The following is a 72,089-nucleotide window of genomic DNA, read 5'->3' as shown; positions in this document are numbered from 1 at the left end:
CTTGAACCCTTCTCAAACCTGCAATCCTTGAAAGATGAGTCTAAGCCTTTATGTTCTTTTTCAACAAGGCTCACTTTATCAAGAAGTCCACATTTTGCCTCAATAAGTCCAGCAAGATTTAGAGCCAGCCTTTTTTCTCTTCCCACGTAAAGCCTGCTACTAACCGACTGAAAAGCTCTCCAGAAAAGTGAGAGAACAGCAAAAAATCCAAGAGCTGTACACATCATCAACTCCCAAGGAAAGCCAGAAGGAAGATGGCCTGGCTTCATGTCTTCGGACAATGCTGCCACAACCCTGGGTGCTTCTTCCAGAACCACCCACTAGTATGGCTGAGAGGCAGCCCTTGGCTCCTCCATCACGCCAAGACAGCTTTGGCTCTTGCCACCACAACCACAGCCTGCCCAGGCAGGCCAACACAGGCTGTGGACACTCAGGTGTTTGGTCAGGAACTCCAACCTGCACCAGGCAACGGAGCAGACCACTGTGAGCCCCTTCAGGGGCTGAGCGTATGGTGGGTGGTGTGCGTATGGCGGTGGGAGCCATGATCAGGGGCTCCCAGGAGCCTTGTTGTCTCAACTGCCCATCAGGGGAGTCTTGTCCCCTTCCCTACCCAGTGCATCCTCAAGTGCCACATGTTTAGGTCCCTCCCACTCCAGCCAGAGAGAATTCCTCTCCATGCCACCCACCCCTTGATTTGGTTTAGGCCAGGCCAAGGCGGGGTTAGTAGGAAGATTCCATCCAGTCATAATAACATTCAGTGTGATGTCACTCAATTTCTAAAGCTGACTAAACCGTTCAAACAGCTTTTATGGCCTATATTGGTCTTTGTGTCCCTTGCCTTTTGTTTGAGTGACTCAGTCCTTTTTCTGCCCTTGTGCTCTCCCTATTTCCTACCTTCCTTGCTTCTTTCCCCCCGTCCTGGTTTTTCTCCTTTTCTTCTTCCTTCTTTTGTACCTCCATCCATCCCTCCAACTTTGCCTTCCCCCCTTCCAACTTTCTCTCTCCCTTCCCTCCCTTTTCTTTTCTTGCAAGTGTTTGGGGTGAAAGTCCATGGCAGGCCAGCCCCAAGCTAGGCAAGGTCACTGCCACTGAGCTACAACATCCCCAGACCTGCTGCCACTTCCTATGCAAGCAATTTGAATTCTCTCTAAAGAGAAACTCTCACATTAGTCTACTTTCAACGTAATTTCAGAAGAGTTGCTAACATGGGCATCAATCAGTTATGACAAGTCATTTTTGAAAAGCACGGCACAGCTAATGTTCCTCAAAAGAAGGAGTTGAAACTTTAGTTGGTTTTCAGGTCAGCATTTCTAGACTAGTACAAACCCTCCTAATCCTGATCTCTCCTTAGTCCTATGATTTCTTTAAGTGTCCCCTTTGCTCCTGTTCATGGAGTCATGTGTACAGAAATTATACCTGGTTCTATTGAACTCTACTTAATTCTTTCTCACCTCTGTGCTCCTTTTGCCAAGTCACTCCTCAACACTTACTGTAACCCTTTAAATTTTTTGTCCATTTTCATTTAAAAAACTCTTTCAAAAATTGAACCATTTCTCATGCAGATACAGTCTTCTTGATCTGCTATTAATCCCCCACTACTGACATTGTAAGTTATAGAAAGGTACACTTCCAGACCGTTTTCAGATTTTTGATTTCTGTATATCTATCTGTCTGTCTATTTACAAACATAACATGGTATTCTGAAAGTATCGTTCTGCTTTTGGAGCTCTACATTGTGTTTTTCAGAAGCAGGCCTATTACACAGAGATGAATCCATGTTACCTAGATTGAGGTCAAACCGGAATGTGCACTCTGATTCCCATGATATTGTTCTACCTACTAATGGACAGTTCAGTTATATCCAGACCTCACCACCTCCCCCATTAAGTAAAACCCTTGTGAAGAGACATGTAGATGCCTTTATGAACATATTGATAATTTTTCATGGCAGTGTTTTCCAAAAACCAGTTAGTAAAATCAATTTATTCCTTTGCAGCCTGAAATTACCTTCATTCCAGTTTACTGGTATAAGAACCGCAGTATATCAGCAACAATTCTCCAATAGTAGTTCAGGCAGAAGTCATTCTAGATAACAATCAGTGCCGGATCGTCCATGTGTTTTACACAGCCCATGACAGGGGACATCCGTCCACTCGTTTAGAACAACTGATGTTTTATGCTGGCAATTTAGGTTTATTGAAAGGAGTGATAAGAAAACAGGTGAGACAGACTGATTAGATTCAGTATGTATGTTGGCTTTGTTTTTCGAGGCCTGAATTTTTCACATTTCAAGTAATTGTAGGTTAAGTATCAGGCAGATTCTTCACTGGGCTTCAAATGTGATAAAGTTGCTTCTTATTTTTAAGAAGGCCGTTGCAATCCTGCATTTATTTTACACCTCAGTGCTTGTTTCACACACAAGCACACACACCCACACACCACACACATCAACAAACACACAAACACATAAATAGAGCACATTTAACACTCAAATAAAGCTTTACCTACTAACTCATAACTAGGGTATTTTTTTTAATAAGTATTGTGTCTTGGTCTCTACTGGGGAAACATTGTTCAATGTGAGTTCTCTGGTTTGTTGTAGGGCAGTGAATGTTCACTTGTTGGCAATGATATAGAAATGGGGAGTAAGGGTTTAAAAGTTTTTACAGTAGGTAGGCAGAGTCAGAGTATGGACTCTAAGAATAAGAAATTGGGGAATTTCCTCTTTGTTTCTTCACTTCAATCTCCTAATAATTCATGTATATTTTCCAAAAGTCTCCCAGAAAACAAGGACTAGGTCAATCCACATATCAGTAAACCATAGCAGAATGCGATTCTGAATTTCATACAAACAGTCATAAAATCAAAAAGACAGGTGCTGGGGTTTTGGCTCAGCACTAGAGTGCTGGCTTCACACTTTCAAAGGTCCGGAGTTGGATCCCCAACACCATAAGTGAAAGGAATGAATGAACCAATGCATGAGTGTATGATGAATGAATTAAAGATATAAGGAGGAGGAGAAATAGAAGAAGATGATGAGTAATTTGACAGAAGGGAAAAAGCGGAGGAGAGTGAGTTTAAAGTGTGGTTCAGAATTCCCAAGCGTTAAATTACAGCAGATGGGATAGAGAGAGAAGATGGGAGGGCAGGAGAGGGGCGATAGTAGAGGCTAGAAAAGGTAGCAGAATACAACAGTTACTAATATGGCATTTTGTAAAAATGTGGATGTGTAAACAATGTGATTGTGCAATCTGTATATGGGGTGAAAATGGGAGTTCATAACTCACTTGAATCTAATGTAGGAAATATGGTATCTCAAGAGCTATGTAATGTTTTAAGCAACCAATATAAACAAGAGGTCTTCATTTTTCTTTGTAGTTGAGTACTCCTGTTTCCCTGACATGTTTAGTTGTGTTCTCTCCTTAATCCTCCCATGCTCTAGTTATTCTGATATGGAAAAACTGGCTGAAATGCCCAACCAGTCTGTAAATCAGTGACAATTCTTCATTAAGCCTAAAGTCACTTTTCATTTGCTACAGTCATACTAAATGCACTTCTTTTTTGGGAGTTTAAAAGATATTTCCATCAGCTAGATTACAAGTACCTAGAACTCCCATTCTTGTTTATGTAAGAGTGGCTTCATCAGATTAAATGCTGTTCTCTGGGATAAAATAAAATAGGAATAATTTACTCAGAAGATTCCTACGTAAACCATCTTTATTTACAAAATACAATCTTAAGAATTATTGTTTCATTGAGCTTCAATTGGAGCCAAAGTATAGTCAATTACTGAAGTAAAAGCAGTTACTTAAAAACTAAAAATGAGAGATAAATCAAATTACATTTGAAGAGAGAGCAACAGCATGAGGTTTCTTGTTTGGTTCTGGATGTTGAGTAACAGGCTCATTTGCAGGTGGAAGGAACCCTTCAGGGAACTCACTTGTACTTTCAGAATGGGGGTGTAGAGGGCTGAATTCCAGCTGTTGGGGGAAGATTGTGAGGAAAACCCCCTCCCTGCATAGACACATCACATTGGAAATGGAGTGGGTGGCGGGCCAGGTGGAAAATAATCTCCAGGTTCCCAGACAAGTTTCCTGGGAGAGGTGGAGGAAAAAAAAGGTCCTCTTCTCAGGAACTGACTCCTTGGGTCAACTGGAAACAAGGCACCTCTGACTGGAGGGAAAGGTGCCAACACAGAGCCAGAGCCAGTTGCTTGGTTTTCAGCATGGAGAGGTGAATCAGGCACATCAGAGTCCAAAGGAGGCATATTAGGAATTCTGTGTTCTGCTGGTCCCGATGCTCTACCACAATTTGAGTAAAACCTATCTTGCCTTTGTAGAGGAAGACGTGCATCAGAAGAATATGGTTGGCCTGGCGGAGGGATCATCAGCCTGCTGGCCTGTTCCCCTGGAGGAGAGAGGGGCCCAGTCTGAGAAGGTGCTCTCTGAAAATCGGTGAACTTATGACAGCTGGATTCTCTTCCTTTACTGCTAGTCGCATGGTCCAGAGGATTCTCCAGGGCCCCTTGACCCTCTTCCTCCTCCCACTGGAGTGAAAGTTGAGAGTGTGAGTGGACCACTCTTTTCAAAATGAGGAGGTCTCCTTTCAGATGAAGGGTGACCTATTGGTGAGGGCCCATTTGGAGAAGGCTTTCTGCCCATTGCTGAGTTGGAAACATCCAGTGCATCATAGGGATCTTTTCCTACAAGTTCAAATCTCAGCTCCTTCTCCGTTAATTTTTGTCTGTTGCGTGCATTTTGTTTCCTGAAATAGCTGAGGTTTCTTTCAGCAATCCGAGCTGCCAACTCACTGGCATGTGCTTCTTTCTCAGAGGAAATAATCTTCCCCAGACAGGAATGAATGGTACTCTGCAATTGTTCTTCAAGATATTGGGCTCTCTTTCTGTAGGTCTCCAGCTCTTTTATTGTATGGCTCATCTTTTCTTCGACTTTGGAAAGTTTCTCCTCTTGCTCCACACGGTAGTTTTCCTCCACTCTTAATTTCCTGTGCAGTTTCATCGTATTTTCTTGATAGCGTTCCATCATGACTTTCAAGTTCTTCTGTAGGGTCTCATTCTCACTTTGCAGCTGTGCATTTTCTGACTGCAAGGATGCCTGTTCAGTCTGCAGACTTTTAAGGTGTTCTGTAAGGTCTTCCGTGGTTTTCTCCACTTCAGATGAGAAAGTACATTTTTGATTTCTTCCTCCTTCCAAGATTTCAGAGGAGGCCTTTAGCTTATCACCATAAACCAGGTTCCTCAAAGCTCCTTTGGACTCATCCTCCAAGTGAGCACCAATTTCGGGTTCACTCGTCTTTCCCAGTTCCAGGTGACCACCATCCCTTTGGGCTCCCAGGCTTGGAGAAGATCTATCCTTCGTCTTCAGCAAGCATTCACTCAGAGACTCCATGTGATTTTCGGTGTCCCTTAGAACTTGTTCTCCAGCTACTTTAGAGTCCTCTAATATGATTTTTGCTTTATATTGGACACCTCCTTGTTCCCTCTGTGCTTCAGCTTCTCCTTGTATTGTTGGTCTCTGCGTTTGCGGAAGTAGGGATCCTTCATTCAAAACCTCTTTGATTGCCAGCTTCAGTTCTTCCTCATTCACTTGAAAGAGTCTCCAGTTTGTTTTGGCTTCAGCTATTTGTGATCTGAGGGATTCAGTTTCACCTTGGAGGGACTGTATCCCTCTTGATAGATGCGCCATCGGTTCATCCTGTTGACCATATTTAGCCTTCTTTGCTTTGAGCTCTTTTTCTAGAAAGAGGATTTCAACGCCATGGCTGGATTCGGACCTATGCAGCTTTTCGTAGGTTGCCTCCAGCTGTTGTGCTTCCCTTGAACCCTTCTCAAACCTGCAATTTTTGAAAGATGAGTCTAAGCCTTTATGTTCTTTTTCAACAAGGCTCACTTTATCAAGAAGTCCACATTTTGCCTCAATAAGTCCAGCAAGATTTAGAGCCAGCCTTTTTTCTCTTCCCACGTAAAGCCTGCTACTAACCGACTGAAAAGCTCTCCAGAAAAGTGAGAGAACAGCAAAAAATCCAAGAGCTGTACACATCATCAACTCCCAAGGAAAGCCAGAAGGAAGATGGCCTGGCTTCATGTCTTCGGACAATGCTGCCACAACCCTGGGTGCTTCTTCCAGAACCACCCACTAGTATGGCTGAGAGGCAGCCCTTGGCTCCTCCATCACGCCAAGACAGCTTTGGCTCTTGCCACCACAACCACAGCCTGCCCAGGCAGGCCAACACAGGCTGTGGACACTCAGGTGTTTGGTCAGGAACTCCAACCTGCACCAGGCAACGGAGCAGACCACTGTGAGCCCCTTCAGGGGCTGAGCGTATGGTGGGTGGTGTGCGTATGGCGGTGGGAGCCATGATCAGGGGCTCCCAGGAGCCTTGTTGTCTCAACTGCCCATCAGGGGAGTCTTGTCCCCTTCCCTACCCAGTGCATCCTCAAGTGCCACATGTTTAGGTCCCTCCCACTCCAGCCAGAGAGAATTCCTCTCCATGCCACCCACCCCTTGATTTGGTTTAGGCCAGGCCAAGGCGGGGTTAGTAGGAAGATTCCATCCAGTCATAATAACATTCAGTGTGATGTCACTCAAATTCTAAAGCTGACTAAACCGTTCAAACAGCTTTTATGGCCTATATTGGTCTTTGTGTCCCTTGCCTTTTGTTTGAGTGACTCAGTCCTTTTTCTGCCCTTGTGCTCTCCCTATTTCCTACCTTCTTGCTTCCTTCCCCCCGTCCTGGTTTTTCTCCTTTTCTTCTTCCTTCTTTTGTACCTCCATCCATCCCTCCAACTTTGCCTTCCTCCCTTCCAACTTTCTCTCTCCCTTCCCTCCCTTTTCTTTTCTTGCAAGTGTTCGGGTGAAAGTCCATGGCAGGCCAGCCCCAAGCTAGGCAAGGTCACTGCCACTGAGCTACAACATCCCCAGACCTGCTGCCACTTCCTATGCAAGTAATTTGAATTCTCTCTAAAGAGAAACTCTCACATTAGTCTACTTTCAACGTAATTTCAGAAGAGTTGCTAACATGGGCATCAATCAGTTATGACAAGTCATTTTTGAAAAGCACGGCACAGCTAATGTTCCTCAAAAGAAGGAGTTGAAACTTTAGTTGGTTTTCAGGTCAGCATTTCTAGACTAGTACAAACCCTCCTAATCCTGATCTCTCCTTAGTCCTATGATTTCTTTAAGTGTCCCCTTTGCTCCTGTTCATGGAGTCATGTGTACAGAAATTATACCTGGTTCTATTGAACTCTACTTAATTCTTTCTCACCTCTGTGCTCCTTTTGCCAAGTCACTCCTCAACACTTACTGTAACCCTTTAAATTTTTTGTCCATTTTCATTTAAAAAACTCTTTCAAAAATTGAACCATTTCTCATGCAGATACAGTCTTCTTGATCTGCTATTAATCCCCCACTACTGACATTGTAAGTTATAGAAAGGTACACTTCCAGACCGTTTTCAGATTTTTGATTTCTGTATGTCTATCTGTCTGTCTATTTACAAACATAACATGGTATTCTGAAAGTATCGTTCTGCTTTTGGAGCTCTACATTGTGTTTTTCAGAAGCAGGCCTATTACACAGAGATGAATCCATGTTACCTAGATTGAGGTCAAACCGGAATGTGCACTCTGATTCCCATGATATTGTTCTACCTACTAATGGACAGTTCAGTTATATCCAGACCTCACCACCTCCCCCATTAAGTAAAACCCTTGTGAAGAGACATGTAGATGCCTTTATGAACATATTGATAATTTTTCATGCCAGTGTTTTCCAAAAACCAGTTAGTAAAATCAATTTATTCCTTTGCAGCCTGAAATTACCTTCATTCCAGTTTACTGGTATAAGAACCGCAGTATATCAGCAACAATTCTCCAATAGTAGTTCAGGCAGAAGTCATTCTAGATAACAATCAGTGCCGGATCGTCCATGTGTTTTACACAGCCCATGACAGGGGACATCCGTCCACTCGTTTAGAACAACTGATGTTTTATGCTGGCAATTTAGGTTTATTGAAAGGAGTGATAAGAAAACAGGTGAGACAGACTGATTAGATTCAGTATGTATGTTGGCTTTGTTTTTCGAGGCCTGAATTTTTCACATTTCAATTAATTGTAGGTTAAGTATCAGGCAGATTCTTCACTGGGCTTCAAATGTGATAAAGTTGCTTCTTATTTTTAAGAAGGCCGTTGCAATCCTGCATTTATTTTACACCTCAGTGCTTGTTTCACACACAAGCACACACACCCACACACCACACACATCAACAAACACACAAACACATAAATAGAGCACATTTAACACTCAAATAAAGCTTTACCTACTAACTCATAACTAGGGTATTTTTTTTAATAAGTATTGTGTCTTGGTCTCTATTGGGGAAACATTGTTCAATGTGAGTTCTCTGGTTTGTTGTAGGGCAGTGAATGTTCACTTGTTGGCAATGATATAGAAATGGGGAGTAAGGGTTTAAAAGTTTTTACAGTAGGTAGGCAGAGTCAGAGTATGGACTCTAAGAATAAGAAATTGGGGAATTTCCTCTTTGTTTCTTCATTTCAATCTCCTAATAATTCATGTATATTTTCCAAAAGTCTCCCAGAAAACAAGGACCAGGTCAATCCACATATCAGTAAACCATAGCAGAATGCGATTCTGAATTTCATACAAACAGTCATAAAATCAAAAAGACAGGTGCTGGGGTTTTGGCTCAGCACTAGAGTGCTGGCTTCACACTTTCAAAGGTCCTGAGTTGGATCCCCAACACCATAAGTGAAAGGAATGAATGAACCAATGCATGAGTGTATGATGAATGAATTAAAGGTATAAGGAGGAGGAGAAATAGAAGAAGATGATGAGTAATTTGACAGAAGGGAAAAAGGGGAGGAGAGTGAGTTTAAAGTGTGGTTTCCAATTCCCAAGCGTTAAATTACAGCAGATGGGATAGAGAGAGAAGATGGGAGGGCAGGAGAGGGGCGATAGTAGAGGCTAGAAAAGGTAGCAGAATACAACAGTTACTAATATGGCATTTTGTAAAAATGTGGATGTGTAAACAATGTGATTGTGCAATCTGTATATGGGGTGAAAATGGGAGTTCATAACTCACTTGAATCTAATGTAGGAAATATGGTATCTCAAGAGCTATGTAATGTTTTAAGCAACCAATATAAACAAGAGGTCTTCATTTTTCTTTGTAGTTGAGATCTCCTGTTTCCCTGACATGTTTAGTTGTGTTCTCTCCTTTAGTCCTCCCATGCTCTAGTTATTCTGATATGGAAAAACTGGCTGAAATGCCCAACAAGTCTGTAAATCAGTGACAATTCTTCATTAAGCCTAAAGTCACTTTACATTTGCTACAGTCATACTAAATGCACTTCTTTTTTGGGAGTTTAAAAGATATTTCCATCAGCTAGATTACAAGTACCTAGAACTCCCATTCTTGTTTATGTAAGAGTGGCTTCATCAGATTAAATGCTGTTCTCTGGAATAAAATAAAATAGGAATAATTTACTCAGAAGATTCCTACGTAAACCATCTTTATTTACAAAATACTATCTTAAGAATTATTGTTTCATTGAGCTTCAATTGGAGCCAAAGTATAGTCAATTACTGAAGTAAAAGCAGTTACTTAAAAACTAAAAATGAGAGATAAGTCAAATTACATTTGAAGAGAGAGCAACAGCATGAGGTTTCTTGTTTGGTTCTGGATGTTGAGTAACAGGCTCATTTGCAGGTGGAAGGAACCCTTCAGGGAACTCACTTGTACTTTCAGAATGGGGGTGTAGAGGGCTGAATTCCAGCTGTTGGGGGAAGATTGTGAGGAAAACCCCCTCCCTGCATAGACACATCACATTGGAAATGGAGTGGGTGGCGGGTCAGGTGGAAAATAATCTCCAGGTTCCCAGACAAGTTTCCTGGGAGAGGTGGAGGAAAAAAAAGGTCCTCTTCTCAGGAACTGACTCCTTGGGTCAACTGGAAACAAGGCACCTCTGACTGGAGGGAAAGGTGCCAACACAGAGCCAGAGCCAGTTGCTTGGTTTTCAGCATGGAGAGGTGAATCAGGCACATCAGAGTCCAAAGGAGGCATATTAGGAATTCTGTGTTCTGCTGGTCCCGATGCTCTACCACAATTTGAGTAAAACCTATCTTGCCTTTGTAGAGGAAGACGTGCATCAGAAGAATATGGTTGGCCTGGCGGAGGGATCATCAGCCTGCTGGCCTGTTCCCCTGGAGGAGAGAGGGGCCCAGTCTGAGAAGGTGCTCTCTGAAAATCGGTGAACTTATGACAGCTGGATTCTCTTCCTTTACTGCTAGTCGCATGGTCCAGAGGATTCTCCAGGGCCCCTTGACCCTCTTCCTCCTCCCACTGGAGTGAAAGTTGAGAGTGTGAGTGGACCACTCTTTTCAAAATGAGGAGGTCTCCTTTCAGATGAAGGGTGACCTATTGGTGAGGGCCCATTTGGAGAAGGCTTTCTGCCCATTGCTGAGTTGGAAACATCCAGTGCATCATAGGGATCTTTTCCTACAAGTTCAAATCTCAGCTCCTTCTCCGTTAATTTTTGTCTGTTGCGTGCATTTTGTTTCCTGAAATAGCTGAGGTTTCTTTCAGCAATCCGAGCTGCCAACTCACTGGCATGTGCTTCTTTCTCAGAGGAAATAATCTTCCCCAGACAGGAATGAATGGTACTCTGCAATTGTTCTTCAAGATATTGGGCTCTCTTTCTGTAGGTCTCCAGCTCTTTTATTGTATGGCTCATCTTTTCTTCGACTTGGAAAGTTTCTCCTCTTGTTCCACACGGTAGTTTTCCTCCACTCTTAATTTCCTGTGCAGTTTCATCGTATTTTCTTGATAGCGTTCCATCATGACTTTCAAGTTCTTCTGTAGGGTCTCATTCTCACTTTGCAGCTGTGCATTTTCTGACTGCAAGGATGCCTGTTCAGTCTGCAGACTTTTAAGGTGTTCTGTAAGGTCTTCCGTGGTTTTCTCCACTTCAGATGAGAAAGTACATTTTTTATTTCTTCCTCCTTCCAAGATTTCTAAGGAGGCCTTTAGCTTATCACCATAAACCAGGTTCCTCAAAGCTCCTTTGGACTCATCCTCCAAGTGAGCACCAATTTCGGGTTCACTCGTGTTTCCCAGTTCCAGGTGACCACCATCCCTTTGGGCTCCCAGGCTTGGAGAAGATCTATCCTTCGTCTTCAGCAAGCATTCACTCAGAGACTCCATGTGATTTTCGGTGTCCCTTAGAACTTGTTCTCCAGCTACTTTAGAGTCCTCTAATATGATTTTTGCTTTATATTGGACACCTCCTTGTTCCCTCTGTGCTTCAGCTTCTCCTTGTATTGTTGGTCTCTGCGTTTGCGGAAGTAGGGATCCTTCATTCAAAACCTCTTTGATTGCCAGCTTCAGTTCTTCCTCATTCACTTGAAAGATTCTCCAGTTTGTTTTGGCTTCAGCTATTTGTGATCTGAGGGATTCAGATTCACCTTGGAGGGACTGTATCCCTCTTGATAGATGCGCCATCGTTTCATCCTGTTGACCATGTTTAGCCTTCTGTGCTTTGAGCTCTTCTTCTAGAAAGAGCATTTCAACGCCATGGCTGGATTCGGACCTATGCAGCTTTTCATAGGTTGCCTCCAGCTGTTGTGCTTCCCTTGAACCCTTCTCAAACCTGCAATCCTTGAAAGATGAGTCTAAGCCTTTATGTTCTTTTTCAACAAGGCTCACTTTATCAAGAAGTCCACATTTTGCCTCAATAAGTCCAGCAAGATTTAGAGCCAGCCTTTTTTCTCTTCCCACGTAAAGCCTGCTACTAACCGACTGAAAAGCTCTCCAGAAAAGTGAGAGAACAGCAAAAAATCCAAGAGCTGTACACATCATCAACTCCCAAGGAAAGCCAGATGGAAGATGGCCTGGCTTCATGTCTTCGGACATTGCTGCCACAACCCTGGGTGCTTCTTCCAGAACCACCCACTAGTATGGCTGAGAGGCAGCCCTTGGCTCCTCCATCACGCCAAGACAGCTTTGGCTCTTGCCACCACAACCACAGCCTGCCCAGGCAGGCCAACACAGGCTGTGGACACTCAGGTGTTTGGTCAGGAACTCCAACCTGCACCAGGCAACGGAGCAGACCACTGTGAGCCCCTTCAGGGGCTGAGCGTATGGTGGGTGGTGTGCGTATGGCGGTGGGAGCCATGATCAGGGGCTCCCAGGAGCCTTGTTGTCTCAACTGCCCATCAGGGGAGTCTTGTCCCCTTCCCTACCCAGTGCATCCTCAAGTGCCACATGTTTAGGTCCCTCCCACTCCAGCCAGAGAGAATTCCTCTCCATGCCAACCACCCCTTGATTTGGTTTAGGCCAGGCCAAGGCGGGGTTAGGAGGAAGATTCCATCCAGTCATAATAACATTCAGTGTGATGTCACTCAAATTCTAAAGCTGACTAAACCGTTCAAACAGCTTTTATGGCCTATATTGGTCTTTGTGTCCCTTGCCTTTTGTTTGAGTGACTCAGTCCTTTTTCTGCCCTTGTGCTCTCCCTATTTCCTACCTTCTTGCTTCCTTCCCCCCTTCCTGGTTTTTCTCCTTTTCTTCTTCCTTCTTTTGTACCTCCAACCATCCCTCCAACTTTGCCTTCCTCCCTTCCAACTTTCTCTCTCCCTTCCCTCCCTTTTCTTTTCTTGCAAGTGTTTGGGGTGAAAGTCCACGGCAGGCCAGCCCCAAGCTAGGCAAGGTCACTGCCACTGAGCTACAACATCCCCAGACCTGCTGCCACTTCCTATGCAAGTAATTTGAATTCTCTCTAAAGAGAAACTCTCACATTAGTCTACTTTCAACGTAATTTCAGAAGAGTTGCTAACATGGCCATCAATCAGTTATGACAAGTCATTTTTGAAAAGCATGGCACAGCTAATGTTCCTCAAAAGAAGGAGTTGAAACTTTAGTTGGTTTTCAGGTCAGCATTTCTAGACTAGTACAAACCCTCCTAATCCTGATCTCTCCTTAGTCCTATGATTTCTTTAAGTGTCCCCTTTGCTCCTGTTCATGGAGTCATGTGTACAGAAATTATACCTGGTTCCATTGAACTCTACTTAATTCTTTCTCACCTCTGTGCTCCTTTCCCAAGTCACTCCTCAACACTTACTGTAACCCTTTAAATGTTTTGTCCATTTTCATTTAAAAAACTCTTTCAAAAATTGAACCATTTCTCATGCAGATACAGTCTTCTTGATCTGCTATTAATCCCCCACTACTGACATTGTAAGTTATAGAAATGTAAATTTCCAGACCGTTTTCAGATTTTTGATTTCTGTATATCTATCTGTCTATCTATTTACAAACATAACATGGTATTCTGAAAGTATCGTTCTACTTTTGGAGCTCTACATTGTGTTTTTCAGAAGCAGGCCTATTACACAGAGATGAATCCATGTTACCTAGATTGAGGTCAAACCGGAATGTGCACTCTGATTCCCATGATATTGTTCTACCTACTAATGGACAGTTCAGTTATATCCAGACCTCACCACCTCCCCCATTAAGTAAAACCCTTGTGAAGAGACATGTAGATGCCTTTATGAACATATTGATAATTTTTCATGGCAGTGTTTTCCAAAAACCAGTTAGTAAAATCAATTTATTCCTTTGCAGCCTGAAATTACCTTCATTCCAGTTTACTGGTATAAGAACCGCAGTATATCAGCAACAATTCTCCAATAGTAGTTCAGGCAGAAGTCATTCTAGATAACAATCAGTGCCGGATCGTCCATGTGTTTTACACAGCCCATGACAGGGGACATCCGTCCACTCGTTTAGAACAACTGATGTTTTATGCTGGCAATTTAGGTTTATTGAAAGGAGTGATAAGAAAACAGGTGAGACAGACTGATTAGATTCAGTATGTATTTTGGCTTTGTTTTTCGAGGCCTGAATTTTTCACATTTCAAGTAATTGTAGGTTAAGTATCAGGCAGATTCTTCACTGGGCTTCAAATGTGATATAGTTGCTTCTTATTTTTAAGAAGGCCGTAGCAATCCTGCATTTATTTTACACCTCAGCGCTTGTTTCACACACAGAAGCACACACACCCAAACACCACACAAATCAACATACACACAAACACATAATTAGAGCACATTTAACACTCAAATAAAGCTTTACCTACTAACTCATAACCAGGGTATTTTTTTCAATAAGTATTGTGTCTTGGTCTCTACTGGGGAAACATTGTTCAATGTGAGTTCTCTGGTTTTTTGTAGGGCAGTGAATGTTCACTTGTTGGCAATGATATAGAAATGGGGAGTAAGGTTTAAAAGTTTTTACAGTAGGTAGGCAGAGTCAGAGTATGGACTCTAAGAATAAGAAATTGGGAAATTTCCTCTTTGTTTCTTCATTTCAATCTCCTAATAATTCATGTATATTTTCCAAAAGTCTCCCAGAAAACAAGGACTTGGTCAATCCACATATCAGTAAACCATAGCAGAACGTGATTCTGAATTTCATATAAACAGTCATAAAATCAAAAAGACAGGCGCTGGGGTTTTGGCTCAGCACTAGAGTGCTGGCTTCACACTTTCAAAGGTCCTGAGTTGGATCCCCAACACCATATGTGAAAGGAATGAATGAACCAATGCATGAGTGTATGATGAATGAATTAAAGGTATAAGGAGGAGGAGGAGGAGGAGGAGAAATAGAAGAAGATGATGAGTAATTTGACAGAAGGGAAAAAGCGGAGGAGAGTGAGTTTAAAGTGTGTTTTCCAATTCCCAAGCGTTAAATTATAGCAGATGGGATAGAGAGAGAAGATGGGAGGGCAGGAGAGGGGGGATAGTAGAGGCTAGAAAAGGTAGCAGAATACAACAGTTACTAATATGGCATTTTGTAAAAATGTGGATGTGTAAACAATGTGATTGTGCAATCTGTATACGGGGTGAAAATGGGAGTTCATAACTCACTTGAATCTAATGTAGGAAATATGGTATCTCAAGAGCTATGTAATGTTTTAAGCAACCAATATAAACAAGAGGTCTTCATTTTTCTTTGTAGTTGAGATCTCCTGTTTCCCTGACATGTTTAGTTGTGTTCTCTCCTTTAGTCCTCCAATGCTCTAGTTATTCTGATATGGAAAAACTAGCTGAAATGCCCAACCAGTCTGTAAAAAAGTGACAATTCTTCATTAAGCCCAAAGTCACTTTACATTTGCTACATTCATACTAAATGCACTTCTTTTTTGGGAGTTTAAAAGATATTTCCATCAGCTAGATTACAAGTACCTAGAATTCCCATTCTTGTTTATGTAAGAGTGGCTTCATCAGATTAAATCCTGTTCTCTGGAATAAAATAAGGTAGGAATAATTTACTCAGAAGATTCCTACGTAAACCATCTTTATTTACAAAATACTATCTTAAGAATTATTGTTTCATTGAGCTTCAATTGGAGCCAATGTATAGTCAATTACTGAAGTAAAAGCAGTTACTTAAAAACTAAAAATGAGAGATAAGTCAAATTACATTTGAAGAGAGAGCAACAGCATGAGGTTTCTTGTTTGGTTCTGGATGTTGAGTAACAGGCTCATTTGCAGGTGGAAGGAACCCTTCAGGGAACTCACTTGTACTTTCAAAATGGGGGTGTAGAGGGCTGAATTCCAGCTGTTGGGGGAAGATTGTGAGGAAAACCCCCTCCCTGCATAGACACATCACATTGGAAATGGAGTGGGTGGCGGGTCAGGTGGAAAATAGTCTCCAGGTTGCCAGACAAGTTTCCTGGGAGAGGTGGAGGAAAAAAAAAGGTCCTCTTCTCAGGAACTGACTCCTTGGGTCAACTGGAAACAAGGCACCTCTGACTGGAGGGAAAGGTGCCAACACAGAGCCAGAGCCAGTTGCTTGGTTTTCTGCATGGAGAGGTGAATCAGGCATATCAGAGTCCAAAGGAGGCATATTAGGAATTCTGTGTTCTGCTGGTCCCGATGCTCTACCACAATTTGAGTAAAACCTATCTTGCCTTTGTAGAGGAAGACGTGCATCAGAAGAATATGGTTGGCCTGGCGGAGGGATCATGAGCCTGCTGGCCTGTTCCCCTGGAGGAGAGAGGGGCCCAGTCTGAGAAGGTGCTCTCTGAAAATCGGTGAACTTATGACAGCTGGATTCTCTTCCTTTACTGCTAGTCGCATGGTCCAGAGGATTCTCCAGGGCCCCTTGACCCTCTTCCTCCTCCCACTGGAGAGAAAGGTGAGAGTGTGAGTGGACCACTCTTTTCAAAATGAGCAGGTCTCCTTTCAGATGAAGGGTGACCTATTGGTGAGGGCCCATTTGGAGAAGGCTTTCTGCCCATTGCTGCGTTGGAAACATCCAGTGCATCATAGGGATCTTTTCCTACAAGTTCAAATCTCAGCTCATTCTCAGTTAATTTTTGTCTGTTGTGTGCATTTTGTTTCCTGAAATAGCTGAGGTTTCTTTCAGCAATCCGAGCTGCCAACTCACTGGCATGTGCTTCTTTCTCAGAGGAAATAATCTTCCCCAGACAGGAATGAATGGTACTCTGCAATTGTTCTTCAAGATATTGGGCTCTCTTTCTGTAGGTCTCCAGCTCTTTTATTGTATGGCTCATCTTTTCTTCGACTTTGGAAAGTTTCTCCTCTTGCTCCACACGGTAGTTTTCCTCCACTCTTAATTTCCTGTGCAGTTTCATCGTATTTTCTTGATAGCGTTCCATCATGACTTTCAAGTTCTTCTGTAGGGTCTCATTCTCACATTGCAGCTGTGCATTTTTTGACTGCAAGGATGCCTGTTCAGTCTGCAGACTTTTAAGGTGTTCTGTAAGGTCTTCCGTGGTTTTCTCCACTTCAGATGAGAAAGTACATTTTTGATTTCTTCCTCCTTCCAAGATTTCTAAGGAGGCCTTTAGCTTATCACCATAAACCAGGTTCCTCAAAGCTCCTTTGGACTCATCCTCCAAGTGAGCACCAATTTCGGGTTCACTCGTCTTTCCCAGTTCCAGGTGACCACCATCCCTTTGGGCTCCCAGGCTTGGAGAAGATCTATCCTTCGTCTTCAGCAAGCATTCACTCAGAGACTCCATGTGATTTTCGGTGTCCCTTAGAACTTGTTCTCCAGCTACTTTAGAGTCCTCTAATATGATTTTTGCTTTATATTGGACACCTCCTTGTTCCCTCTGTGCTTCAGCTTCTCCTTGTATTGTTGGTCTCTGCGTTTGCGGAAGTAGGGATCCTTCATTCAAAACCTCTTTGATTGCCAGCTTCAGTTCTTCCTCATTCACTTGAAAGAGTCTCCAGTTTGTTTTGGCTTCAGCTATTTGTGATCTGAGGGATTCAGATTCACCTTGGAGGGACTGTATCCCTCTTGATAGATGCGCCATCGTTTCATCCTGTTGACCCTGTTTAGCCTTCTGTGCTTTGAGCTCTTCTTCTAGAAAGAGCATTTCAACGCCATGGCTACATTCGGACCTATGCAGCTTTTCGTAGGTTGCCTCCAGCTGTTGTGCTTCCCTTGAACCCTTCTCAAACCTGCAATCCTTTAAAGATGAGTCTAAGCCTTTATGTTCTTTTTCAACAAGGCTCACTTTATCAAGAAGTCCACATTTTGCCTCAATAAGTCCAGCAAGATTTAGAGCCAGCCTTTTTTCTCTTCCCACGTAAAGCCTGCTACTAACCGACTGAAAAGCTCTCCAGAAAAGTGAGAGAACAGCAAAAAATCCAAGAGCTGTACACATCATCAACTCCCAAGGAAAGCCAGAAGGAAGATGGCCTGGCTTCATGCCTTCGGACAATGCTGCCACAACCCTGGGTGCTTCTTCCAGAACCACCCACTACTATGGCTGAGAGGCAGCCCTTGGCTCCTCCATCACGCCAAGACAGCTTTGGCTCTTGCCACCACAACCACAGCCTGCCCAGGCAGGCCAACACAGGCTGTGGACACTCAGGTGTTTGGTCAGGAACTCCAACCTGCACCAGGCAACGGAGCAGACCACTGTGAGCCCCTTCAGAGGCTGAGCGTATGGTGGGTGGTGTGCGTATGGCGGTGGGAGCCATGATCAGGGGCTCCCAGGAGCCTTGTTGTCTCAACTGCCCATCAGTGGGGTCTTGTCCCCTTCCCTACCCAGTGCATCCTCAAGTGCCACATGTTTAGGTCCCTCCCACTCCAGCCAGAGAGAATTCCTCTCCATGCCACCCACCCCTTGATTTGGTTTAGGCCAGGCCAAGGCGGGGTTAGTAGGAAGATTCCATCCAGTCATAATAACATTCAGTGTGATGTCACTCAAATTCTAAAGCTGACTAAACCGTTCAAACAGCTTTTATGGCCTATATTGGTCTTTGTGTCCCTTGCCTTTTGTTTGAGTGACTCAGTCCTTTTTCTGCCCTTGTGCTCTCCCTATTTCCTACCTTCCTTGCTTCCTTCCCCCCTTCCTGGTTTTTCTCCTTTTCTTCTTCCTTCTTTTGTACCTCCATCCATCCCTCCAACTTTGCCTCCCTCCCTTCCAACTTTCTCTCTCCCTTCCCTCCCTTTTCTTTTCTTGCAAGTGTTTGGGGTGAATGTCCATGGCAGGCTAGCCCCAAGCTAGGCAAGGTCACTGCAACTGAGCTACAACATCCCCAGACCTGCTGCCACTTCCTGTGCAAGTAATTTGAATTCTCTCTAAAGAGAAACTTTCACATTAGTCTACTTTCAACGTAATTTCAGAAGAGTTGCTAACATGGGCATCAATCAGTTATGACAAGTCATTTTTGAAAAGCACGGCACAGCTAATGTTCCTCAAAAGAAGGAGTTGAAACTTTAGTTGGTTTTCAGGTCAGCATTTCTAGACTAGTACAAACCCTCCTAATCCTGATCTCTCCTTAGTCCTATGATTTCTTATGTGTCCCCTTTGCTCCTGTTCATGGAGTCATGTGTACAGAAATTATACCTGGTTCTATTGAACTCTACTTAATTCTTTCTCACCTCTGTGCTCCTTTTGCCAAGTACTCCTCAACACTTACTGTAACCCTTTAAATTTTTTGTCCATTTTCATTTAAAAAACTCTTTGAAAAAGTGAACCATTTCTCATGCAGATACAGTCTTCTTGATCTGCTATTAATCCCCCACTACTGACATTGTAATTTATAGAAATGTACACTTCCAGACCGTTTTCAGATTTTTGATTTCTGTATATCTATCTGTCTGTCTATTTACAAACATAACATGGTATTCTGAAAGTATCGTTCTGCTTATCGAGCTCTACATTGTGTTTTTCAGAAGCAGGCCTATTACACAGTGATGAATCCATGTTACCTAGATTGAGGTCAAACCGGAATGTGCACTCTGATTCCCATGATATTGTTCTACCTACTAATGGACAGTTCAGTTATATCCAGACCTCACCACCTCCCCCATTAAGTAAAACCCTTGTGAAGAGACATGTAGATGCCTTTATGAACATATTGATAATTTTTCATGGCAGTGTTTTCCAAAAACCAGTTAGTAAAATTAATTTATTCCTTTGCAGCCTGATATTACATTCATTCCAGTTTACTGGTATAAGAACCGCAGTATATCAGCAACAATTCTCCAATAGTAGTTCAGGCAGAAGTCATTCTAGATAACAATCAGTGCCGGATCGTCCATGTGTTTTACACAGCCCATGACAGGGGACATCCGTCCACTCGTTTAGAACAACTGATGTTTTATGCTGGCAATTTAGGTTTATTGAAAAGAGTGATAAGAAAACAGGTGAGACAGACTGATTAGATTCAGTATGTATGTTGGCTTTGTTTGTCGAGGCCTGAATTTTCACATTTCAATTAATTGTAGGTTAAGTATCAGTCAGATTCTTCACTGGGCTTCAAATGTGATAAAGTTGCTTCTTATTTTTAAGAAGGCCGTTGCAATCCTGCATTTATTTTACACCTCAGTGCTTGTTTCACACACAAGCACACACACCCACACACCACACACATCAACAAACACACAAACACATAATTAGAGCACATTTAACACTCAAAAAAAGCTTTACCTACTAACTCATAACTAGGGTATTTTTTTTTAATAAGTATTGTGTCTTGGTCTCTACTGGGGAAACATTGTTCAATGTGAGTTCTCTGGTTTGTTGTAGGGCAGTGAATGTTCACTTGTTGGCAATGATATAGAAATGGGGAGTAAGGGTTTAAAAGTTTTTACAGTAGGTAGGCAGAGTCAGAGTATCGACTCTAAGAATAAGAAATTGGGGAATTTCCTCTTTGTTTCTTCATTTCAATCTCCTCTTAATTCATGTATATTTTCCAAAAGTCTCCCAGAAAACAAGGACTAGGTCAATCCACATATCAGGTAACCATAGCAGAATGCGATTTTGAATTTCATACAAACAGTCATAAAATCAAAAAGACAGGTGCTGGGGTTTTGGCTCATAACTAGAGTGCTGGCTTCACACTTTCAAAGGTCCTGAGTTGGATCCCCAACACCATATGTGAAAGGAATGAATGAACCAATGCATGAGTGTATGATGAATGAATTAAAGGTATAAGGAGGAGGAGAAATAGAAGAAGAGGATGATTAATTTGACAGAAGGGAAAAAGGGGAGGAGAGTGAGTTTAAAGTGTGGTTTCCAATTCCCAAGCGTTAAATTACAGCAGATGGGATAGAGAGAGAAGATGGGAGGGCAGGAGAGGGGGGATAGTAGAGGCTAGTAAAGGTAGCAGAATACAACAGTTACTAATATGGCATTTTGTAAAAATGTGGATGTGTAAACAATGTGATTGTGCAATCTGTATATGGGGTGAAAATGGGAGTTCATAACTCACTTGAATCTAATGTAGGAAATATGGTATCTCAAGAGCTATGTAATTTTTTAAGCAACCAATATAAACAAGAGGTCTTGATTTTTCTTTGTAGTTGAGATCTCCTGTTTCCCTGACATGTTTAGTTGTGTTCTCTCCTTTAGTCCTCCCATGCTCTAGTTATTCTGATATGGAAAAACTGGCTGAAATGCCCAACCAGTCTGTAAATCAGTGACAATTCTTCATTAAGCCTAAAGTCACTTTACATTTGCTACAGTCATACTAAATGCACTTCTCTTTGGGGAGTTTAAAAGATATTTCCATCAGCTAGATTACAAGTACCTAGAACTCCCATTCTTGTTTATGTAAGAGTGGCTTCATCAGATTAAATGCTGTTCTCTGGAATAAAATAAAATAGGAATAATTTACTCAGAATATTCCTACGTAAACCATCTTTATTTACAAAATACTATCCTAAGAATTATTGTTTCATTGAGCTTCAATTGGAGCCAAAGTATAGTCAATTACTGAAGTAAAAGCAGTTACTTAAAAACTAAAAATGAGAGATAAGTCAAATTACATTTGAAGAGAGAGCAACAGCATGAGGTTTCTTGTTTGGTTCTGGATGTTGAGTAACAGGCTCATTTGCAGGTGGAAGGAACCCTTCAGGGAACTCACTTGTACTTTCAGAATGGGGGTGTAGAGGGCTGAATTCCAGCTGTTGGGGGAAGATTGTGAGGAAAACCCCCTCCCTGCATAGACACATCACATTGGAAATGGAGTGGGTGGCGGGTCAGGTGGAAAATAATCTCCAGGTTCCCAGACAAGTTTCCTGGGAGAGGTGGAGGGAAAAAAAGGTCCTCTTCTCAGGAACTGACTCCTTGGGTCAACTGGAAACAAGGCAACTCTGACTGGAGGGAAAGGTGCCAACACAGAGCCAGAGCCAGTTGCTTGGTTTTCAGCATGGAGAGGTGAATCAGGCACATCAGAGTCCAAAGGAGGCATATTAGGAATTCTGTGTTCTGCTGGTCCCGATGCTCTACCACAATTTGAGTAAAACCTATCTTGCCTTTGTAGAGGAAGACGTGCATCAGAAGAATATGGTTGGCCTGGCGGAGGGATCATCAGCCTGCTGGCCTGTTCCCCTGGAGGAGAGAGGGGCCCAGTCTGAGAAGGTGCTCTCTGAAAATCGGTGAACTTATGACAGCTGGATTCTCTTCCTTTACTGCTAGTCGCATGGTCCAGAGGATTCTCCAGGGCCCCTTGACCCTCTTCCTCCTCCCACTGGAGTGAAAGGTGAGAGTGTGAGTGGACCACTCTTTTCAAAATGAGGAGGTCTCCTTTCAGATGAAGGGTGACCTATTGGTGAGGGCCCATTTGGAGAAGGCTTTCTGCCCATTGCTGAGTTGGAAACATCCAGTGCATCATAGGGATCTTTTCCTACAAGTTCAAATCTCAGCTCCTTCTCCGTTAATTTTTGTCTGTTGCGTGCATTTTGTTTCCTGAAAGAGCTGAGGTTTCTTTCAGCAATCCGAGCTGCCAACTCACTGGCATGTGCTTCTTTCTCAGAGGAAATAATCTTCCCCAGACAGGAATGAATGGTACTCTGCAATTGTTCTTCAAGATATTGGGCTCTCTTTCTGTAGGTCTCCAGCTCTTTTATTGTATGGCTCATCTTTTCTTCGACTTTGGAAAGTTTCTCCTCTTGCTCCACACAGTAGTTTTCCTCCACTCTTAATTTCCTGTGCAGTTTCATCGTATTTTCTTGATAGCGTTCCATTATGACTTTCAAGTTCTTCTGTAGGGTCTCATTCTCACTTTGCAGCTGTGCATTTTCTGACTGCAAGGATGCCTGTTCAGTCTGCAGACTTTTAAGGTGTTCTGTAAGGTCTTCCGTGGTTTTCTCCACTTCAGATGAGAAAGTACATTTTTGATTTCTTCCTCCTTCCAAGATTTCTAAGGAGGCCTTTAGCTTATCACCATAAACCAGGTTCCTCAAAGCTCCTTTGGACTCATCCTCCAAGTGAGCACCAATTTCGGGTTCACTCGTCTTTCCCAGTTCCAGGTGACCACCATCCCTTTGGGCTCCCAGGCTTGGAGAAGATCTATCCTTCGTCTTCAGCAAGCATTCACTCAGAGACTCCATGTGATTTTCGGTGTCCCTTAGAACTTGTTCTCCAGCTACTTTAGAGTCCTCTAATATGATTTTTGCTTTATATTGGACACCTCCTTGTTCCCTCTGTGCTTCAGCTTCTCCTTGTATTGTTGGTCTCTGCGTTTGCGGAAGTAGGGATCCTTCATTCAAAACCTCTTTGATTGCCAGCTTCAGTTCTTCCTCAGTCACTTGAAAGAGTCTCCAGTTTGTTTTGGCTTCAGCTATTTGTGATCTGAGGGATTCAGATTCACCTTGGAGGGACTGTATCCCTCTTGATAGATGCGCCATCGTTTCATCCTGTTGACCATGTTTAGCCTTCTGTGCTTTGAGCTCTTCTTCTAGAAAGAGCATTTCAACGCCATGGCTGGATTCGGACCTATGCAGCTTTTCGTAGGTTGCCTCCAGCTGTTGTGCTTCCCTTGAACCCTTCTCAAACCTGCAATCCTTGAAAGATGAGTCTAAGCCTTTATGTTCTTTTTCAACAAGGCTCACTTTATCAAGAAGTCCACATTTTGCCTCAATAAGTCCAGCAAGATTTAGAGCCAGCCTTTTTTCTCTTCCCACGTAAAGCCTGCTACTAACCGACTGAAAAGCTCTCCAGAAAAGTGAGAGAACAGCAAAAAAACCAAGAGCTGTACACATCATCAAGTTCCAAGGAAAGTCAGAAGGAAGATGACCTGGCTTCATGTCTTCGGACAATGCTGCCACAACCCTGGGTGCTTCTTCCAGAACCACCCACTAGTATGGCTGAGAGGCAGCCCTTGGCTCCTCCATCATGCCAAGACAGCTTTGGCTCTTGCCACCACAACCACAGCCTGCCCAGGCAGGCCAACACAGGCTGTGGACACTCAGGTGTTTGGTCAGGAACTCCAACCTGCACCAGGCAACGGAGCAGACCACTGTGAGCCCCTTCAGGGGCTTAGCGTATGGTGGGTGGTTTGGTATGGCGGTGGGAGCCATGATCAGGGGCTCCCAGGAGCCTTGTTGTCTCAACTGCCCATCAGGGGAGTCTTGTCCCCTTCCCTACCCAGTTCATTCTCAAGTGCCACATGTTTAGGTCCCTCCCACTCCAGCCAGAGAGAATTCCTCTCCATGCCACCCACACCTTGATTTGGTTTAGGCCAGGCCAAGGCGGGGTTAGTAGGAAGATTCCATACAGTCATAATAACATTCAGTTTGATGTCACTCAAATTCTAAAGCTGACTAAACCGTTCAAACAGCTTTTATGGCCTATATTGGTCTTTGTGTCCCTTGCCTTTTGTTTGAGTGACTCAGTCCTTTTTCTGCCTTGTGCTCTCCCTATTTCCTACCTTCCTTGCTTCCTTCCCCCCTTCCTGGTTTTTCTCCTTTTCTTCTTCCTTCTTTTGTACCTCCATCCATCCCTCCAACTTTGCCTTCCTCCCTTCCAACTTTCTCTCTCCCTTCCCTCCCTTTTCTTTTCTTGCAAGTGTTTGGGGTGAAAGTCCATGGCAGGCCAGCCCCAAGCTAGGCAAGGTCACTGCAACTGAGCTACAACATCCCCAGACCTGCTGCCACTTCCTATGCAAGTAATTTGAATTCTCTCTAAAGAGAAACTCTGACATTAGTCTACTTTCAACGTAATTTCAGAAGAGTTGCTAACATGGGCATCAATCAGTTATGACAAGTCATTTTTGAAAAGCATGGCAAGTTAATGTTCCTCAAAAGAAGGAGTTGAAACTTTAGTTGGTTTTCAGGTCAGCATTTCTAGACTAGTACAAACCCTCCTAATCCTGATCTCTCCTTAGTCCTATGATTTCTTATGTGTCCCCTTTGCTCCTGTTCATGGAGTCATGTGTACAGAAATTATACCTGGTTCTATTGAACTCTACTTAATTCTTTCTCACCTCTGTGCTCCTTTTGCCAAGTCACTCCTCAACAATTACTGTAACCCTTTAAATTTTTTGTCCATTTTCATTTAAAAAACTCTTTCAAACATTGAACCATTTCTCATGCAGATACAGTCTTCTTGATCTGCTATTAATCCCCCACTACTGACATTGTAAGTTATAGAAATGTACACTTCCAGACCGTTTTCAGATTTTTGATTTCTGTATATCTATCTGTCTGTCTATTTAAAAACATAACATGGTATTCTGAAAGTATCGTTCTGCTTTTGGAGCTCTACATTGTGTTTTTCAGAAGCAGGCCTATTACACAGAGATGAATCCATGTTACCTTAATTGAGGTCAAACCGGAATGTGCACTCTGATTCCCATGATATTGTTCTACCTACTAATGGACAGTTCAGTTATATCCAGACCTCACCACCTCCCCCATTAAGTAAAACCCTTGTGAAGAGACATGTAGATGCCTTTATGAACATATTGATAATTTTTCATGGCAGTGTTTTCCAAAAACCAGTTAGTAAAATCAATTTATTCCTTTGCAGCCTGAAATTACCTTCATTCCAGTTTACTGGTATAAGAACCGCAGTATATCAGCAACAATTCTCCAATAGTAGTTCAGGCAGAAGTCATTCTAGATAACAATCAGTGCCGGATCGTCCATGTGTTTTACACAGCCAATGACAGGGGACATCCGTCCACTCGTTTAGAACAACTGATGTTTTATGCTGGCAATTTAGGTTTATTGAAAGGAGTGATTAGAAAACAGGTGAGACAGACTGATTAGATTCAGTATGTATGTTGGCTTTGTTTTTCGAGGCCTGAATTTTTCACATTTCAATTAATTGTAGGTTAAGTATCAGGCAGATTCTTCACTGGGCTTCAAATGTGATAAAGTTGCTTCTTATTTTTAAGAAGGCCGTTGCAATCCTGCATTTATTTTACACCTCAGTGCTTGTTTCACACACAAGCACACACACCCACACACCACACACATCAACAAACACACAAACACATAATTAGAGCACATTTAACAGTCAAATAAAGCTTTACCTACTAACTCATAACTAGGGTATTTTTTTTAATAAGTATTGTGTCTTGGTCTTTACTGGGGAAATATTGTTCAATGTGAGTTCTCTGGTTTGTTGTAGGGCAGTGAATGTTCACTTGTTGGCAATGATATAGAAATGGGGAGTAAGGGTTTAAAAGTTTTTACAGTAGGTAGGCAGAGTCAGAGTATGGACTCTAAGAATAAGAAATTGGGGAATTTCCTCTTTGTTTCTTCATTTCAATCTCCTAATAATTCATGTATATTTTCCAAAAGTCTCCCAGAAAACAAGGACTAGGTCAATCCACATATCCATGAACCATAGCAGAATGCGATTCTGAATTTCATATAAACAGTCATAAAATCAAATAGACAGGTGCTGGGGTTTTGGCTCAGCACTAGAGTGCGGGCTTCACACTTTCAAAGGTTCTGAGTTGGATCCCCAACCCCATATGTGAAAGGAATGAATGAACCAATGCATGAGTGTATGATGAATGAATTAAAGGTATAAGGAGGAGGAGGAGGAGGAGAAATAGAAGAAGATGATGAGTAATTTGACAGAAGGGAAAAAGGGGAGAAGAGTGAGTTTAAAGTGTGGTTTCCAATTCCCAAGCGTTAAATTACAGCAGATGGGATAGAGAGAGAAGATGGGAGGGCAGGAGAGGGGGGATAGTAGAGGCTAGTAAAGGTAGCAGAATACAACAGTTACTAATATGGCATTTTGTAAAAATGTGGATGTGTAAACAATGTGATTGTGCAATCTGTATATGGGGTGAAAATGGGAGTTCATAACTCACTTGAATCTAATGTAGGAAATATGGTATCTCAAGAGCTATGTAATGTTTTAAGCAACCAATATAAACAAGAGGTCTTCATTTTTCTTTGTAGTTGAGATCTCCTGTTTCCGTGACACGTTTAGTTGTGTTCTCTCCTTTAGTCCTCCAATGCTCTAGTTATTCTGATATGGAAAAACTGGCTGAAATGCCCAATCAGTCTGTAAATCAGTGACAATTCTTCATTAAGCCTAAAGTCACTTTACATTTGCTACAGTCATAGTAAATGCACTTCTTTTTTGGGAGTTTAAAAGATATTTCCATCAGCTAGATTACAAGTACCTAGAACTCCCATTCTTGTTTATGTAAGAGTGGCTTCATCAGATTAAACGCTGTTCTCTGGAATAAAATAAAATAGGAATAATTTACTCAGAAGATTCCTACGTAAACCATCTTTATTTACAAAATACTATCTTAATAATTATTGTTTCATTGAGCTTCAATTGGAGCCAAAGTATAGTCAATTACTGAAGTAAAAGCAGTTACTTAAAAACTAAAAATGAGAGATAAGTCAAATTACATTTGAAGAGAGAGCAACAGCATGAGGTTTCTTGTTTGGTTCTGGATGTTGAGTAACTGGCTCATTTGCAGGTGGAAAGAACCCTTCAGGGAACTCACTTGTACTTTCAGAATGGGGGTGTAGAGGGCTTAATTCCAGCTGTTGGGGGAAGATTGTGAGGAAAACCCCCTCCCTGCATAGACACATCACATTGGAAATGGAGTGGGTGGCAGGTCAGGTGGAAAATAATCTCCAGGTTCCCAGACAAGTTTCCTGGGAGAGGTGGAGGAAAAAAAAGGTCCTCTTCTCAGGAACTGACTCCTTGGGTCAACTGGAAACAAGGCACCTCTGACTGGAGGGAAAGGTGCCAACACAGAGCCAGAGCCAGTTGCTTGGTTTTCAGCATGGAGAGGTGAATCAGGCACATCAGAGTCCAAAGGAGGCATATTAGGAATTCTGTGTTCTGCTGGTCCCGATGCTCTACCACAATTTGAGTAAAACCTATCTTGCCTTTGTAGAGGAAGACGTGCATCAGAAGAATATGGTTGGCCTGGCGGAGGGATCATCAGCCTGCTGGTCTTTTCCCCTGGAGGAGAGAGGGGCCCAGTCTGAGAAGGTGCTCTCTGAAAATCGGTGAACTTATGACAGCTGGATTCTCTTCCTTTACTGCTAGTCGCATGGTCCAGAGGATTCTCCAGGGCCCCTTGACCCTCTTCCTCCTCCCACTGGAGTGAAAGGTGAGAGTGTGAGTGGACCACTCTTTTCAAAATGAGGAGGTCTCCTTTCAGATGAAGGGTGACCTATTGGTGAGGGCCCATTTGGAGAAGGCTTTCTGCCCATTGCTGAGTTGGAAACATCCAGTGCATCATAGGGATCTTTTCCTACAAGTTCAAATCTCAGCTCCTTCTCCGTTAATTTTTGTCTGTTGCGTGCATTTTGTTTCCTGAAAGAGCTGAGGTTTCTTTCAGCAATCCGAGCTGCCAACTCACTGGATTGTGCTTCTTTCTCAGTGGAAATAATCTTCCCCAGACAGGAATGAATGGTACTCTGCAATTGTTCTTCAAGATATTGGGCTCTCTTTCTGTAGGTCTCCAGCTCTTTTATTGTATGGCTCATCTTTTCTTCGACTTTGGAAAGTTTCTCCTCTTGCTCCACACAGTAGTTTTCCTCCACTCTTAATTTCCTGTGCAGTTTCATCGTATTTTCTTGATAGCGTTCCATCATGACTTTCAAGTTCTTCTGTAGGGTCTCATTCTCACTTTGCAGCTGTGCATTTTCTGACTGCAAGGATGCCTGTTCAGTCTGCAGAGTTTTAAGGTGTTCTGTAAGGTCTTCCGTGGTTTTCTCCACTTCAGATGAGAAAGTACATTTTTGATTTCTTCCTCCTTCCAAGATTTATAAGGAGGCCTTTAGCTTATCACCATAAACCAGGTTCCTCAAAGCTCCTTTGGACTCATCCTCCAAGTGAGCACCAATTTCGGGTTCACTCGTCTTTCCCAGTTCCAGGTGACCACCATCCCTTTGGGCTCCCAGGCTTGGAGAAGATCTATCCTTCGTCTTCAGCAAGCATTCACTCAGAGACTCCATGTGATTTTCGGTGTCCCTTAGAACTTGTTCTCCAGCTACTTTAGAGTCCTCTAATATGATTTTTGCTTTATATTGGACACCTCCTTGTTCCCTCTGTGCTTCAGCTTCTCCTTGTATTGTTGGTCTCTGCGTTTGCGGAAGTAGGGATCCTTCATTCAAAACCTCTTTGATTGCCAGCTTCAGTTCTTCCTCATTCACTTGAAAGAGTCTCCAGTTTGTTTTGGCTTCAGCTATTTGTGATCTGAGGGATTCAGATTCACCTTGGATGGACTGTATCCCTCTTGATAGATGCGCCATCGTTTCATCCTGTTGACCATGTTTAGCCTTCTGTGCTTTGAGCTCTTCTTCTAGAAAGAGCATTTCAACGCCATGGCTGGATTCGGACCTATGCAGCTTTTCGTAGGTTGCCTCCAGGTGTTGTGCTTCCCTTGAACCCTTCTCAAACCTGCAATCCTTTAAAGATGAGTCTAAGCCTTTATGTTCTTTTTCAACAAGGCTCACTTTATCAAGAAGTCCACATTTTGCCTCAATAAGTCCAGCAAGATTTAGAGCCAGCTTTTTTTCTCTTCCCACGTAAAGCCTGCTACTAACCGACTGAAAAGCTCTCCAGAAAAGTGAGAGAACAGCAAAAAATCCAAGAGCTGTACACATCATCAACTCCCAAGGAAAGCCAGAAGGAAGATGGCCTGGCTTCATGTCTTCGGACAATGCTGCCACAACCCTGGGTGCTTCTTCCAGAACCACCCACTAGTATGGCTGAGAGGCAGCCCTTGGCTCCTCCATCACGCCAAGACAGCTTTGGCTCTTGCCACCACAACCACAGCCTGCCCAGGCAGGCCAACACAGGCTGTGGACACTCAGGTGTTTGGTCAGGAACTCCAACCTGCACCAGGCAACGGAGCAGACCACTGTGAGCCCCTTCAGGGGCTGAGCGTATGGTGGGTGGTGTGCGTAGGGCGGTGGGAGCCATGATCAGGGGCTCCCAGAAGCCTTGTTGTCTCAACTGCCCATCAGGGGAGTCTTGTCCCCTTCCCTACCCAGTGCATCCTCAAGTGCCACATGTTTAGGTCCCTCCCACTCCAGATAGAGAGAATTCCTCTCCATGCCACCCACCCCTTGATTTGGTTTAGGCCAGGCCAAGGCGGGGTTAGTAGGAAGATTCCATCCAGTCATAATAACATTCAGTTTGATGTCACTCAAATTCTAAAGCTGACTAAACCGTTCAAACAGCTTTTATGGCCTATATTGGTCTTTGTGTCCCTTGCCTTTTGTTTGAGTGACTCAGTCCTTTTTCTGCCCTTGTGCTCTCCCTATTTCCTTCCTTCCTTGCTTCCTTCCCCCCTTCCTGGTTTTTCTCCTTTTCTTCTTCCTTCTTTTGTACCTCCATCCATCCCTCCAACTTTGCCTTTCTCCCTTACAACTTTCTCTCTCCCTTCCCTCCCTTTTCTTTTCTTGCAAGTGTTTGGGGTGAAAGTCCATGGCAGGCCAGCCCCAAGCTAGGCAACGTCACTGCCACTGAGCTACAACATCCCCAGACCTGCTGCCACTTCCTATGCAAGTAATTTGTATTCTCTCTAAAGAGAAACTCTCACATTAGTCTACTTTCAACGTAATTTCAGAAGAGTTGCTAACATGGGCATCAATCAGTTATGACAAGTCATTTTTGAAAAGCACGCACAGCTAATGTTCCTCAAAAGAAGGAGTTGAAACTTTAGTTGGTTTTCAGGTCAGCATTTCTAGACTAGTACAAACCCTCCTAATCCTGATCTCTCCTTAGTCCTATGATTTCTTTAAGTGTCCCCTTTGCTCCTGTTCATGGAGTCATGTGTACAGAAATTATACCTGGTTCTATTGAACTCTACTTAATTCTTTCTCACCTCTGTGCTCCTTTTGCCAAGTCACTCCTCAACACTTACTGTAACCCTTTAAATTTTTTGTCCATTTTCATTTAAAAAACTCTTTCAAAAATTGAACCATTTCTCATGCAGATACAGTCTTCTTGATCTGCTATTAATCCCCCACTACTGACATTGTAAGTTATAGAAATGTACACTTCCAGACCGTTTTCAGATTTTTGATTTCTGTATATCTATCTGTCTGTCTATTTACAAACATAACATGGTATTCTGAAAGTATCGTTCTGCTTTTGGAGCTCTACATTGTGTTTTTCAGAAGCAGGCCTATTACACAGAGATGAATCCATGTTACCTAGATTGAGGTCAAACCGGAATGTGCACTCTGATTCCCATGATATTGTTCTACCTACTAATGGACAGTTCAGTTATATCCAGACCTCACCACCTCCCCCATTAAGTAAAACCCTTGTGAAGAGACATGTAGATGCCTTTATGAACATATTGATAATTTTTCATGGCAGTGTTTTCCAAAACCAGTTAGTAAAATCAATTTATTCCTTTGCAGCCTGAAATTACCTTCATTCCAGTTTACTGGTATAAGAACCGCAGTATATCAGCAACAATTCTCCAATAGTAGTTCAGGCAGAAGTCATTCTAAATAACAATCAGTGCCGGATCGTCCATGTGTTTTACACAGCCCATGACAGGGGACATCCGTCCACTCATTTAGAACAACTGATGTTTTATGCTGGCAATTTAGGTTAATTGAAAGGAGTGATTAGAAAACAGGTGAGACAAACTGATTAGTTTCAGTATGTATGTTGGCTTTGTTGTCGAGGCATGAATTTTTCACATTTCAATTAATTGTAGGTTAAGTATCAGGCAGATTCTTCACTGGGCTTCAAATGTGATAAAGTTGCTTCTTATTTTTAAGAAGGCCGTTGCAATCCTGCATTTATTTTACACCTCAGTGCTTGTTTCACACTCAAGCACACACACCCACACACCACACACATCAACAAACACACAAACACATAATTAGAGCACATTTAACACTCAAATAAAGCTTTACCTACTAACTCATAACTAGGGTATTTTTTTTAATAAGTATTGTGTCTTGGTCTCTACTGGGGAAATATTGTTCAATGTGAATTCTCTGGTTTGTTGTAGGGCAGTGAATGTTCACTTGTTGGCAATGATATAGAAATGGGGAGTAAGGGTTTAAAAGTTTTTACAGTAGGTAGGCAGAGTCAGAGTAAGGACTCTAAGAATAAGAAATTGGGGAATTTTCTCTTTGTTTCTTCATTTCAATCTCCTAATAATTCATGTATATTTTCCAAAAGTCTCCCAGAATACAAGGACTAGGTCAATCCACATATCCATGAACCTTAGCAGAATGCGATTCTGAATTTCATATAAACAGTCATAAAATCAAAAAGACAGGTGCTGGGGTTTTGGCTCAGCACTAGAGTTCTGGCTTCACACTTTCAAAGGTCCTGAGTTGGATCCCCAACACCATATGTGAAAGGAATGAATGAACCAATGCATGAGTGTATGATGAATGAATTAAAGGTATAAGGAGGAGGAGGAGGAGGAGGAGAAATAGAAGAAGATGATGAGTAATTTGACAGAAGGGAAAAAGGGGAGGAGAGTGAGTTTAAACTGTGGTTTCCAATTCCCAAGCGTTAAATTACAGCAGATGGAATAGAGAGAGAAGATGGGAGGGCAGGAGAGGGGGGATAGTAGAGGCTAGAAAAGGTAGCAGAATACAACAGTTACTAATATGGCATTTTGTAAAAATATGGATGTGTAAACAATGTGATTGTGCAATCTGTATATGGGGTGAAAATGGGAGTTCATAACTCACTTGAATCTAATGTAGGAAATATGGTATCTCAAGAGCTATGTAATGTTTTAAGCAACCAATATAAACAAGAGGTCTTCATTTTTCTTTGTAGTTGAGATCTCCTGTTTCCCTGACATGTTTAGTTGTGTTCTCTCCTTTAGTCCTCCCATGCTCTAGTTATTCTGATATGGAAAAACTGGCTGAAATGCCCAACCAGTCTGTAAATCAGTGACAATTCTTCATTAAGCCTAAAGTCACTTTACATTTGCTACAGTCATACTAAATGCACTTCTTTTTTGGGAGTTTAAAAGATATTTCCATCAGCTAGATTACAAGTACCTAGAACTCCCATTCTTGTTTATGTAAGAGTGGCTTCATCAGATTAAATGCTGTTCTCTGGAATAAAATAAAATAGGAATAATTTACTCAGAAGATTCCTACGTAAACCATCTTTATTTACAAAATACTATCTTAAGAATTATTGTTTCATTGAGCTTCAATTGGAGCCAAAGTATAGTCAATTACTGAAGTAAAAGCAGTTACTTAAAAACTAAAAATGAGAGATAAGTCAAATTACATTTGAAGAGAGAGCAACAGCATGAGGTTTCTTGTTTGGTTCTGGATGTTGAGTAACTGGCTCATTTGCAGGTGGAAGGAACCCTTCAGGGAACTCACTTGTACTTTCTGAATGGGGGTGTAGAGGGCTGAATTCCAGCTGTTGGGGGAAGATTGTGAGGAAAACCCCCTCCCTGCATAGACACATCACATTGGAAATGGAGTGGGTGGCGGGTCAGGTGGAAAATAATCTCCAGGTTCCCAGAGAGGTTTCCTGGGAGAGGTGGAGGAAAAAAAAGGTCCTCTTCTCAGGAACTGACTCCTTGGGTCAACTGGAAACAAGGCACCTCTGACTGGAGGGAAAGGTGCCAACACAGAGCCAGAGCCAGTTGCTTGGTTTTCAGCATGGAGAGGTGAATCAGGCACATCAGAGTCCAAAGGAGGCATATTAGGAATTCTGTGTTCTGCTGATCCCGATGCTCTACAACATTTTGAGTAAAACCTATCTTGCCTTTGTAGAGGAAGACGTGCATCAGAAGAATATGGTTGGCCTGGCGGAGGGATCATCAGCCTGCTGGCCTGTTCCCCTGGAGGAGAGAGGGGCCCAGTCTGAGAAGGTGCTCTCTGAAAATCGGTGAACTTATGACAGCTGGATTCTCTTCCTTTACTGCTAGTCGCATGGTCCAGAGGATTCTCCAGGGCCCCTTGACCCTCTTCCTCCTCCCACTGGAGTGAAAGGTGAGAGTGTGAGTGGACCACTCTTTTCAAAATGAGGAGGTCTCCTTTCAGATGAAGGGTGACCTATTGGTGAGGGCCCATTTGGAGAAGGCTTTCTGCCCATTGCTGCGTTGGAAACATCCAGTGCATCATAGGGATCTTTTCCTACAAGTTCAAATCTCAGCTCCTTCTCCGTTAATTTTTGTCTGTTGCGTGCATTTTGTTTCCTGAAATAGCTGAGGTTTCTTTCAGCAATCCGAGCTGCCAACTCACTGGCATGTGCTTCTTTCTCAGAGGAAATAATCTTCCCCAGACAGGAATGAATGGTACTCTGCAATTGTTCTTCAAGATATTGGGCTCTCTTTCTGTAGGTCTCCAGCTCTTTTATTGTATGGCTCATCTTTTCTTCGACTTTGGAAAGTTTCTCCTCTTGCTCCACACGGTAGTTTTCCTCCACTCTTAATTTCCTGTGCAGTTTCATCGTATTTTCTTGATAGCGTTCCATCATGACTTTCAAGTTCTTCTGTAGGGTCTCATTCTCACTTTGCAGCTGTGCATTTTCTGACTGCAAGGATGCCTGTTCAGTCTGCAGACTTTTAAGGTGTTCTGTAAGGTCTTCCGTGGTTTTCTCCACTTCAGATGAGAAAGTACATTTTTGATTTCTTCCTCCTTCCAAGATTTCAGAGGAGGCCTTTAGCTTATCACCATAAACCAGGTTTCTCAAAGCTCCTTTGGACTCATCCTCCAAGTGAGCACCAATTTCGGGTTCACTCGTCTTTCCCAGTTCCAGGTGACCACCATCCCTTTGGGCTCCCAGGCTTGGAGAAGATCTATCCTTCGTCTTCAGCAAGCATTCACTCAGAGACTCCATGTGATTTTCGGTGTCCCTTAGAACTTGTTCTCCAGCTACTTTAGAGTCCTCTAATATGATTTTTGCTTTATATTGGACACCTCCTTGTTCCCTCTGTGCTTCAGCTTCTCCTTGTATTGTTGGTCTCTGCGTTTGCGGAAGTAGGGATCCTTCATTCAAAACCTCTTTGATTGCCAGCTTCAGTTCTTCCTCATTCACTTGAAAGAGTCTCCAGTTTGTTTTGGCTTCAGCTATTTGTGATCTGAGGGATTCAGATTCACCTTGGAGGGACTGTATCCCTCTTGATAGATGCGCCATCGTTTCATCCTGTTGACCATGTTTAGCCTTCTGTGCTTTGAGCTCTTCTTCTAGAAAGAGCATTTCAACGCCATGGCTGGATTCGGACATATGCAGCTTTTCGTAGGTTGCCTCCAGCTGTTGTGCTTCCCTTGAACCCTTCTCAAACCTGCAATCCTTTAAAGATGAGTCTAAGCCTTTATGTTCTTTTTCAACAAGGCTCACTTTATCAAGAAGTCCACATTTTGCCTCAATAAGTCCAGCAAGATTTAGAGCCAGCCTTTTTTCTCTTCCCACGTAAAGCCTGATACTAACCGACTGAAAAGCTCTCCAGAAAAGTGAGAGAACAGCAAAAAATCCAAGAGCTGTACACATCATCAACTTTCAAGGAAAGCCAGAAGGAAGATGGCCTGGCTTCATGTCTTCGGACAATGCTGCCACAACCCTGGGTGCTTCTTCCAGAACCACCCACTAGTATGGCTGAGAGGCAGCCCTTGGCTACTCCATCACGCCAAGACAGCTTTGGCTCTTGCCACCACAACCACAGCCTGCCCAGGCAGGCCAACACAGGCTGTGGACACTCAGGTGTTTGGTCAGGAACTCCAACCTGCACCAGGCAACGGAGCAGACCACTGTGAGCCCCTTCAGGGGCTGAGCGTATGGTGGGTGGTGTGCGTATGACGGTGGGAGCCATGATCAAGGGCTCCCAGGAGCCTTGTTGTCTCAACTGCCCATCTGGGGAGTCTTGTCCCCTTCCCTACCCAGTGCATCCTCAAGTGAGACATGTTTAGGTCCCTCCCACTCCAGCCAGAGAGAATTCCTCTGCATGCCACCCACCCCTTGATTTGGTTTAGGCCAGGCCAAGGCGGGGTTAGTAGGAAGATTCCATCCAGTCATAATAACATTCAGTTTTATGTCACTCAAATTCTAAAGCTGACTAAACCGTTCAAACAGCTTTTATGGCCTATATTGGTCTTTGTGACCCTTGCATTTTGTTTGAGTGACTCAGTCCTTTTTCTGCCCTTGTGCTCTCCCTATTTCCTACCTTCCTTGCTTCCTTCCCCCCTTCCTGGTTTTTCTCCTTTTCTTCTTCCTTCTTTTGTACCTCCATCCATCCCTCCAACTTTGCCTTCCTCCCTTCCAACTTTCTCTCTCCCTTCCCTCCCTTTTCTTTTCTTGCAATTGTTTGGGGTGAAAGTCCATGGCAGGCCAGCCCCAAGCTAGGCAACGTCACTGCCACTGAGCTACAACATCCCCAGACCTGCTGCCACTTCCTATGCAAGTAATTTGAATTCTCTCTAAAGAGAAACTCTCACATTAGTCTGCTTTCAACGTAATTTCAGAAGAGTTGCTAACATGGGCATCAATCAGTTATGACAAGTCATTTTTGAAAAGCACGCACAGCTAATGTTCCTCAAAAGAAGGAGTTGAAACTTTAGTTGGTTTTCATGTCAGCATTTCTAGACTACTACAAACCCTCCTAATCCTGATCTCTCCTTAGTCCTATGATTTCTTTATGTGTCCCCTTTGCTCCTGTTCATGGAGTCATGTGTACAGTAATTATACCTGGTTCTATTGAACTCTACTTAATTCTTTCTCACCTCTGTGCTCCTTTTGCCAAGTCACTCCTCAACACTTACTGTAACCCTTTAAATTTTTTGTCCATTTTCATTTAAAAAACTCTTTCAAAAAGTGAACCATTTCTCATGCAGATACAGTCTTCTTGATCTGCTATTAATCCCCCACTACTGACATTGAAAGTTATAGAAATGTACACTTCCAGACCGTTTTCAGATTTTTGATTTCTGTATATCTATCTGTCTGTCTATTTACAAACATAACATGGTATTCTGAAAGTATCGTTCTGCTTTTGGAGCTCTACATTGTGTTTTTCAGAAGCAGGCCTATTACACAGAGATGAATCCATTTTACCTAGATTGAGGTCAAACCGGAATGTGCACTCTGATTCCCATGATATTGTTCTACCTACTAATGGACAGTTCAGTTATATCCAGACCTCACCACCTCCCCCATTAAGTAAAACCCTTGTGAAGAGACATGTAGATGCCTTTATGAACATATTGATAATTTTTCATGGCAGTGTTTTCCAAAAACCAGTTAGTAAAATCAATTTATTCCTTTGCAGCCTGAAATTACCTTCATTCCAGTTTACTGGTATAAGAACCGCAGTATATCAGCAACAATTCTCCAATAGTAGTTCAGGCAGAAGTCATTCTAGATAACAATCAGTGCCGGATCGTCCATGTGTTTTACACAGCCCATGACAGGGGACATCCGTCCACTCGTTTAGAACAACTGATGTTTTATGCTGGCAATTTAGGTTTATTGAAAGGAGTGATAAGAAAACAGGTGAGACAGACTGATTAGATTCAGTATGTATGTTGGCTTTGTTTTTCGAGGCCTGAATTTTTCACATTTCAATTAATTGTAGGTTAAGTATCAGGCAGATTCTTCACTGGGCTTCAAATGTGATAAAGTTGCTTCTTATTTTTAAGAAGGCCGTTGCAATCCTGCATTTATTTTACACCTCAGTGCTTGTTTCACACACAAGCACACACACCCACACACCACACACATCAACAAACACACAAACACATAATTAGAGCACATTTAACACTCAAATAAAGCTTTACCTACTAACTCATAACTAGGGTATTTTTCTAATAAGTATTGTGTCTTGGTCTCTACTGGGGAAACATTGTTCAATGTGAGTTCTCTGGTTTGTTGTAGGGCAGTGAATGTTCACTTGTTGGCAATGATATTGAAATGGGGAGTAAGGGTTTAAAAGTTTTTACAGTAGGTAGGCAGAGTCAGAGTATCGACTCTAAGAATAAGAAATTGGGGAATTTCCTCTTTGTTTCTTCATTTCAATCTCCTAATAATTCATGTATATTTTCCAAAAGTCTCCTAGAAAACAAGGACTAGGTCAATCCACATATCCATGAACCATAGCAGAATGCGATTCTGAATTAAATATAAACAGTCATAAAATCAAAAAGACAGGTGCTGGGGTTTTGGCTCAGCACTAGAGTGCTGGCTTCACACTTTCAAAGGTCCTGAGTTGGATCCCCAACACCATATGTGAAAGGAATGAATGAACCAATGCATGAGTGTATGATGAATGAATTAAAGGTATAAGGAGGAGGAGGAGGAGGAGAAATAGAAGAAGATGATGAGTAATTTGACAGAAGGGAAAAAGAGGAGGAGAGTGAGTTTAAAGTGTGGTTTCCAATTCCCAAGCGTTAAATTACAGCAGATGGGATAGAGAGAGAAGATTGGAGGGCAGGAGAGGGGGGATAGTAGAGGCTAGAAAAGGTAGCAGAATACAACAGTTACTAATATGGCATTTTGTAAAAATGTGGATGTGTAAAACAATGTGATTGTGCAATCTGTATATGGGGTGAAAATGGGAGTTCATAACTCACTTGAATCTAATGTAGGAAATATGGTATCTCAAGAGCTATGTAATGTTTTAAGCAACCAATATAAACAAGAGGTCTTCATTTTTCTTTGTAATTGAGATCTCCTGTTTCCCTGACATGTTTAGTTGTGTTCTCTCCTTTAGTCCTCCCATGCTCTAGTTATTCTGATATGGAAAAACTGGCTGAAATGCCCAACCAGTCTGTAAATCAGTGACAATTCTTCATTAAGCCTAAAGTCACTTTACATTTGCTACAGTCATACTAAATGCACTTCTTTTTTGGGAGTTTAAAAGATATTTCCATCAGCTAGATTACAAGTACCTAGAACTCCCATTCTTGTTTATGTAAGAGTGGCTTCATCAGATTAAATGCTGTTCTCTGGAATAAAATAAAATAGGAATAATTTACTCAGAAGATTCCTACGTAAACCATCTTTATTTACAAAATACTATCTTAAGAATTATTGTTTCATTGAGCTTCAATTGGAGCCAAAGTATAGTCAATTACTGAAGTAAAAGCAGTTACATAAAAACTAAAAATGAGAGATAAGTCAAATTACATTTGAAGAGAGAGCAACAGCATGAGGTTTCTTGTTTGGTTCTGGATGTTGAGTAACAGGCTCATTTGCAGGTGGAAGGAACGCTTCAGGGAACTCACTTGTACTTTCAGAATGGAGGTGTAGAGGGCTGAATTCCAGCTGTTGGCGGAAGATTGTGAGGAAAACCCCCTCCCTGCATAGACACATCACATTGGAAATGGAGTGGGTGGCGGGTCAGGTGGAAAATAATCTCCAGGTTCCCAGACAAGTTTCCTGGGAGAGGTGGAGGAAAAAAAAGGTCATCTTCTCAGGAACTGAATCCTTGGGTCAACTGGAAACAAGGCACCTCTGACTGGAGGGAAAGGTGCCAACACAGAGCCAGAGCCAGTTGCTTGGTTTTCAGCATGGAGAGGTGAATCAGGCACATCAGAGTCCAAAGGAGGCATATTAGGAATTCTGTGTTCTGCTGGTCCCGATGCTCTACCACAATTTGAGTAAAACCTATCTTGCCTTTGTAGAGGAAGACGTGCATCAGAAGAATATGGTTGGCCTGGCGGAGGGATCATCAGCCTGCTGGCCTGTTCCACTGGACGAGAGAGGGGCCCAGTCTGAGAAGGTGCTCTCTGAAAATCGGTGAACTTATGACAGCTGGATTCTCTTCCTTTACTGCTAGTTGCATGGTCCAGAGGATTCTCCAGGGCCCCTTGACCCTCTTCCTCCTCCCACTGGAGTGAAAGGTGAGAGTGTGAGTGGACCACTCTTTTCAAAATGAGGAGGTCTCCTTTCAGATGAAGGGTGACCTATTGGTGAGGGCCCATTTGGAGAAGGCTTTCTGCCCATTGCTGAGTTGGAAACATCCAGTGCATCATAGGGATCTTTTCCTACAAGTTCAAATCTCAGCTCCTTCTCAGTTAATTTTTGTCCGTTGCATGCATTTGGTTTCCTGAAATAGCTGAGGTTTCTTTCAGCAATAGGAGCTGCCGACTCACTGGCATGTGCTTCTTTCTCAGAGGAAATAATCTTCCCCAGACAGGAATGAATGGTACTCTGCAATTGTTCTTCAAGATATTGGGCTCTCTTTCTGTAGGTCTCCAGCTCTTTTATTGTATGGCTCATCTTTTCTTAGACTTTGGAAAGTTTCTCCTCTTGCTCCACACGGAGGTTTTCCTCCACTCTTTATTTCCTGTGCAGTTTCATCGTATTTTCTTGATAGCGTTCCATCATGAGTTTCAAGTTCTTCTGTAGGGTCTCATTCTCACTTTGCAGCTGTGCATTTTCTGACTGCAAAGATGCCTGTTCAGTCTGCAGACTTTTAAGGTGTTCTGTAAGGTCTTCCGTGGTTTTCTCCACTTCAGATGAGAAAGTACATTTTTGATTTCTTCCTCCTTCCAAGATTTCTAAGGAGGCCTTTAGCTTATCACCATAAACCAGGTTCCTCAAAGCTCCTTTGGACTCATCCTCCAAGTGAGCACCAATTTCGGGTTCACTCGTCTTTCCCAGTTCCAGGTGACCACCATCCCTTTGGGCTCCCAGGCTTGGAGAAGATCTATCCTTCGTCTTCAGCAAGCAGTCACTCAGAGACTCCATGTGATTTTCGGTGTCCCTTAGAACTTGTTCTCCAGCTACTTTAGAGTCCTCTAATATGATTTTTGCTTTATATTGGACACCTCCTTGTTCCCTCTGTGCTTCAGCTTCTCCTTGTATTGTTGGTCTCTGCGTTTGCGGAAGTAGGGATCCTTCATTCAAAACCTCTTTGATTGCCAGCTTCAGTTCTTCCTCATTCACTTGAAAGAGTCTCCATTTTGTTTTGGCTTCAGCTATTTGTGATCTGAGGGATTCAGATTCACCTTGGAGGGACTGTATCCCTCTTGATAGATGCGCCATCGTTTCATCCTGTTGACCATGTTTAGCCTTCTGTGCTTTGAGCTCTTCTTCTAGAAAGAGCATTTCAACGCCATGGCTGGATTCGGACCTATGCAGCTTTTCGTAGGTTGCCTCCAGCTGTTGTGCTTCCCTTGAACCCTTCTCAAACCTGCAATCCTTTAAAGATGAGTCTAAGCCTTTATGTTCTTTTTCAACAAGGCTCACTTTATCAAGAAGTCCACATTTTGCCTCAATAAGTCCAGCAAGATTTAGAGCCAGCCTTTTTTCTCTTCCCACGTAAAGCCTGCTACTAACCGACTGAAAAGCTCTCCAGAAAAGTGAGAGAACAGCAAAAAATCCAAGAGCTGTACACATCATCAACTCCCAAGGAAAGCCAGAAGGAAGATGGCCTGGCTTCATGTCTTCGGACAATGCTGCCACAACCCTGGGTGCTTCTTCCAGAACCACCCACTAGTATGGCTGAGAGGCAGCCCTTGGCTCCTCCATCACGCCAAGACAGCTTTGGCTCTTGCCACCACAACCACAGCCTGCCCAGGCAGGCCAACACAGGCTGTGGACACTCAGGTGTTTGGTCAGGAACTCCAACCTGCACCAGGCAACGGAGCAGACCACTGTGAGCCCCTTCAGGGGCTGAGCGTATGGTGGGTGGTGTGCGTATGGCGGTGGGAGCCATGATCAGGGGCTCCCAGGAGCCTTGTTGTCTCAACTGCCCATCAGGGGAGTCTTGTCCCCTTCCCTACCCAGTGCATCCTCAAGTGCCACATGTTTAGGTCCCTCCCACTCCAGCCAGAGAGAATTCCTCTCCATGCCACCCACCCCTTGATTTGGTTTAGGCCAGGCCAAGGCGGGGTTAGTAGGAAGATTCTATCCAGTCATAATAACATTCAGTTTGATGTCACTCAAATTCTAAAGCTGACTAAACCGTTCAAACAGCTTTTATGGCCTATATTGGTCTTTGTGTCCCTTGCCTTTTGTTTGAGTGACTCAGTCCTTTTTCTGCCCTTGTGCTCTCCCTATTTCCTACCTTCCTTGCTTCCTTCCTCCCTTCCTGGTTTTTCTCCTTTTCTTCTTCCTTCTTTTGTACCTCCATCAATCCCTCCAACTTTGCCTTCCTCCCTTCCAACTTTCTCTCTCCCTTCCCTCCCTTTTCTTTTCTTGCAAGTGCTTGGGGTGAAAGTCCATGGCAGGCCAGCCCCAAGCTAAGCAAGGTCACTGCCACTGAGCTACAACATCCCCAGACCTGCTGCCAATTCCTATGCAAGTAATTTGAATTCTCTCTAAAGAGAAACTCTCACATTAGTCTGCTTTCAACGTAATTTCAGAAGAGTTGCTAACATGGGCATCAATCAGTTATGACAAGTCATTTTTGAAAAGCACGGCAGAGCTAATATTCCTCAAAAGAAGGAGTTGAAACTTTAGTTGGTTTCAGGTCAGCATTTCTAGACTAGTACAAACCCTCCTAATCCTGATCTCTCCTTAGTAGTATGATTTCTTTATGTGTCCCCTTTGCTAATGTTCATTGAGTCATGTGTACAGAAATTATACCTGGTTCTATTGAACTCTACTTAATTCTTTCTCACCTCTGTGCTCCTTTTGCCAAGTCACTCCTCAACACTTACTGTAACCCTTTAAATTTTTTGTCCATTTTCATTTAAAAATCTCTTTCAAAAGTTGAACCATTTCTCATGCAGATACAGTCTTCATGATCTGCTATTAATCCCAAACTACTGAAATTGTAAGTTATAGAAATGTACACTTCCAGACCGTATTCAGATTTTTGATTTCTGTATATCTATCTGTCTATCTATTTACAAACATAACATGGTATTCTGAAAGTATCGTTCTGCTTTTGGAGCTCTACATTGTGTTTTTCAGAAGCAGGCCTATTACACAGAGATGAATCCATGTTACCTAGATTGAGGTCAAACCGGAATGTGCACTCTGATTCCCATGATATTGTTCTACCTACTAATGGACAGTTCAGTTATATCCAGACCTAACCACCTCTCCCATTAAGTAAAACCCTTGTGAAGAGACATGTAGATGCCTTTATGAACATATTGATAATTTTTCATGGCAGTGTTTTCCAAAAACCAGTTAGTAAAATCAATTTATTCCTTTGCAGCCTGAAATTACCTTCATTCCAGTTTACTGGTATAAAAACCGCAGTATATCAGCAACAATTCTCCAATAGTAGTTCAGGCAGAAGTCTTTCTAGATAACAATCAGTGCCAGATCGTCCATGTGTTTTACACAGCCCATGACAGGGGACATCCGTCCTCTCGTTTAGAACAACTGATGTTTCATGCTGGCAATTTAGGTTTATTGAAAGGATTGATTAGAAAACAGGAGAGAAAGACTGATTAGATTCAGTATGTATGTTGGCTTTGTTTTTCGAGGCCTGAATTTTTCACATTTCAATTTATTGTAGGTTAAGTATCAGGCAGATTCTTCACTGGGCTTCAAATGTGATAAAGTTGCTTCTTATTTTTAAGAAGGCCGTTGCAATCCTGCATTTATTTTACACCTCAGTGCTTGTTTTACACACAAGCACACACACCCACACACCACACACATCAACAAACACACAAACACATAATTAGTGCACATTTAACTCTCAAATAAAGCTTTACCTACTAACTCATAACTAGGGTATTTTTTTAATAAGTATTGTGTCTTGGTCTCTACTGGGGAAACATTGTTCAATGTGAGTTCTCTGGTTTGTTGTAGGGCAGTGAATGTTCACTTGTTAGCAATGATATAGAAATGGGGAGTAAGGGTTTAAAAGTTTTTACAGTAGGTAGGCAGAGTCAGAGTATGGACTCTAAGAATAAGAAATTGGGGAATTTCCTCTTTGTTTCTTCATTTCAATCTCCTAATAATTCATGTATATTTTCCAAAAGTCTCCCAGAAAACAAGGACTAGGTCAATCCACATATCACTAAACCATAGCAGAATGCGATTCTGAATTTCATATAAACAGTCATAAAATCAAAAAGACAGGTCCTGGGGTTTTGGCTCAGCACTAGAGTGCTGGCTTCACACTTTCAAAGGTCCTGAGTTGGATCCCCAACACCATATGTGAAAGGAATGAATGAACCAATGCATGAGTGTATGATGAATGAATTAAAGGTATAAGGAGGAGGAGAAGGAGGAGAAATAGAAGAAGATGATGAGTAATTTGACAGAAGGGAAAAAGCGGAGGAGAGTGAGTTTAAAGTGTGGTTTCTAATTCCCAAGCGTTAAATTACAGCAGATGGGATAGAGAGAGAAGATGGGAGGGCAGGAGAGGGGGGATAGTAGAGGCTAGAAAAGGTAGCAGAATACAACAGTTACTAATATGGCATTTTGTAAAAATGTGGATGTGTAAACAATGTGATTGTGAAATCTGTATATGGGGTGAAAATGGGAGTTCATAACACACTTGAATCTAATGTAGGAAATATGGTATCTCAAGAGCTATGTAATGTTTTAAGCAACCAATATAAACAAGAGGTCTTCATTTTTCTTTGTAGTTGAGATCTCCTGTTTCCCTGACATGTTTAGTTGTGTTCTCTCCTTTAGTCCTCCCATGCTCTAGTTATTCTGATATGGAAAAACTGGCTGAAATGCCCAACCAGTCTGTAAATCAGTGACAATTCTTCATTAAGCCTAAAGTCACTTTACATTTGCTACAGTCATACTAAATGCACTTCTTTTTTGGGAGTTTAAAAGATATTTCCATCAGCTAGATTACAAGTACCTAGAACTCCCATTCTTGTTTATGTAAGAGTGGCTTCATCAGATTAAATGCTGTTCTCTGGAATAAAATAAAATAGGAATAATTTACTCAGAAGATTCCTACGTAAACCATCTTTATTTACAAAATACTATCTTAAGAATTATTGTTTCATTGAGCTTCAATTGGAGCCAAAGTATAGTCAATTACTGAAGTAAAAGCAGTTACTTAAAAACTAAAAATGAGAGATAAGTCAAATTACATTTGAAGAGAGAGCAACAGCATGGGGTTTCTTGTTTGGTTCTGGATGTTGAGTAACAGTGTCATTTGCAGGTGGAAGGAACCCTTCAGGGAACTCACTTGTACTTTCAGAATGGGGGTGTAGAGGGCTGAATTCCAGCTGTTGGGGGAAGATTGTGAGGAAAACCCCCTCCCTGCATAGACACATCACATTGGAAATGGAGTGGGTGGCGGGTCAGGTGGAAAATAATATCCAGGTTCCCAGACAAGTTTCCTGGGAGAGGTGGAGGAAAAAAAAGGTCCTCTTCTCAGGAACTGACTCCTTGGGTCAACTGGAAACAAGGCACCTCTGACTGGAGGGAAAGGTGCCAACACAGAGCCAGAGCCAGTTGCTTGGTTTTCAGCATGGAGAGGTGAATCAGGCACATCAGAGTCCAAAGGAGGCATATTAGGAATTCTGTGTTCTGCTGGTCCCGATGCTCTACCACATTTTGAGTAAAACCTATCTTGCCTTTGTAGAGGAAGACGTGCATCAGAAGAATATGGTTGGCCTGGCGGAGGGATCATCAGCCTGCTGGCCTGTTCCCCTGGAGGAGAGAGGGGCCCAGTCTGAGAAGGTGCTCTCTGAAAATCGGTGAACTTATGACAGCTGGATTCTCTTCCTTTACTGCTAGTCGCATGGTCCAGAGGATTCTCCAGGGCCCCTTGACCCTCTTCCTCCTCCCACTGGAGTGAAAGTTGAGAGTGTGAGTGGACCACTCTTTTCAAAATGAGGAGGTTTCCTTTCAGATGAAGGGTGACCTATTGGTGAGGGCCCATTTGGAGAAGGCTTTCTGCCCATTGCTGCGTTGGAAACATCCAGTGCATCATAGGGATCTTTTCCTACAAGTTCAAATCTCAGCTCCTTCTCCGTTAATTTTTGTCTGTTGCGTGCATTTTGTTTCCTGAAATAGCTGAGGTTTCTTTCAGCAATCCGAGCTGCCAACTCACTGGCATGTGCTTCTTTCTCAGAGGAAATAATCTTCCCCAGACAGGAATGAATGGTACTCTGCAATTGTTCTTCAAGATATTGGGCTCTCTTTCTGTAGGTCTCCAGCTCTTTTATTGTATGGCTCATCTTTTCTTCGACTTTGGAAAGTTTCTCCTCTTGCTCCACATGGTAGTTTTCCTCCACTCTTTATTTCCTGTGCAGTTTCATTGTATTTTCTTGATAGCGTTCCATCATGACTTTCAAGTTCTTCTGTAGGGTCTCATTCTCACTTTGCAGCTGTGCATTTTCTGACTGCAAAGATGCCTGCTCAGTCTGCAGACTTTTAAGGTGTTCTGTAAGGTCTTCCGTGGTTTTCTCCACTTCAGATTAGAAAGTACATTATTGATTTCTTCCTCCTTCCAAGATTTCTAAGGAGGCCTTTAGCTTATCACCATAAACCAGGTTCCTCAAAGCTCCTTTGGACTCATCCTCCAAGTGAGCACCAATTTCGGGTTCACTCGTCTTTCCCAGTTCCAGGTGACCACCATCCCTTTGGGCTCCCAGGCTTGGAGAAGATCTATCCTTCGTCTTCAGCAAGCATTCACTCAGAGACTCCATGTGATTTTCGGTGTCCCTTAGAACTTGTTCTCCAGCTACTTTAGAGTCCTCTAATATGATTTTTGCTTTATATTGGACACCTCCTTGTTCCCTCTGTGCTTCAGCTTCTCCTTGTATTGTTGGTCTCTGCGTTTGCGGAAGTAGGGATCCTTCATTCAAAACCTCTTTGATTGCCAGCTTCAGTTCTTCCTCATTCACTTGAAAGAGTCTCCAGTTTGTTTTGGCTTCAGCTATTTGTGATCTGAGGGATTCAGATTCACCTTGGAGGGACTGTATCCCTCTTGATAGATGCGCCATCGTTTCATCCTGTTGACCATGTTTAGCCTTCTGTGCTTTGAGCTCTTCTTCTAGAAAGAGCATTTCAACGCCATGGCTGGATTCGGACATATGCAGCTTTTCGTAGGTTGCCTCCAGCTGTTGTGCTTCCCTTGAACCCTTCTCAAACCTGCAATCCTTTAAAGATGAGTCTAAGCCTTTATGTTCTTTTTCAACAAGGCTCACTTTATCAAGAAGTCCACATTTTGCCTCAATAAGTCCAGCAAGATTTAGAGCCAGCCTTTTTTCTCTTCCCACGTAAAGCCTGATACTAACCGACTGAAAAGCTCTCCAGAAAAGTGAGAGAACAGCAAAAAATCCAAGAGCTGTACACATCATCAACTTTCAAGGAAAGCCAGAAGGAAGATGGCCTGGCTTCATGTCTTCGGACAATGCTGCCACAACCCTGGGTGCTTCTTCCAGAACCACCCACTAGTATGGCTGAGAGGCAGCCCTTGGCTACTCCATCACGCCAAGACAGCTTTGGCTCTTGCCACCACAACCACAGCCTGCCCAGGCAGGCCAACACAGGCTGTGGACACTCAGGTGTTTGGTCAGGAACTCCAACCTGCACCAGGCAACGGAGCAGACCACTGTGAGCCCCTTCAGGGGCTGAGCGTATGGTGGGTGGTGTGCGTATGACGGTGGGAGCCATGATCAAGGGCTCCCAGGAGCCTTGTTGTCTCAACTGCCCATCTGGGGAGTCTTGTCCCCTTCCCTACCCAGTGCATCCTCAAGTGAGACATGTTTAGGTCCCTCCCACTCCAGCCAGAGAGAATTCCTCTGCATGCCACCCACCCCTTGATTTGGTTTAGGCCAGGCCAAGGCGGGGTTAGTAGGAAGATTCCATCCAGTCATAATAACATTCAGTTTTATGTCACTCAAATTCTAAAGCTGACTAAACCGTTCAAACAGCTTTTATGGCCTATATTGGTCTTTGTGACCCTTGCATTTTGTTTGAGTGACTCAGTCCTTTTTCTGCCCTTGTGCTCTCCCTATTTCCTACCTTCCTTGCTTCCTTCCCCCCTTCCTGGTTTTTCTCCTTTTCTTCTTCCTTCTTTTGTACCTCCATCCATCCCTCCAACTTTGCCTTCCTCCCTTCCAACTTTCTCTCTCCCTTCCCTCCCTTTTCTTTTCTTGCAATTGTTTGGGGTGAAAGTCCATGGCAGGCCAGCCCCAAGCTAGGCAACGTCACTGCCACTGAGCTACAACATCCCCAGACCTGCTGCCACTTCCTATGCAAGTAATTTGAATTCTCTCTAAAGAGAAACTCTCACATTAGTCTGCTTTCAACGTAATTTCAGAAGAGTTGCTAACATGGGCATCAATCAGTTATGACAAGTCATTTTTGAAAAGCACGCACAGCTAATGTTTCTCAAAAGAAGGAGTTGAAACTTTAGTTGGTTTTCATGTCAGCATTTCTAGACTACTACAAACCCTCCTAATCCTGATCTCTCCTTAGTCCTATGATTTCTTTATGTGTCCCCTTTTCTCCTGTTCATGGAGTCATGTGTACAGTAATTATACCTGGTTCTATTGAACTCTACTTAATTCTTTCTCACCTCTGTGCTCCTTTTGCCAAGTCACTCCTCAACACTTACTGTAACCCTTTAAATTTTTTGTCCATTTTCATTTAAAAAACTCTTTCAAAAAGTGAACCATTTCTCATGCAGATACAGTCTTCTTGATCTGCTATTAATCCCCCACTACTGACATTGAAAGTTATAGAAATGTACACTTCCAGACCGTTTTCAGATTTTTGATTTCTGTATATCTATCTGTCTGTCTATTTACAAACATAACATGGTATTCTGAAAGTATCGTTCTGCTTTTGGAGCTCTACATTGTGTTTTTCAGAAGCAGGCCTATTACACAGAGATGAATCCATTTTACCTAGATTGAGGTCAAACCGGAATGTGCACTCTGATTCCCATGATATTGTTCTACCTACTAATGGACAGTTCAGTTATATCCAGACCTCACCACCTCCCCCATTAAGTAAAACCCTTGTGAAGAGACATGTAGATGCCTTTATGAACATATTGATAATTTTTCATGGCAGTGTTTTCCAAAAACCAGTTAGTAAAATCAATTTATTCCTTTGCAGCCTGAAATTACCTTCATTCCAGTTTACTGGTATAAGAACCGCAGTATATCAGCAACAATTCTCCAATAGTAGTTCAGGCAGAAGTCATTCTAGATAACAATCAGTGCCGGATCATCCATGTGTTTTACACAGCCCATGACAGGGGACATCCGTCCACTCGTTTAGAACAACTGATGTTTTATGCTGGCAATTTAGGTTTATTGAAAGGAGTGATAAGAAAACAGGTGAGACAGACTGATTAGATTCAGTATGTATGTTGGCTTTGTTTTTCGAGGCCTGAATTTTTCACATTTCAATTAATTGTAGGTTAAGTATCAGGCAGATTCTTCACTGGGCTTCAAATGTGATAAAGTTGCTTCTTATTTTTAAGAAGGCCGTTGCAATCCTGCATTTATTTTACACCTCAGTGCTTGTTTCACACACAAGCACACACACCCACACACCACACACATCAACAAACACACAAACACATAATTAGAGCACATTTAACACTCAAATAAAGCTTTACCTACTAACTCATAACTAGGGTATTTTTCTAATAAGTATTGTGTCTTGGTCTCTACTGGGGAAACATTGTTCAATGTGAGTTCTCTGGTTTGTTGTAGGGCAGTGAATGTTCACTTGTTGGCAATGATATTGAAATGGGGAGTAAGGGTTTAAAAGTTTTTACAGTAGGTAGGCAGAGTCAGAGTATCGACTCTAAGAATAAGAAATTGGGGAATTTCCTCTTTGTTTCTTCATTTCAATCTCCTAATAATTCATGTATATTTTCCAAAAGTCTCCTAGAAAACAAGGACTAGGTCAATCCACATATCCATGAACCATAGCAGAATGCGATTCTGAATTAAATATAAACAGTCATAAAATCAAAAAGACAGGTGCTGGGGTTTTGGCTCAGCACTAGAGTGCTGGCTTCACACTTTCAAAGGTCCTGAGTTGGATCCCCAACACCATATGTGAAAGGAATGAATGAACCAATGCATGAGTGTATGATGAATGAATTAAAGGTATAAGGAGGAGGAGGAGGAGGAGAAATAGAAGAAGATGATGAGTAATTTGACAGAAGGGAAAAAGAGGAGGAGAGTGAGTTTAAAGTGTGGTTTCCAATTCCCAAGCGTTAAATTACAGCAGATGGGATAGAGAGAGAAGATTGGAGGGCAGGAGAGGGGGGATAGTAGAGGCTAGAAAAGGTAGCAGAATACAACAGTTACTAATATGGCATTTTGTAAAAATGTGGATGTGTAAAACAATGTGATTGTGCAATCTGTATATGGGGTGAAAATGGGAGTTCATAACTCACTTGAATCTAATGTAGGAAATATGGTATCTCAAGAGCTATGTAATGTTTTAAGCAACCAATATAAACAAGAGGTCTTCATTTTTCTTTGTAATTGAAATCTCCTGTTTCCCTGACATGTTTAGTTGTGTTCTCTCCTTTAGTCCTCCCATGCTCTAGTTATTCTGATATGGAAAAACTGGCTGAAATGCCCAACCAGTCTGTAAATCAGTGACAATTCTTCATTAAGCCTAAAGTCACTTTACATTTGCTACAGTCATACTAAATGCACTTCTTTTTTGGGAGTTTAAAAGATATTTCCATCAGCTAGATTACAAGTACCTAGAACTCCCATTCTTGTTTATGTAAGAGTGGCTTCATCAGATTAAATGCTGTTCTCTGGAATAAAATAAAATAGGAATAATTTACTCAGAAGATTCCTACGTAAACCATCTTTATTTACAAAATACTATCTTAAGAATTATTGTTTCATTGAGCTTCAATTGGAGCCAAAGTATAGTCAATTACTGAAGTAAAAGCAGTTACATAAAAACTAAAAATGAGAGATAAGTCAAATTACATTTGAAGAGAGAGCAACAGCATGAGGTTTCTTGTTTGGTTCTGGATGTTGAGTAACAGGCTCATTTGCAGGTGGAAGGAACGCTTCAGGGAACTCACTTGTACTTTCAGAATGGAGGTGTAGAGGGCTGAATTCCAGCTGTTGGCGGAAGATTGTGAGGAAAACCCCCTCCCTGCATAGACACATCACATTGGAAATGGAGTGGGTGGCGGGTCAGGTGGAAAATAATCTCCAGGTTCCCAGACAAGTTTCCTGGGAGAGGTGGAGGAAAAAAAAGGTCATCTTCTCAGGAACTGAATCCTTGGGTCAACTGGAAACAAGGCACCTCTGACTGGAGGGAAAGGTGCCAACACAGAGCCAGAGCCAGTTGCTTGGTTTTCAGCATGGAGAGGTGAATCAGGCACATCAGAGTCCAAAGGAGGCATATTAGGAATTCTGTGTTCTGCTGGTCCCGATGCTCTACCACAATTTGAGTAAAACCTATCTTGCCTTTGTAGAGGAAGACGTGCATCAGAAGAATATGGTTGGCCTGGCGGAGGGATCATCAGCCTGCTGGCCTGTTCCACTGGACGAGAGAGGGGCCCAGTCTGAGAAGGTGCTCTCTGAAAATCGGTGAACTTATGACAGCTGGATTCTCTTCCTTTACTGCTAGTTGCATGGTCCAGAGGATTCTCCAGGGCCCCTTGACCCTCTTCCTCCTCCCACTGGAGTGAAAGGTGAGAGTGTGAGTGGACCACTCTTTTCAAAATGAGGAGGTCTCCTTTCAGATGAAGGGTGACCTATTGGTGAGGGCCCATTTGGAGAAGGCTTTCTGCCCATTGCGAAGTTGGAAACATCCAGTGCATCATAGTGATCTTTTCCTACAAGTTCAAATCTCAGCTCCTTCTCAGTTAATTTTTGTCTGTTGCATGCATTTGGTTTCCTGAAATAGCTGAGGTTTCTTTCAGCAATCCGAGCTGCCGACTCACTGGCATGTGCTTCTTTCTCAGAGGAAATAATCTTCCCCAGACAGGAATGAATGGTACTCTGCAATTGTTCTTCAAGATATTGGGCTCTCTTTCTGTAGGTCTCCAGCTCTTTTATTGTATGGCTCATCTTTTTTTCGACTCTGGAAAGTTTCTCCTCTTGCTCCACACGGTAGTTTTCCTCCACTCTTAATTTCCTGTGCAGTTTCATCGTATTTTCTTGATAGCGTTCCATCAAGACTTTCAAGTTCTTCTGTAGGGTCTCATTCTCACTTTGCAGCTGTGCATTTTCTGACTGCAAGGATGGCTGTTCAGTCTGCAGACTTTTAAGGTGTTCTGTAAGGTCTTCCGTGGTTTTCTCCACTTCAGATGAGAAAGTACATTTTTGATTTCTTCCTCCTTCCAAGATTTCTAAGGAGGCCTTTAGCTTATCACCATAAACCAGGTTCCTCAAAGCTCCTTTGGACTCATCCTCCAAGTGAGCACCAATTTCGGGTTCACTCGTGTTTCCCAGTTCCAGGTGACCACCATCCCTTTGGGCTCCCAGGCTTGGAGAAGATCTATCCTTCGTCTTCAGCAAGCATTCACTCAGAGACTCCATGTGATTTTCGGTGTCCCTTAGAACTTGTTCTCCAGCTACTTTAGAGTCCTCTAATATGATTTTTGCTTTATATTGGACACCTCCTTGTTCCCTCTGTGCTTCAGCTTCTCCTTGTATTGTTGGTCTCTGCGTATGCGGAAGTAGGGATCCTTCATTCAAAACCTCTTTGATTGCCAGCTTCAGTTCTTCCTCATTCACTTGAAAGAGTCTCCAGTTTGTTTTGGCTTCAGATATTTGTGATCTGAGGGATTCAGATTCACCTTGGAGGGACTGTATCCCTCTTGATAGATGCGCCATCGTTTCATCCTGTTGACCCTGTTTAGCCTTCTGTGCTTTGAGCTCTTCTTCTAGAAAGAGCATTTCAACGCCATGGCTGGATTCGGACCTATGCAGCTTTTCGTAGGTTGCCTCCACCTGTTGTGCTTCCTTGAACCCTTCTCAAACCTGCAATCCTTTAAAGATGAGTCTAAGCCTTTATGTTCTTTTTCAACAAGGCTCACTTTATCAAGAAGTCCACATTTTGCCTCAATAAGACCAGCAAGATTTAGAGCCAGCCTTTTTTCTCTTCCCACGTAAAGCCTGATACTAACCGACTGAAAAGCTCTCCAGAAAAGTGAGAGAACAGCAAAAAATCCAAGAGCTGTACACATCATCAACTCCCAAGGAAAGCCAGAAGGAAGATGGCCTGGCTTCATGTCTTCGGACAATGCTGCCACAACCCTGGGTGCTTCATCCAGAACCACCCACTAGTATGGCTGAGAGGCAGCCCTTGGCTCCTCCATCACGCCAAGACAGCTTTGGCTCTTGCCACCACAACCACAGCCTGCCCAGGCAGGCCAACACAGGCTGTGGACACTCAGGTGTTTGGTCAGGAACTCCAACCTGCACCAGGCAACGGAGCAGACTACTGTGAGCCCCTTCAGGGGCTGAGCGTATGGTGGGTGGTGTGCGTATGGCGGTGGGAGCCATGATCAGGGGCTCCCAGGAGCCTTGTTGTCTCAACTGCCCATCAGGGGAGTCTTGTCCCCTTCCCTACCCAGTGCATCCTCAAGTGCCACATGTTTAGGTCCCTCCCACTGCAGCCAGAGAGAATTCCTCTCCATGCCACCCACCCCTTGATTTGGTTTAGGCCAGGCCAAGGCAGGGTTAGTATTAAGATTCCATCCAGTCATAATAACATTCAGTTTGATGTCACTCAAATTCTAAAGCTGACTAAACCGTTCAAACAGCTTTTATGGCCTATATTGGTCTTTGTGTCCCTTGCCTTTTGTTTGAGTGACTCAGTCCTTTTTCTGCCCTTGTGCTCTCCCTATTTCCTACCTTCCTTGCTTCCTTCCCCCCTTCCAGGTTTGTCTACTTTTCTTCTTCCTTCTTTTGTACCTCCATCCATCCCTCCAACTTTGCCTTCCTCCCTTCCAACTTTCTCTCTCCCTTCCCTCCCTTTTCTTTTCATGCAAGTGTTTGGGGTGAAAGTCCATGGCAGGGCAGCCCCAAGCTAGGCAAGGTCACTGCCACTGAGCTACAACATCCCCAGACCTGCTGCCACTTCCGATGCAAGTAATTTGAATTCTCTCTAAAGAGAAACTCTCACATTAGTCTACTTTCAACGTAATTTCAGAAGAGTTGCTAACATGGGCATCAATCAGTTATGACAAGTCATTTTTGAAAAGCACGGCACAGCTAATGTTCCTCAAAAGAAAGAGTTGAAACTTTAGTTGGTTTTCAGGTCAGCATTTCTAGACTAGTACAAACCCTCCTAATCCTGATCTCTCCTTAGTCCTATGATTTCTTTAAGTGTCCCCTTTGCTCCTGTTCATGGATTCATGTGTACAGTAATTATACCTGGTTCTATTGAACTCTACTTAATTCTTTCTCACCTCTGTGCTCCTTTTGCCAAGTCACTCCTCAACACTTACTGTAACCCTTTAAATTTTTTGTCCATTTTCATTTAAAAAACTCTTTCAAAAATTGAACCATTTCTCATGCAGATACAGTCTTCTTGATCTGCTATTAATCCCCCACTACTGACATTGTAAGTTATAGAAATGTACACTTCCAGACCGTTTTCAGATTTTTGATTTCTGTATATCTATCTGTCTGTCTATTTACAAACATAACATGGTATTCTGAAAGTATCGTTCTGCTTTTGGAGCTCTACATTGTGTTTTTCAGAAGCAGGCCTATTACACACAGATGAATCCATGTTACCTAGATTGAGGTCAAACCGGAATGTGCACTCTGATTCCCATGATATTGTTCTACCTACTAATGGACAGTTCAGTTATAAACAGACCTCACCACCTCCCCCATTAAGTAAAACCCTTGTGAAGAGACATGTAGATTACTTTATGAACATATTGATAATTTTTCATGGCAGTGTTTTCCAAAAACCAGTTAGTAAAATCAATTTATTCCTTTGCAGCCTGAAATTACCTTCATTCCTGTTTACTGGTATAAGAACCGCAGTATATCAGCAACAATTCTCCAATAGTTGTTCAGGCAGAAGTCATTCTAGATAACAATCAGTGCCGGATCGTCCATGTGTTTTACACAGCACATGACAGGGGATATCCGTCCACTCGTTTAGAACAATTGATGTTTTATGCTGGCAATTTAGGTTTATTGAAAGGAGTGATTAGAAAACAGGTGAGACAGACTGATTAGATTCAGTATGTATGTTGGCTTTGTTTTTCGAGGCCTGAATTTTTCACATTTCAATTAATTGTAGGTTAACTATCAGGCAGATTATTCACTGGGCTTCAAATGTAATAAAGTTGCTTCTTATTTTTAAGAAGGCCGTTGCAATCATGCATTTATTTTACACCTCAGTGCTTGTTTCACACACAAGCACACACACCCACACACCACACACATCAAAAAACACACAAACACATAATTAGAGCACATTTAACACTCAAATAAAGCTTTACCTACTAACTCATAACTAGGGTATTTTTTTTAATAAGTATTGTGTCTTGGTCTCTACTGGGGAAACATTGTTCAATGTGAGTTCTCTGGTTTGTTGTAGGGCAGTGAATGTTCACTTGTTGGCAATGATATAGAAATGGAGAGTAAGGGTTTAAAAGGTTTTACAGTAGGTAGGGAGAGTCAGAGTATGGACTCTAAGAATAAGAAATTGGGGAATTTCCTCTTTGTTTCTTCATTTCAATCTCCTAATAATTCATGTATATTTTCCAAAAGTCTCCCAGAAAACAAGGACTAGGTCAATCCACATATCAGTAAACCATAGCAGAATGCGATTCTGAATTTCATACAAACAGTCATAAAATTAAAAAGACAGGTGCTGGGGTTTTAGCTCAGCACTAGAGTGCTGGCTTCACACTTTCTAAGGTCCTGAGTTGGATCCCCAACACCATATGTGAAAGGAATGAATGAACCAATGCATGAGTGTATGATGAATGAATTAAAGGTATAAGGAGGAGGAGAAATAGAAGAAGATGATGAGTAATTTGACAGAAGGGAAAAAGGGGAGGAGAGTGAGTTTAAACTGTGGTTTCCAATTCCCAAGCGTTAAATTACAGCAGATGGGATAGAGAGAGAAGATGGGAGGGCAGGAGAGGGGGGATAGTAGAGGCTAAAAAAGGTAGCAGAATACAACAGTTACTAATATGGCATTTTGTAAAAATGTGGATGTGTAAACAATGTGATTGTGCAATCTGTATATGGGGTGAAAATGGGAGTTCATAACTCACTTGAATCTAATGTAGGAAATATGGTATCTCAAGAGCTATGTAATGTTTTAAGCAACCAATATAAACAAGACGTCTTCATTTTTCTTTGTAGTTGAGATCTCCTGTTTCCCTGACATGTTTAGTTGTGTTCTCTCCTTTAGTCCTCCCATGCTCTAGTTATTCTGATATGGAAAAACTGGCTGAAATGCCCAACCAGTCTGTAAATCAGTGACAATTCTTCATTAAGCCTAAAGTCACTTTACATTTGCTACAGTCATACTAAATGCACTTCTTTTTTGGGAGTTTAAAAGATATTTCCATCAGCTAGATTACAAGTACCTAGAACTCCCATTCTTGTTTATGTAAGAGTGGCTTCATCAGATTAAATGCTGTTCTCTGCAATAAAATAAAATAGGAATAATTTACTCAGAAGATTCCTACGTAAACCATCTTTATTTACAAAATACTATCTTAAGATATTGTTTCATTGAGCTTCAATTGGAGCCAAAGTATAGTCAATTACTGAAGTAAAAGCAGTTACTTAAAAACTAAAAATGAGAGATAAGTCAAATTACATTTGAAGAGAGAGCAACAGCATGGCGTTTCTTGTTTGGTTCTGGATGTTGAGTAACAGTCTCATTTGCAGGTGGAAGGAACCCTTCAGGGAACTCACTTGTACTTTCAGAATGGGGGTGTAGAGGGCTGAATTCCAGCTGTTGGGGGAAGATTGTGAGGAAAACCCCCTCCCTGCATAGACACATCACATTGGAAATGGAGTGGGTGGCGGGTCAGGTGGAAAATAATCTCCAGGTTCCCAGACAAGTTTCCTGGGAGAGGTGGAGGAAAAAAAAGGTCCTCTTCTCAGGAACTGACTCCTTGGGTCAACTGGAAACAAGGCACCTCTGACTGGAGGGAAAGGTGCCAACACAGAGCCAGAGCCAGTTGCTTGGTTTTCAGCATGGAGAGGTGAATCAGGCACATCAGAGTCCAAAGGAGGCATATTAGGAATTCTGTGTTCTGCTGGTCCCGATGCTCTACCACAATTTGAGTAAAACCTATCTTGCCTTTGTAGAGGAAGACGTGCATCAGAAGAATATGGTTGGCCTGGCGGAGGGATCATCAGCCTGCTGGCCTGTTCCCCTGGAGGAGAGAGTGGCCCAGTCTGAGAAGGTGCTCTCTGAAAATCGGTGAACTTATGACAGCTGGATTCTCTTCCTTTACTGCTAGTCGCATGGTCCAGAGGATTCTCCAGGGCCCCTTGACCCTCTTCCTCCTCCCACTGGAGTGAAAGGTGAGAGTGTGAGTGGACCACTCTTTTCAAAATGAGGAGGTCTCTTTTCAGATGAAGGGTGACCTATTGGTGAGGGCCCATTTGGAGAAGGCTTTCTGCCCATTGCTGAGTTGGAAACATCCAGTGCATCATAGGGATCTTTTCCTACAAGTTCAAATCTCAGCTCCTTCTCCGTTAATTTTTGTCTGTTGCGTGCATTTTGTTTCCTGAAATAGCTGAGGTTTCTTTCAGCAATCCGAGCTGCCAACTCACTGGCATGTGCTTCTTTCTCAGAGGAAATAATCTTCCCCAGACAGGAATGAATGGTACTCTGCAATTGTTCTTCAAGATATTGGGCTCTCTTTCTGTAGGTCTCCAGCTCTTTTATTGTATGGCTCATCTTTTCTTCGACTTTGAAAAGTTTCTCCTCTTGCTCCACACGGTAGTTTTCCTCCACTCTTAATTTCCTGTGCAGTTTCATCATATTTTCTTGATAGCGTTCCATCATGACTTTCAAGTTCTTCTGTAGGATCTCATTCTCACTTGGCAGCTGTGCATTTTCTGACTGCAAGGATGCCTGTTCAGTCTGCAGACTTTTAAGGTGTTCTGTAAGGTCTTCCGTGGTTTTCTCCACTTCAGATGAGAAAGTACATTTTTGATTTCTTCCTCCTTCCAAGATTTCTAAGGAGGCCTTTAGCTTATCACCATAAACCAGGTTCCTCAAAGCTCCTTTGGACTCATCCTCCAAGTGAGCACCAATTTCGGGTTCACTCGTCTTTCCCAGTTCCAGGTGACCACCATCCCTTTGGGCTCCCAGGCTTGGAGAAGATCTATCCTTCGTCTTCAGCAAGCATTCACTCAGAGACTCCATGTAATTTTAGGTGTCCCTTAGAACTTGTGCTCCAGCTACTTTAGAGTCCTCTAATATGATTTTTGCTTTATATTGGACACCTCCTTGTTCCCTCTGTGCTTCAGCTTCTCCTTGTATTGTTGGTCTCTGCGTTTGCGGAAGTAGGGATCCTTCATTCAAAACCTCTTTGATTGCCAGCTTCAGTTCTTCCTCATTCACTTGAAAGAGTCTCCAGTTTGTTTTGGCTTCAGCTATTTGTGATCTGAGGGATTCAGATTCACCTTGGAGGGACTGTATCCCTCTTGATAGATGCGCCATCGTTTCATCCTGTTGACCATGTTTAGCCTTCTGTGCTTTGAGCTCTTCTTCTAGAAAGAGCATTTCAACGCCATGGCTGGATTCGGACCTATGCAGCTTTTCGTAGGTTGCCTCCAGCTGTTGTGCTTCCCTTGAACCCTTCTCAAACCTGCAATCCTTGAAAGATGAGTCTAAGCCTTTATGTTCTTTTTCAACAAGGCTCACTTTATCAAGAAGTCCACATTTTGCCTCAATAAGTCCAGCAAGATTTAGAGCCAGCCTTTTTTCTCTTCCCACGTAAAGCCTGCTACTAACCGACTGAAAAGCTCTCCAGAAAAGTGAGAGAACAGCAAAAAATCCAAGAGCTGTACACATCATCAACTCCCAAGGAAAGCCAGAAGGAAGATGGCCTGGCTTCATGTCTTCGGACAATGCTGCCACAACCCTGGGTGCTTCTTCCAGAACCACCCACTAGTATGGCTGAGAGGCAGCCCTTGGCTCCTCCATCACGCCAAGACAGCTTTGGCTCTTGCCACCACAACCACAGCCTGCCCAGGCAGGCCAACACAGGCTGTGGACACTCAGGTGTTTGGTCAGGAACTCCAACCTGCACCAGGCAACGGAGCAGACCACTGTGAGCCCCTTCAGGGGCTGAGCGTATGGTGGGTGGTGTGCGTATGGCGGTGGGAGCCATGATAGGGGCTCCCAGGAGCCTTGTTGTCTCAAATGCCCATCAGGGGAGTCTTGTCCCCTTCCCTACCCAGTGCATCCTCAAGTGCCACATGTTTAGGTCCCTCCCACTCCAGCCAGAGAGAATTCCTCTCCATGCCACCCACCCCTTGATTTGGTTTAGGCCAGGCCAAGGCGGGGTTAGTAGGAAGATTCCATCCAGTCATAATAACATTCAGTGTGATGTCACTCAAATTCTAAAGCTGACTAAACCGTTCAAACAGCTTTTATGGCCTATATTGGTCTTTGTGTCCCTTGCCTTTTGTTTGAGTGACTCAGTCCTTTTTCTGCCCTTGTGCTTTCCCTATTTCCTACCTTCCTTGCTTCCTTCCCCCCTTCCTGGTTTTTCTCCTTTTCTTCTTCCTTCTTTTGTACCTCCATCCATCCCTCCAACTTTGCCTTCCTCCCTTCCAACTTTCTCTCTCCCTTCCCTCCCTTTTCTTTATTGCAAGTGTTTGGGGTGAAAGTCCATGGCAGGCCAGCCCCAAGCTAGGCAAGGTCACTGCCACTGAGCTACAACATCCCCAGACCTGCTGCCACTTCCTATGCAAGTAATTTGAATTCTCTCTAAAGAGAAACTCTCACATTAGTCTACTTTCAACGTAATTTCAGAAGAGTTGCTAACATGGGCATCAATCAGTTATGACAAGTCATTTTTGAAAAGCACGGCACAGCTAATGTTCCTCAAAAGAAGGAGTTGAAACTTTAGTTGGTTTTCAGGTCAGCATTTCTAGACTAGTACAAACCCTCCTAATCCTGATCTCTCCTTAGTCCTATGATTTCTTTAAGTGTCCCCTTTGCTCCTGTTCATGGAGTCATGTGTACAGAAATTATACCTGGTTCTATTGAACTCTACTTAATTCTTTCTCACCTCTGTGCTCCTTTTGCCAAGTCACTCCTCAACACTTACTGTAACCCTTTAAATTTTTTGTCCATTTTCATTTAAAAAACTCTTTCAAAAATTGAACCATTTCTCATGCAGATACAGTCTTCTTGATCTGCTATTAATCCCCCACTACTGACATTGTAAGTTATAGAAATGTACATTTCCAGACCGTTTTCAGATTTTTGATTTCTGTATATCTATCTGTCTGTCTATTTACAAACATAACATGGTATTCTGAAAGTATCGTTCTGCTTTTGGAGCTCTACATTGTGTTTTTCAGAAGCAGGCCTATTACACAGAGATGAATCCATGTTACCTAGATTGAGGTCAAACCGGAATGTGCACTCTGATTCCCATGATATTGTTCTACCTACTAATGGACAGTTCAGTTATATCCAGACCTCACCACCTCCCCCATTAAGTAAAACCCTTGTGAAGAGACATGTAGATGCCTTTATGAACATATTGATAATTTTTCATGGCAGTGTTTTCCAAAAACCAGTTAGTAAAATCAATTTATTCCTTTGCAGCCTGAAATTACCTTCATTCCAGTTTACTGGTATAAGAAACGCAGTATATCGGCAACAATTCTCCAATAGTAGTTCAGGCAGAAGTCATTCTAGATAACAATCAGTGCCGGATCGTCCATGTGTTTTACACAGCCCATGACAGGGGACATCCGTCCACTCGTTTAGAACAACTGATGTTTTATGCTGGCAATTTAGGTTTATTGAAAGGAGTGATTAGAAAACAGGTGAGACAGACTGATTAGATTCAGTATGTATGTTGGCTTTGTTTTTCGAGGCCTGAATTTTTCACATTTCAATTAATTGTAGGTTAACTATCAGGCAGATTATTCACTGGGCTCCAAATGTAATAAAGTTGCTTCTTATTTTTAAGAAGGCCGTTGCAATCCTGCATTTATTTTACACCTCAGTGCTTGTTTCACACACAAGCACACACACCCACACACCACACACATCAACAAACACACAAACACATAATTAGAGCACATTTAACACTCAAATAAAGCTTTACCTACTAACTCATAACTAGGGTATTTTTTTTAATAAGTATTGTGTCTTGGTCTCTACTGGGGAAACATTGTTCAATGTGAGTTCTCTGGTTTGTTGTAGGGCAGTGAATGTTCACTTGTTGGCAATGATATAGAAATGGAGAGTAAGGGTTTAAAAGGTTTTACAGTAGGTAGGGAGAGTCAGAGTATGGACTCTAAGAATAAGAAATTGGGGAATTTCCTCTTTGTTTCTTCATTTCAATCTCCTAATAATTCATGTATATTTTCCAAAAGTCTCCCAGAAAACAAGGACTAGGTCAATCCACATATCACTAAACCATAGCAGAATGCGATTCTGAATTTCATACAAACAGTCATAAAATTAAAAAGACAGGTGCTGGGGTTTTGGCTCAGCACTAGAGTGCTGGCTTCACACTTTCAAAGGTCCTGAGTTGGATCCCCAACACCATATGTGAAAGGAATGAATGAACCAATGCATGAGTGTATGATGAATGAATTAAAGGTATAAGGAGGAGGAGAAATAGAAGAAGATGATGAGTAATTTGACAGAAGGGAAAAAGGGGAGGAGAGTGAGTTTAAAGTGTGGTTTCCAATTCCCAAGCGTTAAATTACAGCAGATGGGATAGAGAGAGAAGATGGGAGGGCAGGAGAGGGGGGATAGTAGAGGCTAGAAAAGGTAGCAGAATACAACTGTTACTAATATGGCATTTTGTAAAAATGTGGATGTGTAAACAATGTGATTGTGCAATCTGTATATGGGGTGAAAATGGGAGTTCATAACTCACTTGAATCTAATGTAGGAAATATGGTATCTCAAGAGCTATGTAATGTTTTAAGCAACCAATATAAACAAGACGTCTTCATTTTTCTTTGTAGTTGAGATCTCCTGTTTCCCTGACATGTTTAGTTGTGTTCTCTCCTTTAGTCCTCCCATGCTCTAGTTATTCTGATATGGAAAAACTGGCTGAAATGCCCAACCAGTCTGTAAATCAGTGACAATTCTTCATTAAGCCTAAAGTCACTTTACATTTGCTACAGTCATACTAAATGCACTTCTTTTTTGGGAGTTTAAAAGATATTTCCATGAGCTAGATTACAAGTACCTAGAACTCCCATTCTTGTTTATGTAAGAGTGGCTTCATCAGATTAAATGCTGTTCTCTGGAATAAAATAAAATAGGAATAATTTACTCAGAAGATTAATACGTAAACCATCTTTATTTACAAAATACTATCTTAAGAATTATTGTTTCATTGAGCTTCAATTGGAGCCAAAGTATAGTCAATTACTGAAGTAAAAGCAGTTACTTAAAAACTAAAAATGAGAGATAAGTCAAATTACATTTGAAGAGAGAGCAACAGCATGAGGTTTCTTGTTTGGTTCTGGATGTTGAGTAACAGGCTCATTTGCAGGTGGAAGGAACCCTTCAGGGAACTCACTTGTACTTTCAGAATGGGGGTGTAGAGGGCTGAATTCCAGCTGTTGGGGGAAGATTGTGAGGAAAACCCCCTCCCTGCATAGACACATCACATTGGAAATGGAGTGGGTGGCGGGTCAGGTGGAAAATAATCTCCAGGTTCCCAGACAAGTTTCCTGGGAGAGGTGGAGGAAAAAAAAGGTCCTCTTCTCAGGAACTGACTCCTTGGGTCAACAGGAAACAAGGCACCTCTGACTGGAGGGAAAGGTGGCAACACAGAGCCAGAGCCAGTTGCTTGGTTTTCAGCATGGAGAGGTGAATCAGGCACATCAGAGTCCAAAGGAGGCATATTAGGAATTCTGTGTTCTGCTGGTCCCGATGCTCTACCACAATTTGAGAAAAACCTATCTTGCCTTTGTAGAGGAAGACGTGCATCAGAAGAATATGGTTGGCCTGGCGGAGGGATCATCAGCCTGCTGGCCTGTTCCCCTGGAGGAGAGAGGGGCCCAGTCTGAGAAGGTGCTCTCTGAAAATCGGTGAACTTATGACAGCTGGATTCTCTTCCTTTACTGCTAGTCGCATGGTCCAGAGGATTCTCCAGGGCCCCTTGACCCTCTTCCTCCTCCCACTGGAGTGAAAGGTGAGAGTGTGAGTGGACCACTCTTTTCAAAATGAGGAGGTCTCCTTTCAGATGAAGGGTGACCTATTGGTGAGGGCCCATTTGGAGAAGGCTTTCTGCCCATTGCTGAGTTGGAAACATCCAGTGCATCATAGGGATCTTTTCCTACAAGTTCAAATCTCAGCTCCTTCTCCGTTAATTTTTGTCTGTTGCGTGCATTTTGTTTCCTGAAATAGCTGAGGTTTCTTTCAGCAATCCGAGCTGCCAACTCACTGGCATGTGCTTCTTTTTCAGAGGAAATAATCTTCCCCAGACAGGAATGAATGGTACTCTGCAATTATTCTTCAAGATATTGGGCTCTCTTTCTGTAGGTCTCCAGCTCTTTTATTGTATGGCTCATCTTTTCTTCGACTTTGGAAAGTTTCTCCTCTTGCTCCACACGGTAGTTTTCCTCCACTCTTAATTTCCTGTGCAGTTTCATCGTATTTTCTTGATAGCGTTCCATCATGACTTTCAAGTTCTTCTGTAGGGTCTCATTCTCACTTTGCAGCTGTGCATTTTCTGACTGCAAGGATGCCTGTTCAATCTGCAGACTTTTAAGGTGTTCTGTAAGGTCTTCCGTGGTTTTCTCCATTTCAGATGAGAAAGTACATTTTTGATTTCTTCCTCCTTCCAAGATTTCTAAGGAGGCCTTTAGCTTATCACCATAAACCAGGTTCCTCAAAGCTCCTTTGGACTCATCCTCCAAGTGAGCACCAATTTCGGGTTCACTTGTCTTTCCCACTTCCAGGTGACCACCATCCCTTTGGGCTCCCAGGCTTGGAGAAGATCTATCCTTCGTCTTCAGCAAGCATTCACTCAGAGACTCCATGTGATTTTCGGTGTCCCTTAGAACTTGTTCTCCAGCTACTTTAGAGTCCTCTAATATGATTTTTGCTTTATATTGGACACCTCCTTGTTCCCTCTGTGCTTCAGCTTCTCCTTGTATTGTTAGTCTCTGCGTTTGCGCAAGTAGGGATCCTTCATTCAAAACCTCTTTGATTGCCAGCTTCAGTTCTTCCTCATTCACTTGAAAGATTCTCCAGTTTGTTTTGGCTTCAGCTATTTGTGATCTGAGGGATTCAGATTCACCTTGGAGGGACTGTATCCCTTTTGATAGATGAGCCTTCGTTTCATCCTGTTGACCATGTTTAGCCTTCTGTGCTTTAGGCTCTTCTTCTGGAAAGAGCATTTCAACGCCATGGCTGGATTCGGACTTATGCAGCTTTTCGTAGGTTGCCTCCAGCTGTTGTGCTTCCCTTGAACCCTTCTCAAACCTGCAATCCTTTAAAGATGAGTCTAAGCCTTTATGTTCTTTTTCAACAAGGCTCACTTTATCAAGAAGTCCACATTTTGCCTCAATAAGTCCAGCAAGATTTAGAGCCAGCCTTTTTTCTCTTCCCACGTAAAGCCTGCTACTAACTGACTGAAAAGCTCTCCAGAAAAGTGAGAGAACAGCAAAAAATCCAAGAGCTGTACACATCATCAACTCCCAAGGAAAGCCAGAAGGAAGATGGCCTGGCTTCATGTCTTCGGACAATGCTGCCACAACCCTGGGTGCTTCTTCCAGAACCACCCACTAGTATGGCTGAGAGGCAGCCCTTGGCTCCTCCATCACGCCAAGACAGCTTTGGCTCTTGCCACCACAACCAGAGCCTGCCCAGGAAGGCCAACACAGGCTGTGGACACTCAGGTGTTTGGTCAGGAACTCCAACCTGCACCAGGCAACGGAGCAGACCACTGTGAGCCCCTTCAGGGGCTGAGCGTATGGTGGGTGTTGTGCGTATGGCGGTGGGAGCCATGATCAGGGGCTCCCAGGAGCCTTGTTGTCTCAACTGCCCATCAGGGGAGTCTTGTCCCCTTCCCTACCCAGTGCATCCTCAAGTGCCACATGTTTAGGTCCCTCCCACTCCTGCCAGAGAGAATTCCTCTCCATGCCACCCACCCCTTGATTTGGTTTAGGCCAGGCCAAGGCGGGGTTAGTAGGAAGATTCCATCCAGTCATAATAACATTCAGTGTGATGTCACTCAAATTCTAAAGCTGACTAAACCGTTCAAACAGCTTTTGTGGCCTATATTGGTCTTTGTGTCCCTTGCCTTTTGTTTGAGTGACTCAGTCCTTTTTCTGCCCTTGTGCTCTCCCTATTTCCTACCTTCCTTGCTTCCTTCCCCCCTTCCTGGTTTTTCTCCTTTTCTTCTTCCTTCTTTTGTACCTCCATCCATCCCTCCAACTTTGCCTTCCTCCCTCTCCAACTTTCTCTCTCCCTTCCCTCCCTTTTCTTTTCTTGCAAGTGTTTGGGGTGAAAGTCCATGGCAGGCCAGCCCCAAGCTAGGCAAGGTCACTGCCACTGAGCTACAACATCCCCAGACCTGCTGCCACTTCCTATGCAAGTAATTTGAATTCTCTCTAAAGAGAAACTCTCACATTAGTCTACTTTCAACGTAATTTCAGAAGAGTTGCTAACATGGGCATCAATCAGTTATGACAAGTCATTTTTGAAAAGCACGGCACAGCTAATGTTCCTCAAAAGAAGGAGTTGAAACTTTAGTTGGTTTTCAGGTCAGCATTTCTAGACTAGTACAAACCCTCCTAATCCTGATCTCTCCTTAGTCCTATGATTTCTTTAAGTGTCCCCTTTGCTCCTGTTCAAGGAGTCATGTGTACAGAAATTATACCTGGTTCTATTGAACTCTACTTAATTCTTTCTCACCTCTGTGCTCCTTTTGCCAAGTCACTCCTCAACACTTACTGTAACCCTTTAAATTTTTTGTCCATTTTCATTTAAAAAACTCTTTCAAAAATTGAACCATTTCTCATGCAGATACAGTCTTCTTGATCTGCTATTAATCCCCCACTACTGACATTGTAAGTTATAGAAAGGTACACTTCCAGACCGTTTTCAGATTTTTGATTTCTGTATATCTATCTGTCTGTCTATTTACAAACATAACATGGTATTCTGAAAGTATCGTTCTGCTTTTGGAGCTCTACATTGTGTTTTTCAGAAGCAGGCCTATTACACAGAGATGAATCCATGTTACCTAGATTGAGGTCAAACCGGAATGTGCACTCTGATTCCCATGATATTGTTCTACCTACTAATGGACAGTTCAGGTATATCCAGACCTCACCACCTCCCCCATTAAGTAAAACCCTTGTGAAGAGACATGTAGATGCCTTTATGAACATATTGATAATTTTTCATGGCAGTGTTTTCCAAAAACCAGTTAGTAAAATCAATTTATTCCTTTGCAGCCTGAAATTACCTTCATTCCAGTTTACTGGTATAAGAACCGCAGTATATCAGCAACAATTCTCCAATAGTAGTTCAGGCAGAAGTCATTCTAGATAACAATCAGTGCCGGATCGTCCATGTGTTTTACACAGCACATGACAGGGGACATCCGTCCACTCGTTTAGAACAACTGATGTTTTATGCTGGCAATTTAGGTTTATTGAAAGGAGTGATAAGAAAACAGGTGAGACAGACTGATTAGATTCAGTATGTATGTTGGCTTTGTTTTCGAGGCCTGAATTTTTCACATTTCAATTAATTGTAGGTTAAGTATCAGGCAGATTCTTCACTGGGCTTCAAATGTGATAAAGTTGCTTCTTATTTTTAAGAAGGCCGTTGCAATCCTGCATTTATTTTACACCTCAGTGCTTGTTTCACACACAAGCACACACACCCACACACCACACACATCAACAAATTCACAAACACATAATTAGAGCACATTTAACACTCAAATAAAGCTTTACCTACTAACTCATAACTAGGGTATTTTTTTTAATAAGTATTGTGTTTTGGTCTCTACTGGGGAAACATTGTTCAATGTGAGTTCTCTGGTTTGTTGTAGGGCAGTGAATGTTCACTTGTTGGCAATGATATAGAAATGGGGAGTAAGGGTTTAAAAGTTTTTACAGTAGGTAGGCAGAGTCAGAGTATGGACTCTAAGAATAAGAAATTGGGGAATTTCCTCTTTGTTTCTTCATTTCAATCTTCTAATAATTCATGTATATTTTCCAAAAGTCTCCCAGAAAACAAGGACTAGGTCAATCCACATATCAGTAAACCATAGCAGAATGCGATTCTGAATTTCATACAAAGAGTAATAAAATCAAAAAGACAGGTGCTGGGGTTTTGGCTCAGCACTAGAGTGCTGGCTTCACACTTTCAAAGGTCCTGAGTTGGATCCCCAACACCATATGTGAAAGGAATGAATGAACCAATGCATGAGTGTATGATGAATGAATTAAAGGTATAAGGAGGAGGAGGAGGAGGAGAAATAGAAGAAGAGGATGAGTAATTTGACAGAAGGGAAAAAGGGGAGGAGAGTGAGTTTAAAGTGTGGTTTCCAATTCCCAAGCGTTAAATTACAGCAGATGGGATAGAGAGAGAAGATGGGAGGGCAGGAGAGGGGGGATAGTAGAGGCTAGAAAAGGTAGCAGAATAGAACAGTTACTAATATGGCATTTTGTACAAATGTGGATGTGTAAACAATGTGATTGTGCAATCTGTATATGGGGTGAAAATGGGAGTTCATAACTCACTTGAATCTAATGTAGGAAATATGGTATCTCAAGAGCTATGTAATGTTTTAAGCAACCAATATAAACAAGAGGTCTTCATTTTTCTTTGTAGTTGAGATCTCCTGTTTCCCTGACATGTTTAGTTGTGTTCTCTTCTTTAGTCCTCCCATGCTCTAGTTATTCTGATATGGAAAAACTGGCTGAAATGCCCAACCAGTCTGTAAATCAGAGACAATTCTTCATTAAGCTTAAAGTCACTTTACATTTGCTACAGTCATACTAAATGCACTTCTTTTTTGGGAGTTTAAAAGATATTTCCATCAGCTAGATTACAAGTACCTAGAACTCCCATTCTTGTTGATGTAAGAGTGGCTTCATCAGATTAAATGCTGTTCTCTGGAATAAAATAAAATAGGAATAATTTACTCAGAAGATTAATACGTAAACCATCTTTATTTACAAAATACTATCTTAAGAATTATTGTTTCATTGAGCTTCAATTGGAGCCAAAGCATAGTCAATTACTGAAGTAAAAGCAGTTACTTAAAAACTAAAAATGAGAGATAAGTCAAATTACATTTGAAGAGAGAGCAACAGCATGAGGTTTCTTGTTTGGTTCTGGATGTTGAGTAACAGGCTCATTTGCAGGTGGAAGGAACCCTTCAGGGAACTCACTTGTACTTTCAGAATGGGGGTGTAGAGGGCTGAATTCCAGCTGTTGGGGGAAGATTGTGAGGAAAACCCCCTCCCTGCATAGACACATCACATTGGAAATGGAGTGGGTGGCGGGTCAGGTGGAAAATAATCTCCAGGTTCCCAGACAAGTCTCCTGGGAGAGGTGGAGGAAAAAAAAGGTCCTCTTCTCAGGAACTGACTCCTTGGGTCAACTGGAAACAAGGCACCTCTGACTGGAGGGAAAGGTGCCAACACAGAGCCAGAGCCAGTTGCTTGGTTTTCAGCATGGAGAGGTGAATCAGGCACATCAGAGTCCAAAGGAGGCATATTAGGAATTCTGTGTTCTGCTGGTCCCGATGCTCTACCACAATTTGAGTAAAACCTATCTTGCCTTTGTAGAGGAAGACGTGCATCAGAAGAATATAGTTGGCCTGGCGGAGGGATCATCAGCCTGCTGGCCTGTTCCCCTGGAGGAGAGAGGGGCCCAGTCTGAGAAGGTGCTCTCTGAAAATCGGTGAACTTATGACAGCTGGATTCTCTTCCTTTACTGCTAGTCGCATGGTCCAGAGGATTCTCCAGGGCCCCTTGACCCTCTTCCTCCTCCCACTGGAGTGAAAGGTGAGAGTGTGAGTGGACCACTCTTTTCAAAATGAGGATGTCTCCTTTCAGATGAAGGGTGACCTATTGGTGAGGGCCCATTTGGAGAAGGCTTTCTGCCCATTGCTGAGTTGGAAACATCCAGTGCATCATAGGGATCTTTTCCTACAAGTTCAAATCTCAGCTCCTTCTCCGTTAATTTTTGTCTGTTGCGTGCATTTTGTTTCCTGAAATAGCTGAGGTTTCTTTCAGCAATCCGAGCTGCCAACTCACTGGCATGTGCTTCTTTCTCAGAGGAAATAATCTTCCCCAGACAGGAATGAATGGTACTCTGCAATTGTTCTTCAAGATATTGGGCTCTCTTTCTGTAGGTCTCCAGCTCTTTTATTGTATGGCTCATCTTTTCTTCGACTTTGGAAAGTTTCTCCTCTTGCTCCACACGGTAGTTTTCCTCCACTCTTAATTTCCTGTGCAGTTTCATCGTATTTTCTTGATAGCGTTCCATCATGACTTTCAAGTTCTTCTGTAGGGTCTCATTCTCACTTTGCAGCTGTGCATTTTCTGACTGCAAGGATGCCTGTTCAGTCTGCAGACTTTTAAGGTGTTCTGTAAGGTCTTCCGTGGTTTTCTCCACTTCAGATGAGAAAGTACATTTTTGATTTCTTCCTCCTTCCAAGATTTCTAAGGAGGCCTTTAGCTTATCACCATAAACCAGGTTCCTCAAAGCTCCTTTGGACTCATCCTCTAAGTGAGCACCAATTTCGGGTTCACTCGTCTTTCCCAGTTCCAGGTGACCACCATCCCTTTGGGCTCCCAGGCTTGGAGAAGATCTATCCTTCGTCTTCAGCAAGCATTCACTCAGAGACTCCATGTGATTTTCGGTGTCCCTTAGAACTTGTTCTCCAGCTACTTTAGAGTCCTCTAATATGATTTTTGCTTTATATTGGACACCTCCTTGTTCCCTCTGTGCTTCAGCTTCTCCTTGAATTGTTGGTCTCTGCGTTTGCAGAAGTAGGGATTCTTCATTCAAAACCTCTTTGATTGCCAGCTTCAGTTCTTCCTCATTCACTTGAAAGAGTCTCCAGTTTGTTTTGGCTTCAGCTATTTGTGATCTGAGGGATTCAGATTCACCTTGGAGGGACTGTATCCCTCTTGATAGATGCGCCATCGTTTCATCCTGTTGACCATGTTTAGCCTTCTGTGCTTTGAGCTCTTCTTCTAGAAAGAGCATTTCAACGCCATGGCTGGATTCGGACCTATGCAGCTTTTCGTAGGTTGCCTCCAGCTCTTGTGCTTCCCTTGAACCCTTCTCAAACCTGCAATCCTTGAAAGATGAGTCTAAGCCTTTATGTTCTTTTTCAACAAGGCTCACTTTATCAAGAAGTCCACATTTTGCCTCAATAAGTCCAGCAAGATTTAGAGCCAGCCTTTTTTCTCTTCCCACGTAAAGCCTGCTACTAACCGACTGAAAAGCTCTCCAGAAAAGTGAGAGAACAGCAAAAAATCCAAGAGCTGTACACATCATCAACTCCCAAGGAAAGCCAGAAGGAAGATGGCCTGGCTTCATGTCTTCGGACAATGCTGCCACAACCCTGGGTGCTTCTTCCAGAACCACCCACTAGTATGGCTGAGAGGCAGCCCTTGGCTCCTCCATCACGCCAAGACAGCTTTGGCTCTTGCCACCACAACCACAGCCTGCCCAGGCAGGCCAACACAGGCTGTGGACACTCAGGTGTTTGGTCAGGAACTCCAACCTGCACCAGGCAACGGAGCAGACCACTGTGAGCCCCTTCAGGGGCTGAGCGTATGGTGGGTGGTGTGCGTATGGCGGTGGGAGCCATGATCAGGGGCTCCCAGGAGCCTTGTTGTCTCAACTGCCCATCAGGGGAGTCTTGTCCCCTTCCCTACCCAGTGCATCCTCAAGTGCCACATGTTTAGGTCCCTCCCACTCCAGCCAGAGAGAATTCCTCTCCATGCCACCCACCCCTTGATTTGGTTTAGGCCAGGCCAAGGCGGGGTTAGTAGGAAGATTCCATCCAGTCATAATAACATTCAGTGTGATGTCTCTCAAATTCTAAAGCTGACTAAACCGTTCAAACAGCTTTTATGGCCTATATTGGTCTTTGTGACCCTTGCCTTTTGTTTGAGTGACTCAGTCCTTTTTCTGCCCTTGTGCTCTCCCTATTTCCTACCTTCCTTGCTTCCTTCCCCCCTTCCTGGTTTTTCTCCTTTTCTTCTTCCTTCTTTTGTACCTCCATCCATCCCTCCAACTTTGCCTTCCTCCCTTCCAACTTTCTCTCTCCCTTGCCTCCCTTTTCTTTTCTTGCAAGTGTTTGGGGTGAAAGTCCATGGCAGGCCAGCCCCAAGCTAGGCAAGGTCACTGCCACTGAGCTACAACATCCCCAGACCTGCTGCCACTTCCTATGCAAGTAATTTGAATTCCCTCTAAAGAGAAACTCTCACATTAGTCTACTTTCAACGTAATTTCAGAAGTGTTGCTAACATGGGCATCAATCAGTTATGACAAGTCATTTTTGAAAAGCACGGCACAGCTAATGTTCCTCAAAAGAAGGAGTTGAAACTTTAATTGGTTTTCAGGTCAGCATTTCTAGACTAGTACAAACCCATAATCATAGTCCTATGATTTCTTTAAGTGTCCCCTTTGCTCCTGTTCATGGAGTCATGTGTACAGAAATTATACCTGGTTCTATTGAACTCTACTTAATTCTTTCTCCCCTCTGTGCTCCTTTTGCCAAGTCACTCCTCAACACTTACTGTAACCCTTTAAATTTTTTGTCCATTTTCATTTAAAAAACTCTTTCAAAAATTGAACCATTTCTCATGCAGATAAAGTCTTCTTGATCTGCTATTACTCCCCCACTACTGACATTGTAAGTTATAGAAATGTACACTTCCAGACCGTTTTCAGATTTTTGATTTCTATATATCTATCTGTCTGTCTATTTACAAACATAATATGGTATTCTGAAAGTATCGTTCTGCTTTTGGAGCTCTACATTGTGTTTTTCAGAAGCAGGCCTATTACACAGAGATGAATCCATGTTACCTAGATTGAGGTCAAACCGGAATGTGCACTCTGATTCCCATGATATTGTTCTACCTACTAATGGACAGTTGAGTTATATCCAGACCTCACCACCTCCCCCATTAAGTAAAACCCTTGTGAAGAGACATGTAGATGCCTTTATGAACATATTGATAATTTTTCATGGCAGTGTTTTCCAAAAACCAGTTAGTAAAATCAATTTATTCCTTTGCAGCCTGAAATTACCTTCATTCCAGTTTAC

Source organism: Callospermophilus lateralis, unplaced genomic scaffold (genome assembly GCF_048772815.1).
Source record: "Callospermophilus lateralis isolate mCalLat2 unplaced genomic scaffold, mCalLat2.hap1 Scaffold_309, whole genome shotgun sequence".
In the NCBI taxonomy this organism is placed as follows: domain Eukaryota; kingdom Metazoa; phylum Chordata; class Mammalia; order Rodentia; family Sciuridae; genus Callospermophilus; species Callospermophilus lateralis.
Note: the sequence above shows the minus strand (reverse complement) of the source record.